General features: G+C 31.0%; 8 protein-coding genes and 1 non-coding gene across 11 annotated transcripts in view; 2 read left to right on the forward strand and 7 right to left on the reverse strand.

The window, feature by feature from the left end:
* Positions 1-781: 781 nt before the first annotated feature.
* Positions 782-6,266, reverse strand: LOC109816657 (bZIP transcription factor 29). The gene is made up of 4 exons (XM_020381731.3): positions 4,151-6,266; positions 3,920-4,052; positions 3,747-3,831; positions 782-2,689 (listed from the first exon to the last, which is right to left on the reverse strand). The coding sequence occupies exons 1-4, from the start codon at positions 5,179-5,181 to the stop codon at positions 2,415-2,417; spliced, it is 1,524 nt and encodes a 507-aa protein (XP_020237320.1). The 5' UTR covers positions 5,182-6,266; the 3' UTR covers positions 782-2,414.
* Positions 6,267-7,966: 1,700 nt separating this feature from the next.
* On the forward strand, positions 7,967-8,052 carry LOC114917082 (small nucleolar RNA snoR20a). The gene has a single exon (XR_003805816.1). It is a non-coding gene; the product is annotated as a small nucleolar RNA snoR20a (small nucleolar RNA).
* Positions 8,053-10,542: 2,490 nt separating this feature from the next.
* BPC6 (basic pentacysteine 6) lies at positions 10,543-14,243 on the reverse strand. 2 transcript variants are annotated; one of them, XM_020381719.3, is made up of 4 exons: positions 14,087-14,243; positions 12,401-12,444; positions 12,070-12,235; positions 10,543-11,920 (listed from the first exon to the last, which is right to left on the reverse strand). In XM_020381719.3, exons 3-4 carry the CDS (start codon positions 12,136-12,138, stop codon positions 10,976-10,978), a joined length of 1,014 nt encoding a protein of 337 aa, XP_020237308.1. In that variant the 5' UTR covers positions 12,139-12,235; positions 12,401-12,444; positions 14,087-14,243; the 3' UTR covers positions 10,543-10,975. The 2 variants fall into 2 exon arrangements, with proteins under 2 accessions (XP_020237308.1, XP_029130908.1); XM_029275075.2 differs by lacking the exon at positions 14,087-14,243 and adding an exon at positions 13,772-14,052.
* A 10,815-nt stretch (positions 14,244-25,058) lies between these two features.
* On the forward strand, positions 25,059-25,714 carry LOC145957009 (uncharacterized). The gene is made up of 2 exons (XM_083073245.1): positions 25,059-25,244; positions 25,385-25,714. Exons 1-2 carry the CDS (start codon positions 25,059-25,061, stop codon positions 25,712-25,714), a joined length of 516 nt encoding a protein of 171 aa, XP_082929371.1.
* Positions 25,715-34,851: 9,137 nt separating this feature from the next.
* LOC109816661 (aldehyde oxidase GLOX) lies at positions 34,852-36,860 on the reverse strand. The gene has a single exon (XM_020381738.3). The coding sequence runs from the start codon at positions 36,809-36,811 to the stop codon at positions 35,174-35,176; it is 1,638 nt and encodes a 545-aa protein (XP_020237327.1). The 5' UTR covers positions 36,812-36,860; the 3' UTR covers positions 34,852-35,173.
* A 9,458-nt stretch (positions 36,861-46,318) lies between these two features.
* LOC109816645 (aldehyde oxidase GLOX) lies at positions 46,319-48,206 on the reverse strand. Its single transcript, XM_020381721.3, has one exon. It carries the CDS (start codon positions 48,109-48,111, stop codon positions 46,480-46,482), a length of 1,632 nt encoding a protein of 543 aa, XP_020237310.1. The 5' UTR covers positions 48,112-48,206; the 3' UTR covers positions 46,319-46,479.
* Positions 48,207-48,749: 543 nt separating this feature from the next.
* Positions 48,750-49,535, reverse strand: LOC109816642 (retrovirus-related Pol polyprotein from transposon RE1). Its single transcript, XM_020381717.2, has one exon. It carries the CDS (start codon positions 49,533-49,535, stop codon positions 48,750-48,752), a length of 786 nt encoding a protein of 261 aa, XP_020237306.2.
* A 285-nt stretch (positions 49,536-49,820) lies between these two features.
* On the reverse strand, positions 49,821-52,919 carry LOC145957010 (uncharacterized). The gene is made up of 4 exons (XM_083073246.1): positions 51,697-52,919; positions 51,540-51,614; positions 51,219-51,312; positions 49,821-50,672 (listed from the first exon to the last, which is right to left on the reverse strand). Exons 1-4 carry the CDS (start codon positions 52,917-52,919, stop codon positions 49,821-49,823), a joined length of 2,244 nt encoding a protein of 747 aa, XP_082929372.1.
* A 17,868-nt stretch (positions 52,920-70,787) lies between these two features.
* The window catches only part of EMB2757 (Transducin/WD40 repeat-like superfamily protein), an 11,106-nt gene continuing 9,804 nt past the window's right edge, over positions 70,788-72,089 (reverse strand). The window contains exons 13-14 of one of the 2 annotated variants that reach the window (XM_020381723.3): positions 71,346-71,409; positions 70,788-71,055 (exon numbers count right to left, since the gene is read on the reverse strand). In XM_020381723.3, coding sequence (XP_020237312.1) covers positions 70,957-71,055; positions 71,346-71,409 — 163 coding nt within the window. In that variant the 3' untranslated portion in view covers positions 70,788-70,956. The remainder of the gene's footprint in view (positions 71,056-71,345; positions 71,410-72,089) is intronic. The other variant, XM_083073955.1, reaches the window with a different exon arrangement.

A 72,089-nucleotide genomic window follows, 5' to 3' on the forward strand; every position in this document is an offset into this window, starting at 1 on the left:
GTTCATTACAAAATATATTTTAAATTTATGATAAATAATTTATATTCTATTACAATATTATTTTTAATTATTGATAGTTTATTTTTAAAAACATTGAAATTTAATTAATAAATAATTATGATAAATAAAAATCAAAGTAAATATGAAGTTAAATGAATTTTTAAAAAACCTCTCGTTAAATAAAAGTCCTTAAAATGCTATCCCACAAAATATTCGTTCATGTTTTATATATAGGAGCTAATTCCTAGGTTTTTTTTAATAACGATTAGAAATAGCTAACAACCTAATTTTTTAATTTTCACTTGAGACATTTTACAAGATAAATTGGGGATTAAAAACTGGCATTTTGTCTCCCTCAATTCTTATGTTTTCTTTGTTTTCTTTTTAGATAACTACTATGAACATATGTGAGTAGTCTTCCTTTTTATTTTATCAAGGTTTAACTTTTGAAAACCTTTATGTTTATATGAATTATTCAGTTATTTATCTATGTTCTTCTCCTGGTTTAAATTCTTTATGATTTATATATGTGAAACAATTGATCACTATTTTTCATAATCTTGTATATTATATGGTGTATTTGGTGAGGGTAATTTAATAAGAAATGGAAAAGAAAGGGAGAGATTATCGGAGAATTAAAAGAAAAACATGTGTTTGGAGGAGAGAACTTGAGTGGATTTGAAAGGATATCATGGTGGAATCCATAGAGATTTAATTTCACTCTCTTATGAGTGGATTTGTATGAATTTTTTCACAAAAAAAATATGTTTGGACGATACTACCATATACCATTGTCTAAATGTATATTTGAAAAGGTTAATAAAAGGTAAAAATGTAATTATCTAAATAATTTATTTTTACATGAAAATCGAACTATTTAAAATACCAATTTTCATATATTTCTCACCTAATTTCACTATATCAAACAACTACAAATTTCACTTTATTTCTTACCTATTTTCTACCAAATCAATTATCACTTATTTCCTTCCATTCCTTTTGATTGCTTCCCTTCCTTCAAATAAACCATTAGGAAAGATATGGGAAATGAACCTAAATATTGAAATCCTATGCATTATACTTAGGCTTTAAATCATGAGAGTGAGTTTAATCCTTTGACAATTGACTAAATTAACACACAATGTTGTGAGTTTAGTTGAACATATCTACCACACGAGTAAAGGTCAATTCAATAATACCCTTTCATATCCCGAGAAAGAATGAAAGCTACTCAAATTAATTTACCTTCAAAGAAAACAAATAGTTAATGAGTAAACTATTTAAATAGAGTAACTCATTGTGCAAACCCTAATCTTGGGATATCTTTAAAATATTATCTTTATCAATTCCTACCATATTCTTGAATTATCTTACTTCAATTAACTTTCTTTAATTATCTCCTTGAAATTACCTTCCTTTAATCACCCTAAGTTTTTGCTTATTATTTTGGTTGTAGTAACACAAATATTATCGAAGATAAATAAATTAATAGTTTTGTGCCTTGTTTTAGAGCTAAGAGAAAACGTAGTTACATAACATCCTCTTTAAGATCTTTATAGATTTTAGGTTTCATAATATCAACATTATAAGTGTTCACTTTCCTTGTGATCTACCATTAAATTTTGAGTCTTGGTTGTGATCATGCAAGCCTTGTTAGAAACTTAAAATCTATAAATGATTGTAACTTTCCCAAGTTTATTATTTACACATGAAAACAACATTAATCAAAAACTCCATTAGAAACCACGTGATATTGTTGCTAACATAACAAAAAAACTAGAAAATTGTTGAGTGCTATAAGGGTAATCAAGGAAATACAACTTTTGGTGGTTTGATTAGAGATTGTAATGATTATAAGTTTGGGGGTTTTGGGTTGACACATTAATTGTTGTATTGCATGCGAGGTACTTTAAAAGGGTTGAAACAACTTGGGAGAATTAAAATAAGGAGGTTGATTGATGAATCAAATTCAACTTTGATCGTTTTTTCTCTACAATTGAATGATAACAAACCTACAAGTAACAAGTTGATCTAAAAAATTCAAGTTTAAAAAGATAGGGAGTAGAATATTTCGTTTTCCCATGTATATGAAATTGGTGTGCAAACTAGATGGGGAATTAAAACTTAGCATGAGATATTGGTTTTCATTCCATTTACTCTCCTCCAAGTGAGTCAGGTCCTAATTGTATTATTATTGTTATATGTGTGTGTGTGTGTGTGTGTGTGTGTAAATTAAAAAAAGATGACAAACTGATCATATGAAACTACGAGCAAACAAATGATAGATCAATATTTATATATGATTTATTATACCTCACCAACTCCATGTCTAAAAGTATTTGATATTGATTTGAACAAAAAGTATTTTCTTCCACTTTTTGGTGTCATCAATAAGCAATAAATTTCTTTGCATTCTAAGGACAACGATGTAATTCATTGCATTGAATTTGTGACTGAGGATGCAATTCATTGCCTTGAATATGGTGTGACCGAGACTCTTTATCTTCTTGAGTAAGGTGATTTTGTAGTAGAAAATGTCTATGTTGGTTGGATTGTTGATGTTGTAGATGGAACATTTGTTGGTTAATAGCAAGTTGTCGAGCCATGCAATTAGTGAGGGATTCACCACCAAGTTCTGCAACAACACGCCTTAAACGTCGAACTTCGGCATCCAAAGTCTCATTTAGAGCTACCCAAACAACAATGGAGATTTTTATTCGGCTGTTGAAATGCATGTATGTAATCCTAGTAGCATACTTCGTTAGACACTCATATCTCAAAAGAACCTACTAATTCAAATGTGTATAAAAAATAAAAAAAAGACCTATACCTAAAAATGTAGAAAATGGACAAATATAAGTGAAACTCTTTTGTGCATTACTTTCACTACTCCTTTAATTTTCAAAATATAAATCAATATTACATGTGACACATTTACTATTCCTAATCTTGGAGACAAAAAGGTTAAGTGTGGATATTCATGTTTAACACAAAATTAAGGGAGTAGAATGTTGCGAAGGAAAAAGAGGTAAACAAAGATACATACTTATAAGGTCAAACTATTAAACCTTACAACCTATGTCTTTAATAGACATAAGATTAGTGTATCTATATTCACACAATGATAATTATGTTGATCATACTTACAATCAAAAAACAAGGACAAAAACATTATGCCAAACTTTAAATTTAGTGAGTAACTACATTTGTTCCCTTGATATTTATAACAAAGTCAAACAAAAGTAACTATAAATGATGGAACAATAAAAATTGATAAATATTGGATAACTAGTAATATACAACATTTCTAACAAAAGAGAATAATGAAAACCAACATCTTAAGTCTCTCATTAGATAAATATGAGAGCATTATTTACTTTTTACCAAACACACATTCATATTAAGAGAAAACCTTAAGCATGGTAATAATAAATTTAGATGTTAAGGCCAAGTTGACAAATTTTGAAAGTAATGGAGATAGTCATACATGATAATGTTGAATTGTGCCTTAAGGTACATGATTAGCTATAAAAAAACTCATAGAAGCCACAAACAAATGCTTGTTCTTACTAATCATACAAATAAACACAATCTATTAATTTTAAAATAATACAATGCACACAATCATATTTCAATGTAATATTCACATAAATATGCCTGCTTCAAATAATCCATTACACTTGAGAAAAAATTAAAGCAAATTTGAATTAGTTGATGCATAAAGTAAAATTAAAGTGTATACAAACCATCTTTCAATTGAGATTGTTGTTCAATCGCTTGAAGCCTTAATTTGTACTCATTGTTCTCATTTTTAAGCTCAGTGTTATCCCTCTGGAGATAAGCACCACAAAAAATGGATGAATGGGTATACATGAATCAAAAGAAAAACAAATGTAATATTGTCACAAAAGATAGTCACCTCCAATTCGGTAAACTGAGTAGACAACGTAGTTGTTTCTGTCTGAAGGGTTTGCACTTTGTGTTCCAATTCAGTAATGTATCGCATCTTTCTCTCCTTTGAACGGGCAGCAGATTGACGATTAGCCAAAATCCTAGCAAACACATAGAAAATATATTGAATTATTGAATCTTCAATTTTTGTTGCGAAAGTAAGGGACATATAATAACACTAAGAGTAGAAAAATGTCACCGTTTTGCACGTTTGGGATCGGTTGAAGCAATTTCAACTAGTTTATCACTTTCCATTATTTTCTTTATCTCTTCTGCGCTAAATTCGCCATTCCCAAACTCTGTGGCAGTTTTTGGCATTTTACCATCCATTGAATTGTTAGGTGAGTTTTGACCAATTTGATTTTTTGTAGGAAGCTTAGTCAATCCATCTTCAATGTTAAAGTTTCCAACAGGACTATCCAATGAGTAACTCCTTCGGTGTCGGGAACCCGGTGCAATGTCCCCATTTGAACTCCTTTTAACTCCTTCTCTTCTTTCATTCGAACAACTCGAACTAGCCCCTTGAGCCCCATTCACTTTTCCATTCCCATGACTTTCAACCTCATTATCACTACTCTCAACAGTCTTTGAACCACTTGTCATGCTATCCATATCCTTATCTTCCACACCAGGAAAGTTTAAATTATCAATGTTATCCAAATTCATGTATTCCCTAAATAAATCATCTGCAACCTCCTCCTTCCTCCCATTCACTGGCTTATTAATGTGATCCTTATTTCCTTCCTTAGATGATGCCTTTAAGACCAACTGAATCGGCTTTTTATAACCCGAGCTCTCTCCTTTAGAAGGAATAGGAGAAAATTGCATAAAACCATAGATTCCCAAAGGGGAATCACTACTAGAGCGTCTATGCCCTTTCTTAGGAGGAAGAAAGTCATGCCCTCTACTAAGGGCCATAGAGAAAGTGTTACTTTCCTCCATAGTCGTATCAATTGTTGAAATGGAGTCAAACATGGAGGTAGCAGTAGTAGGGGAAGGACTCAATGGGGGCAAGGAATCCAATGAGAAATTTGAAGGTTGAGACAAAGACCTCGAATGGGAGGAACTCGGAGGATGCAATCGTTGAGAATATTGGGCATAAGGAGTTGGTGAAGTTGGAGGTGGAATATTGATATTAGGGTGAGAGGATGGTATACTAGGTTTATGTTTTGGTGGTTTTGGAATTGGAACACCAAATGCAAAACTATTTCTTTGATCAACACCTTCCATTGACTAAACCAACTATGCTTTGTGCCTTTATGCTTAACTCGCACAATCACCACTATCAATCAATTAATTGAATCTCTAATCCATTAACCCTTAAATTTGCAAAACAATTCAATTCACACTATCAAGGCCAAAGGCAATACCTGGTGACAGAGAATTGAAGAAATCTCTATATTGACATATGAGTGCCAAAACTCCATAGAACAACAACAACATCAACTATAGGTGATAGTGATTTGACGATGATGATGTGATTGTGTTGTATGTAATAATAATTATTTTATTCTCTGCCTTGCATCTTATGACCAACTATGACTTGTGTTTTTCTCTCATTCCTTGTCTTATATAATTTAACTTGGTTAAGATGCAGTTACTATGCATCAAATATTTTGTATTTGGTACCTAATTAAATTTCAAATCCATCACATGGATTGATATAGTAAATAATTTAACACACAAATACGACGACTCCTCCACAAGGCAACTTCTTATACTTTTTACATTTTTTACTCTCCAAGATGACACGTTGATACACTTTAACATAAACAAATAGGGTTATGAGATTTTGGGAATTAATTTTGAAGATCTGAGGATCGTATTTGGACAAAGCCTTATTAAAATGAATAGAGATTTTTATGACAAAAACTGTTGGCTGAAACTATGGTTTAAGAGACCTATGTCATAGTACAAAATATACTTTTTTGTTCCAATTTATTTATCTTTTAATTTTTTTAATAAATTTATTAATGAGATAAAATAATATTTTTATTATTAAAGTACTTTTTTTTGTACAAGTTCTTTTAACCGGATTAGTTTATTTTAGAAATAAAAGTGATATTTTTAATTGCGACTCCATATTCAAAGTGAGGGTCATACTTCAATATTTAGTTAAGAAATAACCACTTTATGCTAACAAGTTTCAATTTTTAGGGGTATTTAGAAGAATAAGATGTCTTTGTAAAAAAAAATATTGTATAACCAATGATATATGGTTATAGATTCATCTCTATTGTGTTTACTCATTTTTTTTCTTTTTAAAATGAGACAAAATATGTTGCTTATGGAAGAAACAACTTTTTATTTTTATTTTTATTTCTTTTGTGCCATATCTTCACATTATAAGATAAGAAACTATAGATAAAAGAAGCTCTTAGAAAAGTTATCCTACTACAAATGTTGCTTATGGAAGAAATAACTTTTTTTTTTATTTCTTTTGTGCCATATCTTCATATTATAAGATAAGAAACTATAATAGATAAAATAAACTCTTACAAAAGTTATCTTACTACAAATGAAGCTTTAAATGATGTTTATATATCAATAACACTTGGTAGATAAATAAATTATCAAGGCATACTAAAAAATATTTGATTCTATCATTATGTACATAGAGAAATTTTTATTAAGAGGGATAAAATTCACTTTGATGATATTTTTGTTTCAAAGAAAAAATAGTTTTTATCATTGAATGAGATGTTTATAGTTCACACACAAAAAAAATACTTTTTATACAAAAAAAATTATATTTACTTAGTATTAAATATGATATCAGAAAAGAAGATTTTTTTCTTAAAAAAATCCATTATTTAAAAATAATAAATATTCCTAAAATGATAAATAATTAAAAAAAACACTTTCATTACCATTACCTTAAAGGGATATTTAACAAGGGAAAAATTACTTTTCTCGTGAATATAAAATTAGGAATATTAAATTTTATTAGTATGTAGTTTAAAGAAAATACTTTTAGAAAATTTTGTTTCTCAATTAGGATGATCATGATGATATTTTGTGAGTTATGGGTAATATAATAAATAATGACTTCTTATATAAGTATTTCAAATTTTTAATATGTATTACCTCCATCTCTAACTATAAGGCTCTTTTAATTAAATTATACTCTTTAAAAAATTAATTAATTTAGTTAATAGCATTAAGTTTGTCAATAATTTAAATTATATTTTAAATTTATAATAAATGATTTATATTATAACATAATATTATTTCATTTATTGATAAAAAAAATTTAAATATTAAAATTTAATTCATATAAAAAATTTATTTATTTTTTAAATTATCTCATTGAAGAAAAGTTTCTAAAAATATTCTTATATAAAATAAAAATTAATATTTAATATATAAGGATTGGTTTTTGTACGGAAAATCAAACATAGTAATATATTATGAGTTAATCATCCATATACTGCCGGTGTAAAGTTTTTTACATTGACAACCAATCATATCTTTTAAAGTTGTCTATTTTATTATTATTTTATTAAATAAGCAATTGACATGATATTATTGAAAAATATGATTAGTTGTCAATGTAAAAAAACTTTACATTGATAGTGTATAGATAATTAACTCATATACTATATGTTAATTATATATGATCAACAGGGCAAATGGTAGTCGTTGATTAGGTCCCCCATGTATCCATAATCATCATCGAGTTGTCCTATAAAATGAAGTTCCATTAGCAAGATCTCATAAAACCCTAGTTCTTAATTTCCATTCACAAACGTTCTTTGCCTTCTCTATATTCATTCAAATTCAATCACTTTGTTTCGTGTATGTTTTCAATTTAGTGTGGCAAATGACGAATCTTTCAATTTCTTGACAGTCCAAACTTTGAGGGCCAATGAATTATGAATCTTTTATTGAAAAGGAAGATCTGATGCAACATCATATTGAAAGAGCAAATGGTTTGGTTGAAATCTTTCTTGTTTATGTTATACCCATTTATTGTGATTGTGTTAGCGTTTACCCCAACTATAATGGTGTTGTAGCCAATGATGAAAGCCTTTAATTTGACTGAAATGCAAGAATCTTGTATTTCCTTGTTAAAAATCTTGAACTAGGACGGTCTGAGGTTACTTACATTGTTTTTCATCTTTTCTTCTTCTATTGATTGAATTTGTTAGTGTCGTATTTATGTGTCTGCAGTGCTGTGGGTGATGACAAATAATTGTTTCATAGTTAGTAGCTGCAGAAAATTTGTAATCTGACTAGGCCACATACAAATTCACAAAAGGTTTTTGATTTTAGATCAAATTACATTCAAGTTTTCTCATGATTTCTTTTCTGCTTTGGTCTCCAACTTCCACATATAGATGCATGCCAAAGATTCTCAAATAGATATTAGGTATCGCAAATACTTTGCAAAGCCAAAATTTATTTCAAAGCATCTAACAGAAGTGTGTGATTACATAACAAAAAGTCTAAAAAAGCTAATGTAAGCATTCAACTCAGGTTTTTAGCAACTTAGATTATAAAGACTGGAAAAAAAATGACAATCATAGCGAAGCTCCTTGCACCCTTGTCAACTTTACCAAACTAGCAACACAATGAATGACTAGTGAGCATCTATAAATTGAAATAAAGAATTTTTTTCGGCACATTTTGTGCTGATATTTTTTTGTAATCAGATGTAAATTGTAAATTTTAACAATTTTTATGACTAACTAAATAAAACTTATTAAATAAGATGTGAAATTCACATTTTTTTTATTTTTAATAAATTTTAGTCAATATCTTAAAAAAATGACTAATAATAGAGTGTGGCAAGCATTTTTCTTCAAATACAGTTTATAAAGTAGAAACATTTAAGAAAAAAAATAAAATTAGTATTTTAGTATTTGTATTATACAGTTTAAATGTTTATTATATATAAATAAAATTTATAATAAATCATATATAAATAAATATTATATATTTTAATATATAAATTTTAAATTAATTTTTAACATATGAATTATATTTAACTTTTTTGAAAAATAATTTATATTGTGATATAAGTTTTTTTTTTCATAATTTGATTAAAATTATTCAAGTTAATTTAAAAATATATTATGAATATAAATCAATCTGTTAAACATGAATTTTTTTCTTACACAATAGTATTTTTAGAAATTTTTCTTAACCTCTATACATTCATCTAGAGGATCTATAAGGATTTTTTAATCTCTTATCTAATTCTCTTTTTATTTATCATAATTATTTATTAATTATATATTAATATTTTAAGATAAATTATCAATAAATAAAAAATAATTTTTTGCAATACAAATTATTTATCATAAATCCAAAATAGATATTTAAAAATATTTATATATACTTATTTTAAATATAATTTATATATTCATATATAGTATTTATATATATAATTTATTATCAATTTTAATTATATTATATATAATAAACTTGCCTATGTATTGCATAAGATAAAATACAAATTATAATTGCTTGTGTTTAATATATAAAGATAAATTATAAAAATGTATATTTAAGATTTAAAATAACATCTAGTTTATTTTTGAAAAAATAATTAAATATATTATATTGTAAGAAATATACATTCAAGAACCAAGCTACTTAAAAAGTACATTTAAATTTTATGGAGTTTGAAAATAACTAATTTTAAAACTACAAACAACCGTGTAGGGATGGCAACGGGCGGGGCGGGTATGAGTTTCATGATACTCGTTCCTATCCTCGCGAGTCAAACTCATCCCAGTTCCCGTACCCGTACCCGTCGAGTATATAATTTTCATTCTCATCCTCATTCCCGTCGAGTACACCCGTACCCGTACCCGTCAATTTTATTTTATTTTTTTTGTAAAAAAAAAACAATATTTTTAATTTTTTTATTATATTACAATTATAATTAAGTTGTTTCTTTGTCTTATATTATAATAAATAATCATACATAATAAAATATTAATTTTTTTTAATATAATTAAATTAGGAGTGGATAATAAATTGAGAATAAAAATAGGGACGGGTACAGGACAGTACATACATACCTGTACCCGATTTAATATATCAAATTTTACTCGTATTAGTACATATACCCGGTCAAACTAGGTATTCCCCATAAAAGTCGGGACGGGTTCGGGTATTACCAAGTACGGGTATATTTATTATCCCTACAACCGAGTTTAAAAGCAATTGATTTAAAAAAAATTATAAGCTGTATTACAAAAAGAGTATGATTAAAAAAAATATATTTCTCCTAAGAGTAAAACTATTTTATTATATAAAAATACTACCTATTGCAACATCAAAGTTGATAAAAGAAATGTTTCTTCTCAAAAGTTGATAAAAATTAATATTTTTAAATACAAAAATCTTAAATAAATGTGCGAAAAATTTGGGAACAAAAACCCAGTCTCCACAGCTGCAGAACATTATTTCTGACGTTCTTGAACCAACATGCCATGCAGAGAAAGACATTAATCAACCCTTGAGTGCTTAGTTCAGTTACCCACAGAAAAGAAAAGACGCCAACCATCTCCATGTTCGCCACTACCTGTAGCAATCACCGATATAAAAAAACTATAGTATAGATAGGGTTCCAGCGTATAAGAAAAATAACAAACATGAAACGTGGAGAAAAATTAACATACATAGTCGATTTTACATATTAACTCATAGGTAGAGAGTTCAAGGATGACTAAGGACACGAGTCTACAATTATTCAGGTTCAAGGACTACATGCATTAACCAAGACTATCTAAAAGCTATACTTATCCATCATGCAGACTTTTTATACATGCCATTGGTGCCACCAGACCATCTCAGCAGATTAAGTGCGGTACAAATGACAACGATGATTATATAGTCATTTCTTCAACCCCTAATTTAGCCAACATCCTGCATATAGATAAGGGCATACCCTTTCCAGAGGACCCTTACACTTAACATTATTTTCTTCGGCCGACTTGAGAATCCACAATTGATCACTAAAAGCTGTTTCTATTCATGTACTGCTGCCCCAGAAACAATTTATCATCGTCTACTTTATTGTGATGTATCGGTTTGTTCCATGTTTGGCCCAATGGTCCTTGAGGTCAACAGGGTTTGACAGATCATGACCTTCTGCTGCAAGACGACTAAGCAGTTTGTTGAAAGCACTCCCACTCATCTTCCGACCGCCTACCCGGGCATGCCTCTTGTTGGGTACTGCAGGAAGTGGATACATTGACAGAGTAGTTGTGCAACAGGCAGACTGCCAACCCCCATTACCCCATTTGTAACACTGCCTCAGAACACTGGTACAAGAGCACACTGGCGCTGGCATAGTTGACTCGTCATAAGACACTTGGTTCAACCCCAAATCCTGACCTTTCCAATCAGCTTTTGACACAGCTAACTGCTTGTTAAGATCATCACCTCCGTTGACCATTTCCTGACCACTCTTCCACTCATGTGCCTTGCCAAACATAACCTTATTCAAGTCTTCGCTCTCCTTCTTGACTTTCTTTGCTGCTTTTGAAGTCTTCTTATTAGGTGATGTTGACTTAGGTTCCTTTGGTCGCTTGGCCCGCCTTGATTTCCCAGCCTCAGAAGGGATGGGGGCAGCAGGGAGGGCATCAGTTGGGTGCATTTCCCGTGTGTTGTAAGAAGCATCACCCATGTTAGGTAAATGGTGTACCTGTTGCTGGGGATGATGTATATGCTTGACACCACGTGAAATTTGGCATCCTGGAGGGCATGATGGCATACTGCCACTAGATAAGGAGGTTTCTCGATACTGAAGAGTTGCAATTGCATTATCTCGTTCCAAAATTGCATTATTTCGTTCTGCAATTGCAGCATCTCGCTGTAGAAGTGCCACATCACGCTCAGCATATGCAGCCTTTTTCTCAGAAATGGCCAAATTTCTTTCTTGAATGGCTGCATCTCTTTCAGCCATAATTGCCATAATCTGCTTCATAGATGGCTGATGTTGCATCAACCACTGCAACACAACATCAAGACAAATATTATCAGAGCCAGCATCAATCTTAGCAGGGAGTAAATGCTGCAATTACCAACTGTTTGTTTGTGCAAAACTGAATAGTAAATTGGCAATGAATTATTCATGAGCATAAATTTATCTTTGTATACCTGTCCCTGGGCAGATTTGTATTGATCTGCTTTGTGCCTTCCATTTTCACGATGCCCAGCATCATCCATCAGAAACCCACAAATGGTAGCAAAAACTAAATATTGACTCTAGGCTTCCTCAACCAATATGATACTTGGTTAATCAAACAACAGTATGACAGACGTCCTGCATTCATAGAAACTCATCACAGTTTATATTGGCAACTTGGGATAGTTGGTAGATCTGTTTCATTGTCCTCTTTCTTGGGGTGCAGAATATTGGGTAGGAAGGAATTACTCTATCAACAACACCCAACAAGAATGGATATGCCACAAAGTTTAAAATACTTACCATGCTTATACATAGGGATAGCAGGTCCTTGATCAAAAGTAAACCTACACAAGAATGAGACTTAGTAAGTCTACAATATAATAATGAATAAAACTTGCACACAATAGCAACTATATAAAATTGGGGTGGAGTGGGGGGAATCTATTGCTCTTCATTTATGATCTAAATACTTCCATATAAGTATAAAAAAGGACAGTTTAAAAGTTTTCAGAAACCTTAAAAGGAAATAATGGCATAAGTGGAAATGCATGACAGACATGGTAATGCATGACAGACATGGTAGTAATGTAGTACAGCAACAAAAATAGAAACATTTAAAAATTCATGGACTTATACTGATTTTTTGTCAATCATAAATCTTTTATATTTGAAAATTTTCATGGAAACATGATAGTAGTGTAGTAAGCAGTTACCACGGCAATAAATGCAAAAAAAGAAAAATTAAAGTTACTGAACTTATCCCAATAACATATCAAAGTTATCAATCATTATTCTTATTTCAGAACTTGCATGGAATCAATAAAAAAAAATAAAGTGTACTGGTAAAAAAAAGGGGGAAAAGTATAGGTAAAAGATAAAATGAATGTATAGAAAGAATTCTTAGTTGATTATAATGTTCTGATCACACAATGCATGAATAAATATCACACAAATAATGATGACAAACAACCATATGACCAGGTCCACTTCAAGCAGTAATTCCAAGACAGGAAAACTACACTCCTAAATCTGAATATCATTTGACAGGAAAGCAAGTTTCAAATGCATTGTTCTGAAACTTATCTTCGACTTTCATCCAATATTACTATCCTAGATTGACTGTTAGTCAATGATAGTTGACCATGCGTTTTTGAGCTGGAAATTGAAAGTGTTTAATTTGAAAATCTAAGATGAACAAGATTAAGGGAGACAACCTGACATAACAACCTCATAATATAATACGAATCAAGCAATGACTCTACAGACAAACCTTTTCATTAACAATCCAGTACTCCAGTGCTACATGAAAACCGAATAACAATGGAAAACCAAGAGTGAAGAGTACAACAAAAGGAAATAACGGAAAAAGAAGTGGGCATTATGGAATTCAAAGATTTGGACACAATTAAGTTGAGCAAAACTGAAGAATAACCAAATATGTTCATGACCTAATTGATAATTAAATATCAATAAAGAGCTTTGTCCTCACTTGCTTAATCAAATACAAACTACCCAAAACCCTCACTCCCAGTGTTTTCAACTTATACATACACTAAATTTAACTAACGGAAAACCTTAATTAATTTTGCTTTATTACTTTCCAAGTGCTTATTAAAAATTTTATGCAAACAGGGCCTAAATGAACAATAAAGGAGAAACGCATTTCCGTACAAAATAATTAAAAGCCCCGATGGCCGGATCTCCGACACGGTCGAAGCCAGCGGTGCACCACTCACGGAGGATCCAAATTTTCAACCAATAACAGATTCCGACGCACCCGAATTAAAAGCTGAAATACTAAAAAATAAAAATAAAAAAAATCCAGAAGATGCAATTGCAAGGAACGCGAGCAATTAAAAAAGTGAAATCAGAGTATGCAAAACGGTGTGAAGGTGAGAAATAACAAGTCAAAGGAAGTCAAAGTGCGAAACGAAGCGAGAAATTGAAGGTGAAGCAGAGAAAAAGAAGGATAAATCAAACCCTAACCTCCGCGGCAGAGAGAGAGAGAGAGAGAAGGCGTGAAGGCACTTGGGTCGGGGGTTTTACCGGCTTCTGTCTGTATCCATGCCACTTTCTCTTTCTCTTCTTCCACTTACATTTTTTCTTTTCTTCTTTTCCGTTTTATCATTTCCTTTACCCACCAAAATAAATAAATAAAATATATAAAATGCCTCAGTTATCAGTTATCACTTATCAACTCACCGGTTCGTGTCTTTCTTTTCTTTTTCCACTTTCAGCCATCCAATTGGAATGCACATCCATATTTATTAAAAATAATTAAAAAAAATTAACCTTTTCTAATCTACCTATTTTCCCTTTTTGATCTTGACTTTAAGAAAGTTAAAATCGGGTATGCTGCTAAATAATCAATAAAGACAAGAAAAATATTCTTTTTATAACTAAAGCTATTTAAAAACATTGTATTGAGTTTGAATATACAAAAATTATCACCAAGTTGAAATTTGATTCTACATGACAAAAGTTACAGAAGTAAACTGTTATTTTACGATGGTTTGGATGTTTTCTTATTTTGACAGCACAATGGTTTGAATATATTACAAGGAACATAATGAGCTCCATGGTATGGTTAGCGAAGAAAGTAACATAGGCCACGTGCGTTACGATAGTGATTTGTTTGGGTTGGTTCAAAGTTAACATAGACGATAGATGGGTGTTTACGTTAGTGGCACAGGTTTTGCTGCTTGCCACGATGTCATCACAACATTTTCAGTTGATTCTTGGTGGCCTTTACCACAGACCTTGATAACTCCACTAAGGCACTAACCATTACTAGTTATGGTATTCGTATAGCAAAAAAATCAAATTTCAGTCATATGGTTAAAGAATGCAAACTACTAGTTACTTCTAGTGCATTATTTGTAGGCATATTGATTGGACTTTGTCCGATGCTTGTTCTTTTTGAACTATTTTAGTGTGTGCTTTGATTCAGCATAGAACTAAAAACAGGAATTAGTAACGTGAAAATTTATGTTATGTATACTAGTTTTTGTATGGACGAGAAAATTGAACGTAGATTTTATTTGAGTTGATGAAAAACCAAACATCTTATTAAATATAAGTTTAGAGTTAAGATAATTATGTGAATGGTCGTATACCCTCCTAATTCGATAGTTGGTATATTTTCATGTACTCGTGAAGCCTCTTTGTATTTAAGATTGAAAAGTTGTATACTATCTCAAGTCCTAGATTGGTATTCGACATGTTGTCATTGATTTAATCTCATTTTATTGGTATGAACCTAATCTTATGTTAGAAGGAACATAATTTTCTTACCTCTAAATTTAGGAGAAATAGTAGTACACATTAATCACTCTTTAACATATAAAATTTACCCACAAAGAATTGATATTACAATGTGTGAGCAAGAACCTATAAAACTTAGAAGAAGTTTGGATGAGAGATTTTAATAGATTAATTCAAATTTTTGAATAATTTTAAATGATTTGGGGTTAAATATTTTGTTGAATAAGAAATTTACAAAAAGATTAAAAAAAAATTAATTTCTAAAATTTCTCCTCCACACACTAAGTGGATTTGGTGATTAAAAAAAACACTTCCACTTTGATTGCTCAATACCTAAGTTAATCCCTTCAGGATCCCTATGATCTGATACCATTTTGCGTCTTTGTGATTCTCAAGTAATGAAAAGTGTGTTTCTAGACTTTCTAATTTTTTTGAAATAATGAAACTAAATACCAATATAAGGGTATTATTAAAATAAAATTTGGAGGAAAAAAAAATGTAGTAGAGTTTGGAACGGGACGGAGGCAATATAAGGCCTATGTTTTATCCATATCATACTCCTTGTTGGACCAATGTACTAAACGTGTGGTCCAAGCCCATTTTTCGTGCTTTACTACCATTCTTCTTTGGCAGATGATAAACACACCTCCACCCTCGTATAAGTACACCCTCTTTTTTAAAAAAATATATAAAATGTCTAAATTATCCTTAAAAAAATGAAATTTCTAAATTTACACCCCTTTCCCCGCACCCCCGGTACCCCGCACCCCCCCTTCCCCGTGCCCCACACCCCACCTAACCCAAACCCATTTCAATTCTCGCACCCCCCATTTTTTTTAATCGTTGTTATATACGTGGTTTCTGATCTGGGATTGATTCAATTTGGGGGTTTCTGGGTTTGTGATTGAAATGGTCTATTTCCATAGCTCAATCTCTCTCTGCAACTCCTCCGTTGACCAACCCATGGCGATTTCGGCTCGAAATCGAGGCACCGGAAAACCCCCAATTCCCTCCAGGCTCCGCGGCACAACATATCCTTAAGAAGTTTCAGCAGCACGCACCTTCCACCCCGAGTGGACAGCTTAACCCCTGTTATCATGAGAAACCGCGTTCCCACCAATCATGGTAAGATGTGACGTTCTGGACCGGGCATGAGAGGATGCGGCGAAGGCATGTAGCGGCATACGTAGGGAATGGAAGCACCTTAGTCGGGGGATAAGAGTCTCGTCCCTTACCGCCTAACCGAAGATGAATGGGGGTGCTACGAGCCTCGCTTTCCATGCTGCTTTCCTAGTTCGTTCGCTTCCATGCCATTTCCATCCGCAATTATTAATAGTTTTAGTTTGATCTCGTTCCGCAAGAGGCGTGCAAACAGGTTTGCGCATGCTGAAGGTTCGGGCGCAACCCTTCTCTACCGCATTTATGGCCCAAAGCCAATACAAAGGATTTCGGTTCCATCTTGCTCGAATCTTACTGTACCCCCTCCCGATCAGTGGTGGCCGACGTTGTGATTTTCGTGGCGGTCATCACGGCTTTCGGATTCCTATTGTTCCCCTACGCCCAATTTGTGGCCAGTGAGAGTGTCAAAATTGGTGTTGTGGTTGTGAATTTGATCAAAGAAGAGGTTTCTGTGAATTTGGGGTGCGGGGAAGGGGAGTGTGGAGTGCGGGGAAGGGGGATGCGAGGTACCAGAGGTGTGGAGAAAGAGGGTGTAAATTTAGAAATTTTATTTTTTTTAAGGGTAATTTAGATATTTTATATATATTTTTTAAAAAAGGAGGTGTGCTTATATTAGGGTGAAGGTGTGTTTATCATCTGCCTTCTTCTTTTCAATAGCTCGGGCTAAGATTGGACTTTTGTTATATTTGGGTTTATTTAAAGGGCTGTAGACATGTGAGCATTAATGTTCGAATATAGTTTCTCCTATGCAAAAATAATTTAAAAAAAAACACTAGTTAGTAAAATAATAAAATAAAATTTTAGCAAAAATAAAAGAATATAAACCAAATCAAAATAATTTTAAATTGTGTAATGTCTTTATACTACTAATAATAATAATCATAAAATAAAAGTAAATTCTATTTTTTTTCATGATGTAACAATTCATCATGATCCTTATACTAAATGGTATAATTACTAGAGCAAAAAAATACAACTAACTAAAGATCATATATTTATAGATACTAGAATATATACTATATCGCATCCATATAAGGATGAAACAACTACTTCTATAATCCTATAAATGTAAATATACAACTAAGTTGTAACTAAGCAACTACAACTATTTATACAAATTTACCACCAATAGGTAGTCATCAAAACATTTAGCTTTAGTGCCACTGTATGGCATCCACTACAACACTTTAGCCCTTTCCTTACTCTGTTATCATACCACGTATGACCATTGCAGTTCAAACTACATGAAAACACACAAGGGTAAGCTAGGATAAGAAACAACACACACACACACACACATATATATATACACACACACAATATAGGAACATCACATCATCATCTCATCTCTGACAACACAACAACAAAGCATCATAGTATACAATACAAATCAACATAATCTAACTCTAATTCAACACAACAATACATTTCATCACAGTTCAACACAACATAGGAACAATTTAATCAACTCAACACATCATATGCTTAACACAACAACTATATGCGTCATCATGCATTTCGACTAAGAGATTTCCCACAACATAAGGTAAGTAGTTTAAGTGGTTTGATCTTATCGAACCGACAACACAAGGTGATCTTTTTGGGCTTGCTAGATCAACAACAAATTGGATATAAATCCACAACACATCAACTTAGTTTCTCGAATGTTGCCATTTAAACAATAAAGTGTATCACTATTATCAGGATAAAATAGTTGGGTACGAGCCTATCACGACATTAGCTAGCTTAACCAAGCCTCCTACAAGATTAGCCCACAACTATCCTCCAAATACTACAACTTTCTGATACTCGGTTAGGAACTAAGTTCTTGACTTCATACTTTATTTGGTTGGCATTTGTAATTAGTATAACTTGACCTAACCCTTATACTATGATTGCTTTATACACGTGTACCTCGACCTTACTCACACACAGTACTAACAAAGTTGTAGAGGATAAACAACACAACATCCACTTTAAGGGTCAACTTTCAAAGAAGAATTTTCAACAAATTGGGCTCTCGAAGCACCACAATACAATATCCACAAAATGAGATATGCAACTTTTGAAAATATCTCCTTTTATCCTAAGTGGTCATCACAACTTAACAACACAACAAATTTTTACTTATTAAACATAACAAAGAAATCATACAACTCCACATCTCACAACTTAATCATTACTACTTATATTCAATTTCTTACTCATCATACATTTCAATGACACATCAACATTATTCATATAGAATCCCAACATTGCTACACAACTTTATAACATATTACTCGACTCAACTTTCAACTAGCAACTCACAATACAATTACCAAACATACCACTTATCAACATTCAACATATAAAGTTCCTTATCATACAACAACATCTGTATAACTTATTCATCATCATTTAACCATAAAACAACTCAAATAACAAGCTTTAAACATATAACTCATCCATCAAGCAAGCAAGCAACCAACTTAATTATAAAAAAATTTATTTGACTAAGTCCTCATGCTCAGCATTGAAACTCATGCTCAGCCTCAGCCTTTTAGAGGCACATCTCAATTATCACGCTCAATGTGAAACTCACGCTCAACCTCAGCCTTCCAGAGGCACATCTTAGCTCCCACACTCAGCGTGAAACTCATGCTCATCCTCAGCCTTCCAGAGACACATCTCAGCTCTCACGTTCAGCCTCAACCTTCCCAGCAACACTTCTAAACTCTCTCAGTAAGCGTGAAAACTCACGCTCGGCATCCCAAACCCAAAAACTCATACATGCAAATGAACAATCCAATCTCCAAATCCTCTCAGCCTATGCAATAATCAAGGCATGCAACCCCAAAATCTTCCAACTCTAACAATATAACTAAGAAATCATAACAAAAAAAATGCATCAACCATAACTCAAAGAAATCATCCACATTTTAACCTCAATTTTCAACATGCAACCCCTTCAAATCCATCCCCATAGCTACAAATTTCAGAAATTCTATCAACATTAAGTTCTTAATTCATTCAACAACCCAACATTACAACTAAAACCCAAGACTCCAGCTTCCCTTACCTTAGAACGAAGTGAAACCAGAGAATAACTTCGAGCTACTCCGAGATAGAAGAAAAGAAGGAGAATAAAATGGGCTCCAAGCTCCAACAATTCAAGCTTCACACCTACTTCACAGGATTCTCAGTTTTCAATTGCTTTGAATTACCACAAGTTACAAAGTCTCAAGGAAGAAGAAAACATGGTCTTTGAACATGAATCTTCCCTTAAGAATTTAAGAAGAAGAATAAGAAGTTATGACATAAGAATTGTGATAGTTCAAACATTTTAAAAATTATAATTTTAGTGTTGATGTGTTTGTAATGCATATGCTAATTTTATGGTTTAAACATGTTTATGGCTCATGTAAAATAGACATGTTTTGATTTTGATCTCTGAAAAAATATATTTATTTTTTATCTTCTAAAATTTAGAACTATAGTTTTTAGTTCTCATTATTATGTAATTAATTTTTAATTATTTGTTTGTTCATTAAAAGATTAAGTGACCATCTTAGATGGTATGTACAACTGGTGTTGATACCAAGTTAGTGTGTGACATCTCTAAAATGTTTCACAAGTTCTTAAAATAATATTATTTATATACTTTAAAATCATCGTTAAGAATCTAAAATAGTAATTTTAGACTTTATAAGGATGAAAAATCAAACACAAATATTTTATAGGGACCAAAATCGAGACTTACTTATCTTACAATGACTAAAAATAATGTTTACAAATTTTAGCAAAATGAAAATATTTTTTTTATGAAAGCCAGACTCAAAATTCGTCTATTTTACATAGACTAAAAATATATTTAAACTCAATTTTATTGTTATTGTGTATGAGTTTCGATAGCTCAAACATCTTAAAATTTAAAATTAAGTAAATCATTTTATTCTTAAATTTAATATTAATATTTTAAATAATTATTGATAATTAAAAATAATATTATATCATAATAAAAATTATTTGTCATAAATCTAAAATATAACTTGTGTGATAAACAACTTTATAATCATGAATTTTTTTAATTATTGTATATTTTATATATTTAAAATTAATTATTATATATTTTATTTATATTAACTTAAATTTTATACTATGTGTTACACATGCTAAATTAACTAATAAAATGAAATAAAATTAGTTTACACAACATGGATGTAAATTAATAAGAATATTTAAAATCCTCAATCATTACTGTGAATAATCAATTTTATCCGGACTCAAAAAAAAATTGTTGCAACCAATAACGTTAATTAAGTAGCACTTCTATTTTTAACGTTATTGGAGGGATTTATTGTTTAGTCATTTACTAACTTGAATCCTTATGCAAAATCTATTTCTTTAGATAAAAATATAAAAATATAAACATAATGTTGCTTTAATGATATTAATTGCGTAGCATTTCTACCCCTTAATATCATGTAAATCATAAAAGTTAATAGAATAATTATTTGTTGTTCTAACCTTTAAGCCTATTTTATTATCAACAAATAAAAATCAATAACATTGATTGAATAGCAATTCTATCTTTCATGTTATTGGGAGGGTTTATTGATTAGCCATTTGCTAACCTAAATCCTCATTATTTTTTTTAATAAAAAAAAATACAAAAGAAACATCTCTTATATTAAAAAAAAAGATATATGTATGTATACACATTTTCGAGGAATAAAATAAATGTTTATAAATTTATATAATTTTGCGCAATTAATTAAAGGTACTGTTTTTACAGGCGTTGTAGGGTGCTAATACCTTCCCTACACGTAATCGACTCCCGAACCCAACTTTAATTTTAAAGATTATCTTTTAAAGGGTTTTCCAATGTTTTTCCCTTAAAATAAAATATTGGTGGCGGCTCCATTGAAAAATAAGTGTTAGCGTCATCCCGTCGTGATCCCGGTTACGACAAATGGCGACTCCACTGGGGACTTTTGAGAGTCAGGCCTTATTAAATTAATTGCACAAGATTATGACTTTATAAATATTAATTTTTCCCTTTTATTTTATTTTAATTTTGTTTTATTTATTTATTTTGTTTTTTTTCTACGCTTGTTTTGTTTAGATTTAAATTTAAATTAGAGTTTTATTTATTTTATTTGCATGTCTGTTTATTACCCCACACACCCACTAACACTTGTACCTCACACACTTTGGGCTCTATACCCGAGCTTGAGCGAACCTAAGAAGAGAAAGTGGCTTGATGACTGTTATTGAGGGGCTTGATGCTCACTTGACCGTTGTTGAGTCACTGCTCAGGTTGTTACTAGTAGCCTGGTTTAATCATATTGAGAGGGTATGTTCCCTACTTGTGATTGATTCATGCGCTAGGTCCTTATTTATATGATAAGGGCAACCTGGGGACCAATAAATCTTGAGGAGTTTTTAGATCCACCCACAAAACCATGCACTAATAGGTTGACTTAATGACCTTCCAAAGTAGGGTGTTAACCTTAAAAATTTCCTACCCTAGGTTTACCGTAATAGGTCAGATTGTACTACTCTCTATCCTTCTTTTTATATATATTCATACCAACAAAAAAATGTTAATACATTCATGCATCATACATTTATATCCAATATCATTTTTTAGGTTACTTTTCTTGCCTAAAATAATTTTTTTAATAAATAAAAGATAAATGATAAAAAGTCATGCATACATGCATATTAGGGGCATAGTAAGTCACATTTTAATTAAGTCTTCATCTCATTTTTTTTAAACCTTAAAATAATTGATAATATTCAATATGGAGGAGATTCAAAATCATACTAGCAATGTATCAGGGTTAAGCAAGAGTATCAGGATAAATGTGTTAAAAAAAAGATCTCTAAAGGGTAGGTAAGATCTGCCAAAATAATAGCACATTTGACTTATAACTTGTGGTAGACATCATTTATGGAGGAGAGAATTCTCCCTTGAGTGATTGTTAATCACATTTTGATCTTGAGATGATTGATCCTTGTTTGAAAATGTGGTTCGTACTGCTACATTGCTAGTAAGATGACCTTATCCATTGAGGAGTGAATGCTCCCTTGAAATAAGTGTCAACCATTGTATGACCTAAGGAGTTTTTGCCTCTAGCGTTGAGATGTGGGGAGTCGCTCTTCAATTTGAATACAAAATCATTTTTTTCAAAATTTGTTTCTTCTTCCTTTTCTTTTATACTCATAAAAATTCACTTTGTATTTAGAAAGTAATAAAGCAAAAAAACAAAGTGTTTCCTCGGCATCGTTACAGAACACATTCTCAGGCCAAGATCATGGATGAGATGGAGGAACGCAACGAAGAACTGAGAAATGATATCAATCAACTGAAGGAACAAATGGCCCAAATTCTAGAGATGTTGCAGTCTATAAAAGTGAAAAATGTTGAAGGGACCCCCCCAGTAGCTAGAGGAGAATCGTCAACCTCTCCTGCATATCCAACTGGCTTTACCCCAGCCCCAACGCAACCATTAACTCTACATCTTAACAATCCCAGCCAACATGTTGACCCTCTAGAGGTCCAATGGCCACCATATGGCCTTCCGCCGAACTACACACCTCCGACAATTATGGATCCTCCGGATCAGCACCAACCATTGGTAAACCAGCCGCCTACACAAACGCAACCTACCCAACCTGAGGTTTCACCCATGAATGCCACCTCTTATAAACATCAAATTCCCTACCAACCCCAAAATTCTAATTTCATCAACCAAGGGAATCCTCACCAAACTTATGGGGAATATCAACCAACCTCAGGAATTGAGCATGTTCAGTCTAGCGAGAAGTTACAAATGCTAGAAGAGAGACTAAAGGTAGTGGAAGGAGGTAGTTATGATGTCGGTGAAGCTATCGATCTTTGTTTGGTTCCAGATATAGAGTTTCCCCCAAAATTCAAATTGCCTGAATTTGACAAATATAAAGGAACAAGCTATCCAAAGAATCACATAACCATGTATTGTAGAAAGATGGCAGCATATGCTCGTAATGATAAGTTGGTTATTCATTGTTTTCAGGATTCATTAACTGAAGCAGCTTTGAATTGGTATATGCATCTTGAACGGGCCTATATCCGCTCCTGGAAGGATTTAGCTGATGCTTTCCTTAAACAATATAAGTATAATCTTTACATGGTTCCAGATAGGTTTGAACTACGTAACATGTCTAAAAAAGATGGTGAAACGTTTAAGGAATATGCTCAGAGATGGAGAGAAGTGGCAGCACAAGTGGAACCTCCTTTGTCTGATAGAGAAGCAGTAGCCCTGTTCATTGATACTTTACAAGCACTGTTCTATGATAAAATGATTGGGAATATTTTATCAAATTTCTCTGATATAGTCATCATCGGGGAAAGGATTGAGAATGGCATGAGGAGTGGGAAGATTGCGGTTAACTCTATTGAAATAGTTGGTTCAAGAAAATTTTCAAATGGTGCAGGAAAGAAAAAAGAAGGAGATACAAATGCAGTGACATTCAACTCCCCTAGGTCACCTAACAACCAACCTCCTTATTTCTATACCCCTCACATGGTCTACCCAAATATCACTGCCGTCTCACCACATCCTCAACAACCTATCCATCAAGCTCTGCAAGCTTCACCCACAATACCTACCGCACGACCACCTCAATCTACCCAGCCATGGAACCAAAATTCTAACCACGTGAGGTCACAAAATACCCAAGATCGGAAACCAATTGAGTTTGACCCTATCCCTATGTCCTATACTGAGTTGTTCCCTCTCCTACTACAAAATTCACTAGTAGTACGTTGCCCGATGAAGCCCATAGAACCACCATATCCTAGGGGATACGACGTTAATACCAAATGTGATTATCATGCGGGAGCTATTGGTCACTCCATTGAAAATTGCAGGGCACTAAAAACCAAGGTACAAAGTTTGACTAAGGCTGGGTGGTTAAACATTAAAGAGGACAATCCTAACATTGGGAATAACCCTCTACCAGGTCATGGAGGGCCGACAGTTAATTCTATTGAGGAGAGTAGATGGGGTCCCTCTCAGTGATATGTGAGAAAGCTTTTGGTGTGATGGGTTTGAGTTTCCAAACTCAATAGCTATTGTTGAGCAAGACTCTTGCGAGAATGAACATGCTAGTCTGGTTCACGCTTGTCCACTGAACGTGAAACTTAACAATTAGGAGATTGTCAAGCTGCCTGTTGGTTTTTAATTCAAATTTTAAGTAATTTTCTTGTAATGTCAATCTTATTGCTCTGCCCAAGGCTTTAAGATTTATTTCTTTAAATAAGGGCTCATGTTTTTCCTTTTAAATATTAAATAAAATGCATTCATTCTTCCTTCATCTCTTGCCTTTTCCTTTCTCCCTAATCTTTTTACCAATCTTTTTCTAACTTTAAAGAATGCGAAAAAGTGTGCTCGAAAGTGATAATGCTAGTGTTGCATCAAATAATTTTGATTGTGCAGTTAATCAGACTCGTGAGGAAGTGGAAAATGATTGTTCTAAATACTAGATGTATGCTGATAACATCAATGCTTTGCCAACTTTTCTTAATGTTTTCTCACCACCTTGGCCATTTTCAATGTGGGGAATGGATTTTATTGGCCCTATTGAGCTGAAAGTGTCAAATGGACATCGCTTCATTCTGGTTGCTATTGACTATTTCACCAAATGGGTTGAAGCCGCTTCATATGCCCATGTGACTCAAAATGTGGTTGCAAACTTATCAAAAAGAAATTAATTTGTCGTTATGGTGTGCCAAATAGAATCATTACTGACAATGGAACCAACTTGAACAACAAGATGATGACAGATTTATGTGTTGACTTCAAAATTCAGCATCATAACTATTCCCCATATCGCCCAAAGATGAACGGGGCAGTTGAAGTAGCAAACAAGAACATCAAGAGGATCATCCAGAAAATGGTGGTGACATACAAAGATTGGGATGAGATGCTTCCATTTGCTTTACATGAGCAGCAAACAAGAATATCAAGAGGATCATCAACTGGGGCAACCCCATTTTCCTTAGTTTATGGAATGGAAGCAGTCCTTCCAATCGAGGTTGAAATTCCATCTTTAAGAGTATTGACGGAAGCCAAATCAGAAGAAGCAGAATGGGTCCAAACCCGTTTGCATCAACTAAATCTCATTGAGGAGAAAGGTTGAATGCAATTTTTCATGGCCATTTATACAAAAGAAAAAACGCTCGCTAGATTGAAAACCCGAAAGGGCAATCTAGGCAAAAGTTAGAGCGGCCCGCTAGATTGAAAACTTGAAAGAGCAATCTAGGAAAAAATTAGGGTCAACAACAAAAAAAAAGGAATCTCGCTAGATTGAAAACCCGAAAGGGCGATCTAGGCAAAAGTTAGAGCGACCCGCTAGGTTGAAAACTCAAAAAAGCAATCTAGGCAAAAATTAGGGTAAAAAAAAAACAAAAAAAAAGCTGGAAAGGCGATCTGAGCAAATTGAAAGTGACATGCTAGGTTGAAAACTCGAAAAAGAAATCTAGCAGATAAGCGTCATGCCAAATTTCAAGGTATCAATTGGGGCCAGACACGGTAGAGCAAAACAAATTGGGGCAAATACGTTGAATTATCCTCTAAAGTTTATTGGCGAGCAATCAAGATTTTTGAACTGCAGTACTAGCATTGTTCATCTGGAAAGTGTCACTCACAACAGAGACCTCCTATTGTTACCATTGTACATATTTATCATTCTTGTCATACAATGACTTCTTTTGTAAACACATTCTTACTCTCTTAAATAAGATTATCCTATCTCTTTGTTGCCAATTCTTTTTGCATTTTATGATAATATACTGAAAGGAAATGCATGTTACATCTAAAAATAAAATTCAAGGCATTAAAATTTATTTTTATGAGTTTTAAAAGCCACAGTATGCTTGATAATTTCTGGAAAAAGCGCAACCAACAAAATAACTTTGTTTCAACTCATAAGTTCTTGCAACAGCTTAAGGGTAACCCAAGGGAATAACCAACTGTCATTCAAGTTGTGACACCCTCTACCCCATTATTAATATACAACAAATGTAACAATAAAATATTTCTTTTCTTCTTTTTGGGTAAATAAAATCTTTCATAGTTGACAAATATTTCAAATATAACAAGGTAGGAGATTCACATTCGTAACTCATAAATCATAACTCCAGTGTAAAAATTATAAAAGAAAAGAAGTTAAGATTTTCAATACAATTTAGTGTAAAACAAGAAATCATATATATACAAATAATAATAAAGGAAATATAAATTAACTCCAGTAAAGGTGGCAGTGCCTCCTGGTTAGGAATTAATTTATACTCCCAAATCATATAATAAAAATATAACAAAAATGTATATCTTGGTCTTTTATCAAGAACGTTCAAATTACAATTCTTAACATATATTTTCCTTGAATTATACATGTTATCTACGTTATCTCTTCGTTAGAAATTACAAAAGAAGAGAAACTAAAGTTATTAAAACAATAACATATTAAACTAAAATAATTATGCCCCGATGTCACATCCTATCAGAGCATGCCCAATTGAAGCCTTTAAGCCTCATCACCAACATCCTCGTGATGCTGATCACCTGCAACATAATTTAAACACATACAAAAGCAACAAGGGAGTGAGAAACATCTCACTCAGTTTCAGGTGCAGAAATAAAGGTTAGATAGCACCCACACACACAACAAATATAAGTCACTTATAAACAATACACATACATCATCAATATCACTTATATATTCATTTATCATGCAATGATGTCATGATCTTGACTTATAAATGCATGCATGTGGCGCCATAAGGAAGTTTCACATATCATCACTGGTGACCCTAAGGCACACCTGGTTACATCACTGGTGACCCTAAGGTACACCTGGTTACATCACTGGTGACCCGAAGGTACACCTGGTTAGCAAGTTACATCGCTGGTGACCCAAAGGTACACCTCGTTAGCAAGTTACATCACTGGTGACCCCAAGGTACACCTCGTTAGCAAGTTACATCACTGGTGACCCTAAGGTACACCTCGTTAGCAAGTTACATCACTGGTGTGCGGCCTCAGCGGCACACCTGGAATAATATATGCATATGATGCATGTCATACATTCATTATTTCATTAACTCAACATTTGACTTATTACTTAATTTCGTTTAGTACATCATGTCCTCATTTGTCATAGTCTCATAATCATATCATGTCTCAATAGTCCATTCATATGTCTCATGTCATTTGTCCATATTTCACAAGGTCACGTCATAAATACTCCTCATAAGGTCCGCATAGGTATTCACAGAGAGCATTCTTATTCATATTAAAACTCATTTATTATTAACATTAATTTCATACTCATTTATTACTTTTAACAAAGAACAAAGTAGAATAAATAGAAAATCGGACAGAACAACGACACCTTCAACAAAGAACAAAGTAGAATAAATAAAAAATCGGACAGAACAACGACACCTTCAACAAAGAACAAAGTAGAATAAATAGAAAATTGGACAGAACAACAACACCTTCAACAAAAACAACGTAGAGTAAATAGAAAATTGGACAGAACAACGACACCTTCAACAAAAACAAAGTAGAGCAAATAGAAAATTAAACAGAACAACGGCAAGGGATTGGGGGCCAATCCGACAAATAACTATCCAACAATTATCCCCACACCCCTGAGCGAGGTTTCTCACTCCCCCCTTACCTGGATAAGCGGATTTGAAACTTGGGCAGGGCCTCCTCCTCTGGATTCTCTCTTTCTTCCCTCTCTTTCTTTCTTTCTTTCTTTCTCTCTCTCTCTCTCTCTCTCTCTCTCTCCTCTTTCTCTCTCTAAGATTTCACCTTCTCACTCAGTATATAATTTTCACCCCCCATTGGCCCTATTTATAGGCAATATGACGCACCCGGAATAGCCTGTACTGATTTCGGAACGGCCCGTTCCGGATCCTTCAAACATGGGCAAATTTTTCAACTGGAACGGCCCGTTCCAAAATCGGAACACCCGTTCCCAAAAAGCAGAACGGCCCGTTCTGAAACCAGAACGGCCCGTTCTCAATCTCAGCAGAACGGCCCGTACTGCTTCCAGAACGGCCCGTTCTCCATACCAGAACGGCACGTTCCAGGCCCGTTCTGGGTCTTTAAAAACAAGCATATTCTTTCTTTTGGAACAACCCGTTCTGCATTTGGAATGGCCCGTTCCGACACCCAGAAATACCCTTGTTCCTTTATTAAAATTACGAAAATGCCATCAATAATTACCAAAATGCCATCTTTTTAAAAAAACTGGGTGTTACACAAGTCAAAGAACGTTCAAAGGCCTCACTCATCCATGATACTTGGCTGTGTGTCACGATGAGGAATTTCTGAAAAATAAAGCAAAAGCAAAAACAAAAAGGGAAATAAACAAAAGTTTAAGTCTTGAAAGTTGTGTCTCATAACATTTTGCATTATTGCATCACATTTCATTTGCATCTCTTGCTTCCTAGAACTTATGACGTAGAGTTTTTAGGCTAAGCACTTACTTCATATATGACTTTCTATTTAAGTCCAGTACTTACCTGGCACAAGTTACATTTTTCTTTTGTATAAGCCCAGTACTTACCTGGCACAAGTTACATTTTCTTTTGTTTAAGCCCAGTATCTGCCTGGCACCGGTTATATCTTTCTTTTTAAAGCCCAGTATCTACCTGGCACCAGTTATATTTTTCTTTTAAAGTCCAGTATCTGCCTGGCACCAGTTATATCTTTCTTTTTAAAGCCCAGTATCTGCCTGGCACCAGTTATATCTTTCTTTTTAAGCCCAGTACTTACATGGCACAAGTTACATTTTTCTTTTGTATAAGCCCAGTACTTACCTGGCACAAGTTACATTTTCTTTTGTTTAAGCCCAGTATCTGCCTGGCACCGGTTATATCTTTCTTTTTAAAGCCCAGTATCTGCCTGGCACCAGTTATATTTTTCTTTATAAGCCCGGTATCTACCTGGCACCAGTTATATTTTTCTTTTAAAGCCCAGTATCTGCCTGGCACCAGTTATATCTTTCTTTTTGAAGCCCAGTATCTGCCTGACACCAGTTATATCTTTCTTTTTAAGCCTAGTATCTGCCTGGCACCAGTTACATTTTTCTTTTTAAAGCCCAGTATCTGCCTGGCACCAATTACATTTTTCTTTTTAAAGCCCAGTATCTGCCTAGAACCAGTTATATTTTTCTTATTAATCCCAGTATCTACCTGGCATAAGTAACATTTTTCTTTTGTATAAGTCCAATACTTACCTGGCACAAGTTACAATTTCTTTTGTATAAGTCCAGTACTTACCTGGCACAAGTTACAATTTTCTTTGTATAAGCCCAGTATTTACCTGGCGCGACCCATCGACCAATCCAGCACAAGCATTTGGTCGATCCAATATCAACATCCAATCAATCCAGCACCAACATTCGATTGAATTGGCACCAACAATCGATCGATACAGCACAAGCATTCGACCACTCCAGCATTAGCATTCAGTCCATCAACATTCAATCAATCCAGCACCAGCATTTGATTGAATTCACACCAACATTCAGTCGATCCAGCACAAGCATTCAACCACTTCATCAAGCACAAGCATTCAACTATTTCAGCATAAGCATTCAGTCGATCCAGCACAAACATTTGACCATCCCATCAAGCACAAATACTCGGTTGATCAAGCACAAGCATTCAACCACTTCAACATTGGCATTCGGTTGATCAAGCACAAGCATTCAACCACTTCAACATTGGCATTCGGTTGATCAAGCACAAGCATTCAACCCTTCCATTACAAGCATTCAACCCCTCCAGCACAAGCATTCAACATTAACATTCGGTTGATCCAACACTAGCACTTGATGATCCCAACACAATATTCTAGCATCAGACTGTTGAAGTAAAAGCATTGAATCTTCCAAGAACTTATTCCATCAACATTAGGAGCTATGCCTTGAGTAGCTGGATAAAATTAATTCACATCTTTATTTATTTCTTATCACAAATGATCTAAATTACCTTATTTAGATTGTTTAGTAAGAAATAAATAAAGAGGGGCAACTGTGAATAATCAATTTTATCCGGACACAAAAAATTTTTTTTAAAAAAAATGTTATGTAACCCAGAACGGGCCGTTCCAAATTCGGAACGGCCCGTTCCACGTTAGAAAAAAATACAACAACCCTAATTTGGAACAGCCGTTCCAAGATGGGAACGGGCAGTTATTAGTTTAGAACGGGCCGTTTCAATATTGGAACGGGCCATTCTATGTGACTGAAAGGATCCAAAATCCCTTACGTGGAACGGGCCGTTCCAAATTTCAGAACGGCTCGTTGCACGTTTAGAACGGCCCGTTCTGAATTTAGAACGGGCCGTTCCAGAGTCACATTTTGCTTGTAACGGTATGATCCAGAACGGGCCGTTCCGATTTTGGAACGGGCCGTTCTGGGTCAGCTCTAACGCCTATAAATAGAAGTCTGGGGCACAGTTTTCAAGCCCGGAAAAAATTTCGTCCAATACTCTTCAAAGCTCAAAATAATTTTCTTTCTCTCTCCCCCTCTCTTCTGTATTGCTTGAGATCTGTGAGACACCTCTGTAGTATGAAAAGGTAGCCAAAAAGCACCTTCTTAATCATCATATTCGAAGATTCAATTCATTTGGTATCGTTCTTTTCTTAACTTCTTTTTTTCTTTTATTTATTTGTTTATTTTATTTATTTGTTTATTTATTTTTTGTTTATTTATTTATTTTTATTTATTGTTTGTACATAGTAAATATGATTTGTTGCCTTTAATATTATTATTTATAAAAATATTTAATATGCGACCAATAATAATGTTAATTGAATAACATTTTTATCTTTAACATTATTAGGTCCTGAGAGTTTAATGACTAGTCATTTGCTAGCTTAAACTCTCCTTAACAAATTTTTTTTTATTTTAAATAAAGATATGTTGCAACCAATAACGTTAATTAAGTAGCATTTCTATTTTTAACGTTATTGGAGGGATTTATTGTTTAGTCATTTACTAACTTGAATCCTTATGCAAAATCTATTTCTTTAGATAAAAATATAAAAATATAAACATAATGTTGCTTTAATGATATTAATTGCGTAGCATTTCTACCCCTTAATATCATGTAAATCATAAAAGTTAATAGAATAATTATTTGTTGTTCTAACTTTTAAGCCTATTTTATTATCAACAAATAAAAATCAATAACATTGATCGAATAGCAATTCTATCTTTCATGTTATTGGGAGGGTTTATTGATTAGCCATTTGCTAACCTAAATCCTCATGATTTTTTTTAATAAAAAAAATACAAAAGAAACATCTCTCATATTAAAAAAAAATATATATATATGTATGTATACACATTTTCGAGGAATAAAATAAATGTTTATAAATTTATATAATTTTGCGCAATTAATTAAAGGTACTGTTTTTACAGGCGTTGTAGGGTGCTAATACCTTCCCTACACGTAATCGACTCCCGAACCCAACTTTAATTTTAAAGATTATCTTTTAAAGGGTTTTCCAATGTTTTTCCCTTAAAATAAAATATTGGTGGCGGCTCCATTGAAAAATAAATGTTAGCGTCATCCCGTCGTGATCTCGGTTACGACAATTACAATAATTAATTATTGAATCTACATTTAGATACTAAATTTTGTTTTTAATAACATTTTTTTGGACAAAACTTATTCTTTAAATATTTAATACAATTGCATACTTATGATTAATGTTCTACATGTTTGGTTAAGTTGAAAAAACTTCGCCATTTTTTTTATCATTATTAATTTACTTACGATCCTTTTTTATATATTTTTTGTTCTAAATTTAGAAATTATTAATCTTATCATGTCATTTTTCTTTCTTGTTATAAAAATATTGTCACTTTACATTTATCATATAATTTTATCAAATCCATTCAATTTAATCAATTAACTTATAAGTTTATAACTTTTCAATTATCAATTTATAACTTATAAATTATTAATAAACCTATAAATTAACTTTACCAAATATATAATTAGCAAAGAACCAAAATTTAATGTCTAACTTGAATATAAAATAGTGACTAGAAGTATTACTCATTAGGGATGAGAATAAGACAAGTCAGGTCAGACTTTGAATATATAGACCGAGTCTGTTCTATGAAAGTAAAGCCTAAATCTAACCTACTATCTATCATAAGTTTTTTTTCTAGGTCTGGTTTGGCCTTGTTAAAGTCTGACTTTGCCTATTGACCTATTTAAAAATCTATTTATATTAATAATGTTAATTAAACCAATAATTTTTTTTTTAAAAAGTCAACAAATTTATTTTTTAAATATATTTTACTCAATATTATTAAAATTAAAAATTTAAAAGAAATATAGGAAAAAAGTGAATTATTTTCTTTTGAATGGACAATTCATACGTATGCATGTATGTTGATGTACACTCAAGCGTGTAAGCTTATAAACCTATAATGAAAAAAATAATTGTACAAAAAATATTTTAAATATTGATAATTTGTTTTTACTTTATAAATTTATTTGTTTATTTATATTTTTAACAATATATGTACATTAATTTTTAATTATATTATGTAAATAAATTTATCTTTAAAATATAGTTTATTTAATATTAATAAATTTTAAATTTTAAATAAAATATAAAAGAAAAAGTGAATAATTTTCTGTTAGAAGAACAATTAATGTTTAGTCATGTTTGTTGATGTACCCCTAAACTCACGCATAGATCATAAGTTTATAAACCTACAATGAAAAAAGAATTATTATATAAAAAAATGTTTTTAAATATTAATAATTTTTTTAATAAATTTATTTGTTTATTTATATTTATAACATATATATATATATATTATTTTTATTATATTATATAAATAAATAAACTAATCTATTAGACTTAATAGAAATTTTTAAGTATAAATCTATTTTTTTATACAACAATTTTTTTTAAAATTTAAATTTAATCTTTTATTAAATAGGTGAGATCAAATTAAAAGAGAAATTATATATCATATTTAAAGTCTGACACCGTTCAAGTTATAAATCTTTATTATAAAAAGTCTTTTTAAACTCAACGCGTAGTCATTTATTCCATTCATAGGAAAAATAAATGGCGTAATTGTTCCCACTTATATATATATATTTTTTTGAATTCCTTTCTTTATTTTCACCGCTTTCTTCTAAAACTCGTGATACTTAAAAAAATTGTCTTAAATATATATTTTTGACTTTCTTTTATAACTATCGGATCGGCTAACTTTTTACTCTCTCTCATTTTTTTTACATCAATTTTTTTAATGAAATTTTATTTTATTTATTTTTAAATTTTAAGATAATATTAATTGTTGTGTTATTATTTATATCTCTACATTTTACTTAAACTTTTAATTAATTTATACATAATATATAATATGTATTTATCATGAAATAAAAAAAATATAAAATCATTTTATGAAAAATAAGAAAAGTTATTAATTTTTTATTTATGTAAAACAACAACTTTAAACGATCATTATAAAAAAAAATGGACGTTGTAATATTTTTTTATATGATCATTTAAAAAAAAAATTAAAATTTCTATTTTTTAATTGATATTTTAAACTTTAAAATGCATATACGAATACTTTTTACATATGATATTTTAATTATATAAATTAAAATCACATTATGATATTTTTCACTAGATTTAATTTATATTAAAAATATAAAAAAAAAAACTTTTATAAATTAAAATATTATAATATAATTCTAACATTAGTATTTTATAATAATACGATTTTATCAGAAATTAAAAGAAAATAAGATATAATTTAAAAAAATAGTAGTATAGATCACAAGTAATCCCCAATTGAGGAAATGTTATTCAAATTGAGTAAGACCATTTTGGATTTGGGTTTAACACAATTATACATTTAAAATAAGATTTTGAACATGTATGATGAGTTGATTAATGTGTTTAATAGTAGATATGAATAAATTAAAGATAATAGCATACATAATAATAATAATATTCAAAATTAAAAGAAAATATAATTTAATTTGAACTTAAATTTAAAGATAACAAAATATTAATAAGATTTTTTAATAATAATAATAATTTAAAATTAAGAAGAAGAAAAAACAAATTTCCTGCTGTGTTAGCTAAGCACTACGTATCAAGAGAAGAAAGAAGAAGAGAGTGCAAGGAACTCTCCAAAAATAAGTACTCGTATAAAATATATCAAATAAATTATTTGAATGAAAACTAATTTTTCATAAAAAAATTTAATGTCATTTCTTATAAAATAGTTAAATTTCGTCACGTTTTCGGTTTATAAACTTTTTAAATTATTTAAAAAAAATCAGTTATTTAAAAAATCAATTGTTTGCAAGCGTAATTATTTGTTTCACAAAATTAAACTAAATATTTAAAATGTCTACTCTGAATTTCAAAGAAACACTTCTTTCATTTAAATATATAAACTTAAAAAAACATAGCTGCAAATGGTCCCTCAATTCAATTGAATTCTAAAAAAAATGCTTTTAGATCACTACTAAATGATAATTAAAACGCACAATCTTTTCCGATGGAAAGAAACACAAAGAAATCACTGTATCTTGATCCAAATTCCCTCGCTGGGAATATCTTGATGAACCGCAAATAGCAAATAAAACCCGGGTGGTGCAAGCACGGCGGAAGCCGGCGCCGTCACCTCAAATTCACAACTCGATTTTCCACCAACATTAAGCTTTCCAATGGACAACACCAGCAGCCTCTGATTCATGGAGAAAGAGTGCGTGTTAAACGGCGGCGCCAGCATCGTAACCGTCAACAACTCGGGCACGACCGTCCCATTCACCTTGATACTCATCTTAAACTTTTCACCATACGTCACATTGGCATGCGAAACAGGCTCTACAATCATCGGACGCACGTTAGCATACTGTGCGTCCAAATAGTAAGGCCAAAACGCCTCTAACCTCAACTCCGTAGGATATGTCACGTTAAAAAATCGATACTTCTCGTGAGGGTTGCTGCCACCAACGATAACCCTTCCATCGCGAACCAAAACCGCGGTTGAGTGATACATCCTAGGAATATCACTCGCGGTTTGCAAGATGAACCGTGAGCCAACCGGACTGTTTGGTTTGTAAATAACCGGTTCGAGAACCGGGTTTTTGCCCATCTCCCACCCGGCCACTCCCAATGAGGCTCCATTTATAATCAAAACGCGGCCGTTGGGGAGCATGAGCATGTCGTTCATGACCCTCCCTCTGGGCATGGTCTCGACCGTCCACGTGGCATTGGGATCGGTAATCTTAATCCTGGCGCAAGAATCCATGGCTGGGGAGAACACAGCTTTGCGCACAAGCTGAAAAGCCCCCCTGCGGGCCCCACCGCAGATCAAAACCTCAGCCTCGACAGTCGCTGCTTCTAAGTTTCTCAAAGGAAGCAAAACCGCGGAACCTGTACTAGGATAACACCTAGGATCTCCTCCTGGTATCTCTGGGTACGTTCTCAATACCCTACGGTTTTTGTAGTTAAACAGAATGGCGCGGTTGTTAGCGAAAATGAAAAGATTTCCATCCACGTTTAAAAAAACAAACGGGTAAAGGTTGTTCTCCACGCCCTTATCATTGGTTTGAAGCAAAAAAGGTAAATAGTAGGGTCTTTTATGCTTAGTGTGTGTCTTAGGATGAAACTCGTAGTTAAACTCTCTTCTTCCTCCGATTATAATTTGTCGTCCATCAGGCAAGTGCACATTGGTGGAGTACCATCGTTTAACGAGGAGGGCGTTATCGATCTCTTGCCAGTCGCAGTCGCAGTTTTCGCATGGAACGAAGTGCCTTACTTTACGTTCGCCGTCCCCGTAGCCGCCGGTTTGGATGAGTGTGCCGTCTGCGACGGCGGAGCCGGAGGAGCACCAGACGTCGGTTTGGATGAAGAGGGCACGGAAGGTGTTGGATGCGACGTCGTATTCGACTGCGTGAGCGGAGCAGTCTTTTTTGAGAGCCATCTCGGTGGGGTCGTAGCGACACTTGCCACTGGGAAGGGTTAGGTTGGATAGGCCGAAGTCGGTGCGGTCGTAGATGATGACTCGGTCGTTGTTCAGAAGCTGCATGTGCATGGCCACTACGCCTATGCTCTTTTGTAGGAGCTGCCACTGGCCGTTGGAAGCTCCCGAGAGGAGGAAGAAGATGGAAGGTAGAAGAGAAACAAGAAGAAGAAAAGTTGACTTATTCATACTTTTTTTTAATTCTCTTGGATTGGATGAATTAATGTGGTGAAGATGATGAATGGAATGGGTGTTGTAAGCTGTTGCATGCACTGGTTTAAATACTGCTGCACTGCACTCTTTCTCTATGTGCGTGCACCACTTGCAATCTTGCATTATGCTTTTCCCATATTCGAAGGATACTGTTCGCACCCTATTTAATTCCACGCATTGTTTAAGGTTGCTTTAATTAGTAATTCTTCCCCCCTTTTAATCGTCTAAAGTTATTGCTTAACTTATTTCACTCCTAACTAATTAATGTCGTCTTAACTTAATTTCTTACGCTATATATTTTACGCAAGATAAATAGATAAAATAAAATTATAATTTTATAAAATTACTTTCTTCACTATAACAAAATGCAACACATTTTATTAAGAGATAAAACTTTTAAAAGGATTTTAGTACTTTAAATCATTAATTCTTAATTTTTAAGTATAAAATATCTTAATTCAAAAAATATGATAGAACATAATAATCACTCTTAAATAATATTAAAAATATAGATAAAAAAATAGGAACAGTAGAAAAGTTAAATTACACATTTTAATTTTTTCCCCTATCATAATACTCAACGAGGGATGGACGGAATTGTCAATTTATTTTTATTCAGATCTCGCACTCTCGCTAACTAGTACTCTAAAGAAGCAACAACAGTTCGTATTTTTTTTTTTAAATTATAATAAAGTTACACATATGAATATTAAATACATTTCTATTTTTTTTCTTCATTTTTTACTCCTTGATTACTAGTTTTGGTGAGCATTTTTCTTTTATTAATCGTTTCATTTCTTATGAAAAGTATTGAATATGTTTAATATTTTTTTCTTAGTTATACTTTCTTATGTTATGAATATAAACAACAACAACAAAAAATTAATTGTATTAATTCCGTTGAAAATATAATCTAATTTTTATAAACCACCTTTTATGATTTATCAAGTAATAGAAAGATTAGTAAAAAAAAAATAACATTACTCTCATATGTTTAAAATGTTTTAGTAGACATTTTTAATATTTAAACAAATAATTAGTATAATTAGTAATTTTATATATATTATTAACGTTTATATGTAGCTTCTAACACTTTATAAATTAGTTCAACTAACCACTGAAAATAAATACAGTAATTTATAAGTTATTATTATTACTATTATGCTTATTTTTAATATTTTTTTATATATAAATCACATGCTTGTTTTTCTTCTATAGGTGGCAAAGTTTTCTTTCAAAACATTTAACGTTGCTAATTTATTTGAAATTACATTTACCTCAAATAATTAAATATGTTGAGTACATTTTAACATACTATATAATATTAAGTTTAAAATTTTGACAGTTGGAATATTAACTAATGATTTTACAGTTGTAATATTAATTAAAAAAATATAACATCTGTAATACTAATTGAAATTAAAATTTTAAAAACTATAAGAGAAATATATTTAAAAAACAAGATTCACAAGCATTTAAAAAAAAAAGAAGATTTTTTAAGAGTCAAAGAATTTAAGTCAAACTGTCAAAATCAAAGTAGATTGCTTTTTTATTCTTGAGGAAAGTATATTTTTCCACAATTAATCTTCATTCATAATGGTATAGAACAAAAGTATCGTTAATTTTTTTTACATAAAAAAATCATATTTTTATCATTAAGATAGTGTTCTAAATACAATAAAAACTTCATTATTAATATTCTCGAAATTAAATAAAATATAATTTATATCCAAAGAATGAATTATACCAAATTATTTTTACATCTACTATATTGAATAGTAATAGAAGTAGAAGATTTCATAAATTTTTTTAATTTGATTAAGAATTATGCTATACTCATAAATATTTTCATTGTTGTTATGAATTTGATCTACTATTAGTTTGCAATCTAATTCAATGATCACATTAAAATTGGTGACCACAAAATCAACCAAGAGTATGCAATATATAACACTTGTTTTATCCTTCTTTAATTACATATTGTCTTTGATAAAAGATGATTCTTGCTTGCAAAAAATCACTTCTTTCATTCTTTAAACAAGCTTTATTTTTTTAATGGAGGATAAATTCACACATATAATAAGGAAAGTTTCATAACATACGCACAATATCTGTTTTTTCTCATCAACATTCAATATTTTGTAAGCATTTAATCAATTTATAGGAGAAAATCTTGTTTTATTCAACATTGTATCCACTTGTTCATGTTTTGTATCCCACACCATTTCATTCCTTCTTTGCCAAATATTTCACATAATTTTTTTAATTAATTTTTTTAATGATAATTATTTTTTTAAGAACCTAATAACTAAGAATTAAATAACTATCATTAATTAAGAACCTAATAATTAATATTTTTTTAAAAATACAACAATCACTTAATATTATAAGAAACAGGGATAATAAGTAAACTTATACTCGTTGGCAATACCCATACCGTTGGTAATATACAAACTTGTCTCGATTTTGACGGAAAATACTCGATTTGACCGAGTACATATATGGATAATACCCGATTTATTGAATTAGATACGGAGATGTGGATAAGTATATACATACCCGTCGTGTATGCGTACCTGCTTTAAATTTCTAGAAACTTAATTTTTTTTAAGAATTTACTTAAAATTTACATGATTCTTATTTCTTTTTGAATTTATTTCAAATAAAACTTAATTAATGTAATTTTGTAATTGTTACTTTATGCTAAAAAATTATTTTACATATTTTTTTAAAAAATATTTAATTAATTTTTGAATGAATATAAAAATACCCGATACCTGACGGGAAGAAAAATGAGAATGAGAATTTCATACCCATCAAATATGGAGATGGAGATAAGTATAGGATATGAGAACAAGAATAAATACAGAGATACTAAAAGCCATTCCCTATTCAACAATCACTTAATTAATAATTTTTTTCATTCTATAAAAAAATTGAGACAGTTCATCTGTCCAGAATAAATCAAGAAAAGAACCTAATAAAGTTCGGATATTGATAAAGTGAATTTAATTTTATTTGACTGAAGAATTTAATTCTTATTTTTAGCAAATACTTTAGTGATTATAAAAAAAACAATTAATTAAAAATAAATAATGCATTTAAAAGAATGTTAATGCAGATTAACATTTTTCAAAGAATAAAACAATCTTACTTTGATGCATGCATGCATTTCGAGTCAAATATGCATCCATTGTACCTCCGATTGAATCCATTCAATAAAGAGAATACTCACTCGTTCATGAATGGTTTTGCAATTAGTAATTGTAACTTTTAATGCGGTGAATCAATAAAGCCTTTTGATTTTTCACTTTTCCATTCAGTCAACGCATTACAGATAGATTTTCACTAATTCAGCAAGCGACAATTTAATGTTCAATGGGAAAATAATTTCAGCCATTTTGTATATACTTCTCTTTTTAAACTAAAACACTTGGCTTGTATGATTTTTTTTCTTAATTTTTTATAATCATTTTAAAAATAAAAAAAACTTTTATAAAAATAACAAAACATGTTATTAAATAAAATGATAACTATATGAAAATATGAATATTACAGAAGTACAGGAGATTTGCCCTGTTTTATAATGCAATATCAGTTTTGTAGATGTTTAATTACACGGAGTCCTAAACTTTTTCATGAAATTTAAATATAGTACTACTACATACATATGCTGCAATCCCACCTCTATCGATATATACACTAGTTAATTAGTTTTGGTGATATATGTTTAATTAATTTTTTGAGTATAAAATTAAATTTAAAATATTGGGTGTAAAAAAAATTTCACTTAAAGAGATATCACTATATTATATCGTGAATGTTCTCTACTTAAATGAAATCAGCTTTCATTTCTAAAATAAATTTCATGAAGAATATGTGCAGTTTTTTAATTCATAGATTGAATTCAGTTTAGGCCAACTTAAGATATTTAAACACACACAAAAAACTGAATATATTTAAACACATGCGTTATTTCAAGAAAAACTACCCTATCCAGTGGTAGTCCCAGTTGGGGAGTGACAGGATTTGAAGATAAATATGTGAAAAATAAAATAAAATTATAATTGTTTAGTAGGGTAAAAATAGAGAAATTTTAATTTTTAATAATAAATTAAATAATTAATTTAGATATATTATTAATAAAAATACACATGCATAAGTTATTTATTTTTTAAATAATAAATAATATTTATATTATAATAATGAATTTTATTATAAAATATTAAAACATATAAATTATATGTATAATCGTTTATCATGATCAATTATAATAATATATAATCATCAACATAATCAATTCTATATATATACATAATCGATTATCCCAATCGATTATATATTATTATGAACATTACATATAGAGAGCTATATTTTATATACAATTGATCATTTGAATTAATTATATATTATAACAATTATAACATATTCAGTTATGTATAAATATAATTCACTTTGTCAAGTATTTTTGACAAAATGAGAGAAAGAAAGGAGCAATGAAGGAATGGTGTTTTTGTTGTTTTGCAAAATTTCACGTAAATCATTCTATTTTAGTGTGTATATATATATATATATTTTTTATGGAATTTACTTTACCTAACTTCAAATCCTCACACTTTCCCTCCTCAAAACATCTCAATTTGTTTTATTACCTACATTTTTTTTCTCTCTCTCTCGGTCTCTCTCTTTCATTTCAAGTCAAATCCTTGCTCCCAAACTCACCGTTAAAAGAATTTGGATCTTTTCCTGCAATATTCTCTCTCCAGTCTCTCTCCAGCAACACTAATAACCATTAGATATATCTAATGACTCAAATTTAATCTTATAAAAATCATTTAAGAAGTTACATTAATTATAAGATTAAATTTGTGTCATTAGATATATCCAATGATTATTAGTGTTGCTGGAGAAGAATATTGCAGGAGAGAATCCAAATTCCCGTTAAAACACATGTTATATATTGTGTTATTTTTATTTATTTATTGAAGTTACAACGATAATTATATATTTTTATTTTTATTTTGAAATATTAGTTAAGGAAAAAATTATTTTTCCATTGAAATATACTTATTATATAAAAAACAAAAATATTTAATACTTACATTTTTAGATAAATAGTTTTTAGTATACATGACAATAATATATTTTTTTAGTTTCCTTCAAAATAAATAACATACGTAATGTTAACAGATATTATAGATCATTAATAATATTTTTTTTATAATAAATAAAGTGATGAAAAAAAGTAAAAATATAAAAATAATTCTATATAAATTATTATGTAAAATTTATATTATAATGTAACATTACTTCATTAAAAATATAATAAAAAAATATATGGCTGATAATATAAAGTTATAGAAATTGGATGGGTGGGCCCGTGAGTCCAGACTAATGAGTAATGAATGATCAATCTTTTCAAACTTGCTTCCTCGTTATTCACTGACACGCCGTGTTTTTTTACCTCTTTGTCATGACAGAATTCTGTCCGCCAATCAGACCACTCCAATAAGTATATTTTTTTATAATTATAATAAAGCTTTTAAACTATATAGGAAATATGCAGAATTAATTTATATATAATCTTCAAAATACACACAAAAATGTAAATTAATATAATTAAAAGAAATTCAAAAATATAAAATAACATATATAATTGTTTTTATATAAAAACTCAAAAATATGTAAGAAACTAGAAATCATTTAAAATATTAAAAACTAAGCATTTTGATTTTAATTTTTTTTTACAAAAATTACATTTTAGCCAGGAATAAATATTTTTATATATATAATTATTTAATTATATAAATGATTTTTTTAATTTTTTTTCTTTATATAAATGAATAAAGTCAATGTAAAAATAATATTTAATTTTATTTAAATTTAAGAAAAATATTTTTTTATAACCATTTAAGAAAAATATTATAATCAAAGCAGTATTGTTTTAAAGGGAATAGTATGTGTTAATATAGTAAGAGAAAATAATTTATTCACTAATAGTTTAAATTTATTTTATATTATCATTTAATTAGATTTTGTTATGTGTAATAAACTTATTAAATTTTATAAGAAAAAAACTTAAAATTATGTGATTAAACTATGTATACTTATATATGTAATTGACTCGTAAGAGAGATAATAACAATAATAAATGGAGCTATACTAGTTTTCTGTCTTGCGGAATATCTATAACTATATTTATAATTATAATAAATGCAATAATTTTTTTTACATATTTTTTTTAAATTTTATTTTTTTAATCATTTCTTAAATTAGTATACAAACTAGAATGATACTTATGTTACTCTAATTTTTATGTATGCTAAAAATACATTTGTTCATAAAATTATTTTTATATTCAGATAATATAATTAATTATTTGAACTTTTTTTTTTAAAATATAGAAAAAAGAGAAGTATTAAAGTTATATATATATATATATATATTATTTTATTTAAAATACTTATAAGATATAAGATTTTTTAAAATTTATTTTAAATTTTAAAAAGAATTTAACTCATCTTGAATTTAATTATTTTGTAATTTTAAAACGTGAAACCATAAATATATTTAATTATTTTACAACCATATTGTAAATAAAAATTTATTACATTTATAATTTTGTAATAATATTTTGAAAATATTCTATAAAAAGTTATTAGAAGTTAGAGTGACAAAATGTCACATGTCTTACCATGCTAGTTTGACTTATCCCGTTATCATGTCCTATCCCATCTTATATTTTTTTTTAGGTTCGTTCCTGGAGTATCCACCGTCGACAGCAGTGACTAATCTTCTCGCTACGTTGGAGGCACCTCAAAGGGTGGGATAGCTGGCTCCAAGATTTAATGGGGCTGCATACACAAGGCAGGATTCGAACCCCTGACCTTGCTTAAGCGTGGATCAACCCCTACCGCTGAATCACACGTTTGGGGTTTATCCCATCTTGTTTTGCTTCATCTCATTTCATTTAGCAAAGTAAATTCAAAATTTTAACTCACCTTTTATAATTACGGTATGAAATTTTTATTTTAAATTTTAAAAAATTCAACTTATGTTAAATTTAAATATTTTATAATTTAAAAATATAAAATGATAAATGTGTTTAATTATTTTACAATTACATTATAAATAAAAGTTTATTACATTTATAATATTTATAATTTTATAAGCAATATTTTAAATATTTCTTATGGATTAATAAAAATTTATTAGAAGTGAGAGTGACGAACTGTCTTGTGTCTTGCCTGTCAAATCATCACATCCTGTATAACTATTGGTTTTGATCCCTACACACTATATGACACAACTATATATTAGCAGGGAAAATATCTAACTCAAGATTATAGACTTAAAAATATGATAAACATGTACTATGCTGCATACATATAAAGATAAGCAACTGCATAAATATGCGTAATTTATAAATTTATAAATATAGTAATCTGGTAAATGTAAACTATACAGTCTAAGTTATAGATTAAACAACCATTACTATCTATACAAATCTACCATCATTAGGTAGTCAACAAAAGATTCAGGTTTAGTGTCATTGCATGGCCTCCACTACAACACTCTAAACCTATCATTGCCTTTCTCCTATACCACATATGATCATCATAATCCAAACTACGTATGGAAACATGTTAGGGTAAGATAAAGTAAAAAAAAAAATCATATATACAACATAAGAATGTCACATCGATCATTATCTCATCTCTAATCAATACAACACAAGCCATCACACTATACAACACATATCAACACAACAACTTGGTTTCAACACAACAATACATTTCATTATAGGTTAACACAACATATGAACAACACAATCAACTTTATATATATATATATATATATATATATATATATATATATATTTGTTGCATGAATGTCTAAATATTATTGTATGATAACCTTAGTGTAATTGACTTATACTTAATTTTCACTACTTAATTGATGAATTGTAAAGTGTAATGATATATTGGATCATTAGAATAAATAGATAAATAAATAAATAGAAAATAGATAAAAGAAAAAAGAAAATTTGAAAAAGAAAAAGAAAAGGGTTTAACTGGATTTTTTTTTTCTTAATATCTAACGCATGTAGAGGCTAACATTCTTTTAATAATAGTAACAATTATCGGCATTCTTTGATTAACTATCCACTTAAATATAATTTTTATAATTTATTTATTTTTAAATAGAAAGCTACCAAGTGTTTCTTTTTTTATAACAGTATGGATTATACTGTCTTAATTAACATCAGTTAAAAGTTAAAACAAGGGGAGGGGAACTTGTTACCCGGAAAGGCTTGCCATTTGAATAGGAGCTTAACTTCGTACATTTTTAATATGAAGATTTTTATATCATCAATTAAATAAGAATCATTTTAAATGCAAACTTTAAAGTAATTATTTTAACTACATGAAAATGACAATTCACAAGTAAATGAATTTAATGCGTTTTAACTAAATTTATCAACATATGCTGTTACAGAAGTAGTGTCACATTTAGCCTTGCTGGCTTGTACTGGTCTATTCTATTATCTACTCATTAATGTAATACCCACCAAAACATAGATCAAATGGTGCCTGTGCCCATAACAAACGAAAATTATCTACAGTAGAAACCATTGTCTTCAGATAGAACTGATCTTAATAAATTTATTTTTAAATATGATTAGAATGAATGCTTAATTTTACGAAAATGCGACAAATATTTTTTACCATTAAAACAAATAGCGGATTAACCCCCGTTTGTAGTTATTTATTTATTTATTTATACATTGCGACACTTATTTTCGTACTATAAAAATTACATCTTCGTCATTTTTAACAACTTAAAATAAACTCTATGAAATTAATTTTATCAAATTTTAAAACAAACGGGCTCACTTTAATTCAATTCTGGAACTAGTCTGTTGGAACTTAATTGATTTTTCTTTGAAGTAGAGTGGTACCCCCAACATATGTAAATTATAATCGTCTATCTTGAAATTATTTTTTGTCTACTTGGTTGGAAACTTGACATATATCATATCTTACTTGTTCCAGTGACAGTGACTTACGTATTCCTTCATCACTAAGTTTGATTTGTTCTAGCATTTGCCTTGCTAACGAAAAAAAGGAAAGAAACAACTAGCTAGTAAATGGAAGATGTACAGTGAGCATTAATTTAGTTGCATTAGCTGAAATTAATATTGCCTTTACTTTTTTGCCCCTAAGTAATTAAATTTTATTGGCGCTGCCTCTGAGGTTGATAAATCTACGTTCTTGTTTCGTGCCAGCACAGAAAACTTTGCCATGTAGGAGTATAATTTTTGGTTACTTCATGTTTTATAATTTTATATTTTTGTTATGTAATTATTTTATTATATATATATATATTACAGTAAAAATAGGAAAGATTAGAAAGATATTGATACTTTTAAGAATAAAATACAATCGAATTATCCGTAAACAATAATTACAAACCCCCATGAATCATTAATTTGAATTTTATTTTCTGATGTGTTTCACTAAATTAATGCTCATCACCTACGAATCTGTTAACTCCAGACATTGAGAAGAATAAATAAGTTAAATAAAAGAACGTAAACATATACGAAGGATGTTGTCTGGGAGCGAGTGGTGAAAAATTAATCACACCATCCGGACCCAAATGCCGTGGCTTGGAATTTCTTGATGGACCACAAACAGTAGATAGAAACCGGGAGGTGCAAGAACAGCCGAACCGGCAGCAGTAACTCCAACCTCGTACGTCCATTTCGCAACCTCCCTCAGATCCTGCGCCTCCAGCACCAGCACCCTCTGATTCATGGCGAACGAGTGCGTCGTAAAAGGCGGCGCCACCATCGTCACCGACACCGCACCCCGAGCCAAACTTCCCTTCACTTGGAACCGCACCTTCAACGCCTCACCGTACTTGACTTTCGTTTGGGACGCAGGAGACACTATGCTGGGACGCACACTAGAGAATCCAGCCTCCAGATACGAAGGAGAAAACGCCTCCAACCGCAATTCCGTTGGAAACAACACGTTGCTGAAATTGTAGTAAGTGTGAGGGTTGCTCCCCGCCACAAGAACGCGACCGTCGCGAAGCAAAACGGCACTCGAGTGGTACATTCGCGGAATATTAGACGCGCTTTGGACTTCAAATCGTGACCCGACCCGGTTCTTCGGTTTGTAAACAAACGGGCTTAAAACCGGGTTGCGGCCCATTTCCCAGCCTGCAGTCCCCACGGCTGCGCCGTTAATGATTAAAACGTTACCGTTTGGGAGCAAAACCATGTCGCTCATGACTCTCGCACCCGGCATGGTTTCCATGGCCCAAGTCGGGTTCGGGTCGGTTATTTTAATCCGAGCGCACGTTTTCAACGCTCCAGTAAAACGACCCGAGATAGTTTGCTGAAAAGCCCCTCGCGGGGCTCCACCGCAAATTAAGACCTCAGCTTCTACATTGGGCGCGTGTAAGTTTCTGAGAGGGAGCAACACAGCAGAACCGGTGCTGGGGTAACACCGTGGATCTCCACCTGGTATTTGAGGATACGTTCTGACGACACGGTTCTTATTGTAATCGAATAAGATAGCGCGGTTGTTGGCGAAGATAAAGAGGTTGCCATCGACGTTTAAGAAAACGAAGGGATAAAGGTTGTTTTCAGCAATGGCGTCGTTGGTTTGTACGAGGAAAGGTAAACTGTAAGTGTTTTCAGCAGCTTTTGTCTTGGGGTAAAACTCGTAGTTGAATTGTCTTCTTCCGCCGATTACTATTTGGCGTCCATCTGGCAGGATGTGATTGGTGGCGTACCATCGTCTGGCGGCGAGTCCGGCGTTGATTTCCCGCCAGTCGCAGGTCGCGCACGGGGTGAAGGTTCTGACGGCGCGGTCGCCGTCGTTGAAGCCGCCGGTCTGGACGAGTGTTCCGTCGGGGGAGAGTGAACCGGAGGAGCACCAGACGTTGGTTTGGACGAAGAGGGCGCGGCATGTGTTGGCTGCGACGTCGTATTCGAGGGAGTGAGCGGTGCAGTCGGTTTTGACGACCATCTCGCGTGGGTTTGTGCGGCACTTGCTGTTGGGGAAGGTTAGGTTGGAGAAGCCGAAGTCGGTGCGGTCGAGCATGATGACGCGGTCGTTGTGGAGGAGTTGCATGTGCATGCCAACAATGCCGATGTTTTTGTGGAGGAGCTGCCACTGCCCCTTGCCGGTCCCGGTGGCCGCCGCCACCATGTGAAAAATGAGAAGAGGAATAATTAGGAGGGAAAGTGAAGGTGACATTGGTGTGGCTTGGGAATAAGAATAACTTAGCGGTGAGATAAGGTGGGGTGCAATATGGCGTCGCTACTGCACCCTTTAAATACTCTTCAACTCACCACTACTCTACAACCTCCATAATTATTAAATATATATAGTCTCAACCAATCATGGGTTTATTATTATTTTTTAATTTATGAAAATAAATTACTAATATTTAATTATATATCGGTTAAAAAAGATTTCGATGAAGACTAACTAATAACTTTTTTGTGAAAGCTAGGATATATCATACACATACTCATAAATACTTCTCCCACACGCAAGGGAACGCGTGGGATACTCACTCTTCTTCCTACAAACTAGTTTCTGCACGCCCTAAACGTTTCACAACGTGCATTTTTATTAGTTTGCTGGAAAATACTTCAAATTCGTCTTTTTTTTTTCTTCTTTTTTTTCAAACTTTAATGAAAGTTGCTCTGAATCTGCAGCTTGACTTTATTATTTGTGAAACCAGTCATTATATAGAATAACCGTAATAGAATTACAATCAAATAAAACAAATTCTAACAAATCAATCTTATCAGTAAAATTAACTAACAAACTATTTGTTATCAGATTAACAATATCAAAACAGATGAATCTTATCCCAATACTCACCCTCAAGTTGGAGCATGGAGGGAAGAAATGCCTAACTTGGACAATAAAAATTGAAACTGCTTTCTACCGAGAGCTTTAGTTAGAATATCTGCAGGTTGGGAATCAGTCCGAATGTATTGTGTGGAAATAGTTTTGGACATCACATGTTCTCGAATAAAATGGCAGTTGAGTTCAATGTGTTTTGTCCGTTCATGAAAAACTGGATTAGAAGCAATATGAATAGCAGATTGACTGTCACAATATAGTGTCAATGGCATGGAATGAGAGACACCAAGATCTTGCAGAAAAGCTTTGATCCATAGTAGTTCAGAAGTGGCAGCTGCCATGGAACGATACTCGACTTCAGCAGAGGAACGAGAAATGGTGTGTTGCTTCTTAGATTTCCATGAAATAGGGGATTGACCGAGTGTGATAAAGTAGCCAGTGATGGATCGTCGAGTAATAGGACAACTTGCCCAATCAGAATCGCAATATGCACGAAGATGAAGATCACAAGTGGAACGGATAAGTAGTCCTTGACCTGGATTACCCTTAATATAATGCAAGACTCGCAACACTGCATCATAATGTTTTTGGAGCGGATGTTGAAGAAATTGAGAAAGTGTATGTACGGCATAACTCAACTCAGGTAGAGTAATGGTAAGATAAAGAAGGCGACCTACAAGACGTCGATAACGTGTGGGATCATCGTAAGCTGGACCATCTGCAAGGGCCAATTTATGATTCTGATCCATGGGAAAATCAGATGGTTTACACCCAAGTAATCCGCATTCATGCAAGATATCCATAGCAAATTTGCGTTGACTCAAAAATATACCAGAGGAGCTACGAGAAAATTCAATACCGAGAAAATATTTAAGTTTGCCAAGATCCTTGATTTTGAAACAAGAGCTAAGATGAATCTTAACTTGATCACAAGCAGATTTGTTGTTTTCGGCCAAAAGGATATCATCAACATATATAAGAATCGCAATGAAATCCAGATCTCTTATGAAGGTGAACAACGTGTAATCAGCTTTGGATTGTTGAAATCCGAAATTAAGAAGAGAGTCACGAAGTTTAGCAAACCAATTTCACGGTGACTGCTTGAGACCGTAAAGGGAACGTTGTAATTTGCATGCAGAGCCAGGAGAACCAACAGAAAAACCAGGAGGAAAACGCATATACACTTCTTCTTCAAGATCTCCGTGGAGAAAAGCATTATGAACATCCAATTGATAAATATCCCATCCTTTTGCAACAGCTACAGAAAGAAAAGTGCGTACACTCACCATTTTTGCAACAGGAGCAAAGGTTTCATTATAATCTTCTCCTTCAATTTGGTTATTACCTGCAATAACTAATCTAGCTTTGTATCTTTCTATAGAGCCGTTAGAATGATACTTGATTCGAAAAATCCACTTACAAGGAATTGCTTTCTTTCCTAGAGGGAGATAAGTGACAACCCAAGTGTAGTTATCCTCAAGAGCCTGAATTTCAAGTTTCATAGCTTGTTGCCAAAGTGGATCCTTCATGGCTTCTTTAAACGAACGTGGCTCAATGGTGTTACTAACAACAGCTAAGAATTTTTGGTGTTGTGAGGAAAAATTATGATTAGTAATAAAGTGCTCAATAGGATAAAGAATACTCGAAGGAACGCTAGATAGAGTGTTAGGAGAAGAGGGTGTAGTAGCATTGCGACAATAATAGTCTTTAAGACGTGCCGGTGGTCGATGAGATCTACTTGTACGTCGAAGAGGCATGGAAGATGGAGATGAAGTATCAATAGAACTCTCCCTTTGAACAGACTCTGGATCAGGTAAAGGTGCAACATCTGAAGAGGAAGTACGAGTATCATGTGGTTCATACAAAATCATAGATGTGGAAGTAGGATGTATGGGAGCTGGAGGAATGTCCGTGGTAGGTGATGCAAATGGAAATTCATCCTAAAAAAATTTAACATCATGAGAGACAAAAATCTCCTTTGTATCTAAATTAAAAACCTTTCAACCCTTTTTGTTAGATGGGTAGCCTACAAAAACACATTTTTGTGAGCGTGCAACAAACTTATCAAACGGTTTAGGAAAAACTGTAGCATAACACAAACAACCAAGGACCCTAATATGGTCATAACTGGGTGGAGTATCATGAAGTACTTCATAGGGACATTTTCCATTGAGAAATTTAGTGGGAGTTTGGTTAACTAAATGAGCAGCTAAGAGAATACATTCACCGCACAAGTCAATAGGAAAATGTCCATTAAATCGCAAGGCACGAGCCACATTAAGAATATGACGATGATGTCGTTCGACTCTACCATTCTGTTGTGGCGTATATGTACATGATAATTGTTGAATAATGCCACGATTTTCAAAGAAAGAATGCAGATGGGTAGAAACAAATTCAATCCCAATATCAGTTTGAACCCTTTTAACCATGGAATTAAGTTGAGTTTGCACCATTGTAATAAATTTTATTAACGTAGAACATGCCTCATGCTTGTCACGTAAAAGATAGACCCATACATGGCGACTGAAATCATCCAAAATAGTTAGAAAGTAATGAGCACCAGATGCAGAAACAATTCTATATGGTCCCCATAAATCACAATGGATTAAATCAAAGGAGTGCAAACTATGTTTTTTATTGATAGGGAATGAATAGCGTGTTTGTTTGGCTCTACAACACACATCGCAATAAACTATTTTATTTGATCTAGAAACAAATTCCAACAAATCCAAATAATGTTGAGAAGGATGTCCCAAGCGTCGATGCCACAAATTGAAAGAAGAGGAACCATGAGTCGCATTTACAGAAACTGATTGGCAAAGTACATACACCCCTTCATGCTCAACACCCTGTCCAATCGTCCTCCTCGTCTATAGGTCCTGTAAAAAATAATTAGAATTATTAAATACAGCCATGCAGTCATTGGAGCGTAGCATTTGAGAGATAGAAATCAGGTTGCACGTAAGAGACGGCACGTAAAGAACATTGGTAAGTAGCAACAGAGATGTAAGCCTAACATCCCCGCATTGAATTGCAAGAGTACGATCACCATTGGGTAAACCTATTGAACAAGGAGGGATGGTGCGTATGTTAGAGAGAAGAGAGACAGTCCCAGTCATATGTTGGGAAGCCCCACTGTCAAGAAGCCAAGAGTGTTTGGAAGATACTATACCACATAATTTTTCAGTGGGCGTTTTGGAGGAAACAGCGATTGATATCAACCGTTGAAGCATTTCAGGAGTAAAATCAGTAACTGATAAAGGTTTGGAGGGGCCACTATCATCGGAAGATGCACCAGATTGAGTGGCATGAGCAGAAGTAGAAGCAGAGCGTCCTGTCGAAGTGCGACCACGTCCACGGCCGCGACCAACAGGAGGGCGATCGGGGTAGCCATGGAGTTTGTAACAGCGAGAAACATCATGATTAGGATGTCCACAGTGAGTACAGGTAACACGTAGCTTAGATGTATTTGTGGGTATATTAGTGGTGGCGGCACAACCTAACGCGTCTACAGGGTTCTCAAAAGAACGAACAATAGCTTTATGTGATTCCTCTTGAGTAACCATAGCAAAAACGCGACTAACGATAGGAAGTGGATTCTTGTTGAGAATTTGAGTGATAAGTGTGCTATAAACAACATGATCGAGACCCATAAGGAATTGATATACTCGATCGTGTTCCTGTTCAGCAACAATTGATTTTCTAAAAGCACAATTATCACCGGTGGTGCACGCGTCAAACGTTTGATTGGACTCCAGTTCATCCCAAATGGACCGAAGCTTTGTGTAATACTCTGTAATAGTTTCACCATTTTGTTTCATGGTTGCGAGAGAAGCTTTAAGATGAAATATACGGGGAATATTAGCAACAACAAATCGTTCCTTGAGATCATCCCATAGGCCTTTTGCAGTATTGTGAATCCAACTATTAATCATGGAATTGCTCAAGGACCAAGCATATGCTTCATTAGAAGCTTTATCAGTAGGAGCGATCACATTGCCAAGAACAAAATCAAGATTGTTTTTGGCTTTCAAAGCATTACGCATCAGCTTTGCCCAATTTTCATAATTGATTTGCCCACGTAATAGAACGGTGGTAAGAATGACACTAGGATGATCAGATGGATGAAGAAAAAATGGTGACTTGGGATCTGTAATTTTGAGTGATTGTGTTGTAGAAGACATGATGAAAATTTTTTTAGGATCGTCAAGTTCTTGATACCATAATGGAAGTTACTGTGAATCTGCAGCTTGACTTTATTATTTGTGAAAACAGTCATTATATAGAATGACCGTAACAAAATTACAATCAAATAAAACAAATTCTAACAAATCAATCTTATCAGTAAAATTAACTAACAAACTATTTATTATCAGATTAACAATATCAAAACAGATGAATCTTATCTTAATAAACTTACTGTCACATTAATTATTATATATTTTTTCCTCCTACTCTCTTCTATTTTCATCCTAGATCTCAACATTTATCATTTCTCAATTGGATTTAATTTATCCGAGAATAATTAAATTAATTTTTTTCGAAACATGTCTATAAAATGTAAGGTTAAACATATAATTTAATCTTTAAATACATATAAAAAATTTAATTTAATTCTTATATATAAAAATTTATTAAACTAATCTTTATACGTGTTAAATATTACCAATTTAGTTCCTAACATCATTAATTCAATTATACATTGTTAATTTAATTTTTATACATGTAACATATGTAGTGTATTCTTGGTTTAGTCTCTACACACAAAGGATCAAATTAAGGACATGTTAATCTTGTAGGGATTAAACTAATAATGTGTTACACATATAAGGACTAAATTAAGAATACGTAAAGAGTTTAATAATTTTAGGAATTAAATCAAATATCATTTACATGTAGAAATCAATTTGATAATTTTTTACATATAAGGACTAAATTGAAAATTCATTTCATTTTTCTATTTATTCTTCTTAGAAGTACATCTTGAAAAACCTATTATTAAAATACGTTCTTGGTCGATTTATGACTTTTAAGCAAAAGGTTCGTGAAACGACAGATAATCGCAGCTTGCATAAGAATATTTGGTTGGTTTTTTTTTAATTATTTTCCACACTGTAAGGTTGTTTTTGGACAACCTGTGGACGAAAGTGAAACTAAAAGGTAGAGTAGAGAGGTGTATATATATATTGAGAATTTGAGAGAGAGAGAGAGAGAGATACACACACCAGCACACGCGTAGCATTAACATCTGTTTTTCCCATTTTATATTAAATAGTTACTATTTGTGTAATGTGATGAGGAATGAGCGTACAGAAATAATTGTGAATTATGAATTGATATTATCGGCAATATAGTTTGACGATAAGAGGGTGGCTAAGAGGAGAGTGGCAGGTGCTGCTGCGTCTAATTCCACACCTTGCTCACCATTTAAAGCTTCGTTTGACACTCAATTCAAAAACGTAGACATTTCAGACACCCTATTAGCTAACCCCTTACTCAAATGGAATCTCAATTTGGACGATGCATAATGGGCCAAGAAAAAAATTCATTTCAACAACCTTACGTGAAAGAATGAGATTTGAAATTTAAGTAATTTTGCATAATTCTCATGCTTTCATAGTCGCACGAAATTGGTATTATAATTCATTTTTATTATAGACTACTTATATTATTTATGAGACACAATTCTACTTGAACTTTGTAGCATCAAAAAATACGTAAGAAGAAATTATTAGTTGGTCGGGACCACTGAGTGGTTATAGACAATTAATTATATCTACTAACATGATATAATTAAGTTTTTCTAATTGATATATATTTATATATATATATATACATATATATATATATATATATATATATATTAAATGTCATGCAAAAATTAACTAAGAATAATTGGTATAATACCACATAATATATATTTTTTTTACTAAAGATGACAAGTTTTCTTTCTAATACAACTATATATTTAATATTTATTAATTAAGAACGTGAAGTTAAGTCTAATTCAACATTTTAAAAACTAATTTATAAGGTAAATTAAGATTATCCCACTTACATATATTATTTTGGTTTTATTATTATTAGTTGATGTAAGATTTTTAACTCACCTTCTGACACTGAAAAATGAATATCTTATTAAGTATAAAGTTTATATGATCCGAGAGTTACGGGTGATTTGATAAGGCTATAAGCCTAATAACAATCTTAAGTGATGCGAGATATCTTACATATATATACCTCTCACTTCATATATAGTTGAATTATTTCATATTTTAGTTATATCATTAGTCAATACATAATTTCTAACATATTTTCTCATATTGAAAACTCAACACCTCAAATATGAAATTTGTAGGACTACACATCTATATAAGTGGTTTGGTCATAGTCTAATAGCAGGTGGCTCAATTGACTTAACGACAATTGTTAAAATAAATTATGATATCAATCATCTTAAAGTGTGAATTTAAGTCTAACCCAATTTTATAAAATCAATTTATAAAATAAGAATTATCTCACTTATATACACTATTTTAACAATATCATTAGAGTGTTTACTTAAATGTTTTATAGAAACACTTTAAAAATAAAATAAAATTTTCAATAAATTAAAATTAGTTTATGTATAAGTTAAAAATTATGCACAAACTAATTTTAGCATAAAAAAAAAAATCTCACTTTTTTTTTTCGTATCTTAATTTTCTAGAAGTGTTCCTAAAAAAAAGAATTATTCAAACATATCCATGTAGGATCTTCAACCATATTTGAACTCAGTGAAACTGAAATAAATACATACAACTTAATCCAAGTGTTAGGTGGTTTCTTGTAAACAATTCAAATGACTAGGAGAATATTATATACATACATATATATATATATATATATATATATATATATATATATATATATATATATATATATAATTTTCTCAATTTGAAATGTAAACACAAAGACTTAGCACTCATCGGTCCAACAGTGAGACGATGATTACATAAGAAGCTATAGTTTTCTTTTTATCTTTTGTTGAAAAAAGGTTGGCAGAAAACCCAGAAAAAAACTATGGTCTACCACAGTTCCGGATTTTTTAAAACCGAAAATTAATATATAATTATCTCTATTTTTTATTTATATATATACGTATTTCATAACTACACCCCAAAAATAAATAAAAAAATCCAAAATTATTCAAAAACAATTTTGGGGTCTACGAAGTACGAAGGGGTTATACTTTCTAGCGTCACAGGAAGAAGTAACATTTTTATTATTATTTACACTTTCTAGATTATATTAACACATGTTTTAAATATAACAATTAAAACAATAATAAATAAAATATTTTATTAAAAACTAAAGTAAGAGATTTTATTAAAAATACAATAAGATTACATTAATAACATTTTAATGTAATTGTTTTGTTGTTTAATCAAGATTCTAAAGACACCTGCAGTAAGACTATTTTCAGGATTTTTTCTAACAATTATTTCACGCATTTATTTTTCTAATTTCACATTATAATTGATCAGTTTCTTAGTATTATCGTGAAAATGAATACTATAATTGAATATACAAAAACCAATAATTTAAATATTTATAATGAATAATCACAACTAAGAATTATACTAGAATGAAGAAATATTAAATGGTGCTTCAATGTTTTCAGATTAATGATTCATTCCTTTTTGGTTGCTGAGATTAATGATGAGTTATGAAGCATGAGCATGAGCATGAGCATAGGGCAACGCAGGCAATGGTGCGCGTAGGGCACAACCAGAACCATACATAAACATAAGCATGTTGGTTTTTGTTTTTATTTATATTTTTCTACACACGCAGGACAGAGAGAGAGAGTTAAGCGTGTTTTCTCTCTCTCTCATGACGATAGACAATCGACATTCTTCAATCATCAATATTATCCTTTAATTCTTCCTTTCATTTCTCATTCAAATGTTCTGTTTCGTCGGTGACCCCTCTTCACTTTCGTTTTCTTCTCCTAATAAAAACAAACAATATTTACTCTCTCTCTCTCTCTCTTCTTCCCCATCAATGTCAGGGCGAAAGACATGGACGGGCCACATTAATGTTGGTATTCCAGTTGTTGTTGTTGCTAGGTGTAAGAATAAATGATGTGATAAGAAGATTTCCTCTATTTATTTTTTATTAATTATTATAAATATTCGTAGTTTAATTTTAGTACGTCTACATTGTACTATTAAATTAAGTTTATTTCACATATGAAATTTTATTTTGTATTGAACCTTTCTAATTAAGTTATACGGAGGCTCGTATATCTACTACAACAGGCAATATTTTTTTACCTCAGTTAGAATCAACATTTTATGTGGTTGTAGAACTGTTATATTTATAGAATATATATATATATATATATATATATATATATATATATATATATATTTTTTTTTTACGTTGACCAGTGAAGAGACATAATTTTCTTTTGTGTTGATTGTATTAAGATTCGGAATAAAAAGTTATATTTTTTTATGTCAGTCAAATACAAAAATAACTAACAAAAATTATCATTCTACATCAATTATGTACTTAAATGACATATACAATTACACTTTTTATGTTAGTTATGTGCATAATTAATATAGAAATTTACACATCAATTTTGTTCATTTTATAGGATTCAATCTCCTTGTAATACAATGGGATAATTCGAAGACGGCTCACTAGCTAACAAGCATAAATATCATATCATCACTGATTATATAATTATCCTAAATTTTATTATAATGAAGCATCGATAATGTTAATCCATTAAAATCATGAAAACCTCGTAATTAAATAATATAGTACATGCATAAGCTTAATTTTTTCACCATTTATAGATAAATTAATATATATATATATATATATATATATATATATATATATATATAATCATTATAAAAATCTAACACTACACACTATTATGAAAGGAAAGATATTAAAAAAGAATGGCCAATAAATGAAAAAGTTTACTAGCAACACATAAAAAAATTTAAAAAATTTAATTATATTATATTTTTCAGTGAAAAAAGAAAATATTAAAGATAGAATAAATTATAGCAACGAATTAATCGTAATTGTTTTGGATAGAAGTTAATATAAATATTAACTTTGGTGAAAAAATGAAAAAAAAAATTGGCGAAGGAAATTAAAAAAAAAAAGAAGAAGAGCATATTCATTACATTAACCTTGTTGCAATTCCAAAGCAAGTCTTTTATTGGCTCTATATAAACTATTCTTGTAAATTATCTTAGAAAATTTATGAAAATAAGTTAAAACTGCCTTGTCAACCAGTTATAAAATATTTTCACATGTCTCATGAATTAATACTTATAATATAATATGCTAAATTCAAATATATAAACTATTTATAAACCTTTATAAACATGAAAAGTCATTTTTACTCTTTAAAACAACGTGGTTTACTTTTTTCTTCGTAAATTTGGTTATTTCTCTCCAATATTTCATTGCATTCAATTTTATTTCAGAAACACAATAGGATTTAAACATCTTTATCTCTAATTTAACCTTTGATCTTTCACGCTTTACATAATTATATTTTCTTTCGTGTGTTCCAGGTTTACATTATGCTTTTAATTGATTTTTTTAATTAATTTTGTCATCTTTAACTTTTGATTTTTTCCTGACATCGTTATTATTTTTTTATTGTTCCTAAATTGGGTAGTAATAATTGTGTGTAAACTTCAACTTATTATTTACAAATTTCTGTAATTTTAAAATTTCTGAATATTTAAATGTGTAGCATATAAATTATTTATTCAGAATTTATTTATTAATAAGAATCGAATTTGATACAAGAGAATTTATAACAATATACGCATTACTCAGTTAACTAAGCTACCCTTGAGGATTATTTAATCTGTATCTTATTATTTGAAAAGCTATACGTTATTCCTCTTTTCCCTCTTGTTCCGTGATAATATTTTGAGTTAACAATTACTTGTTCACATTTTTCCGTATCAATAGAAAAGATACACAGTGGATAAAACTTAAGTTTATATATCCTAAATTTTTATTAGTAGGTCGATTTTAGTATGATAGTATTTTATTTACGCATTTTAAGTTAAAATAAAACCAAATTTCTAGTTGTGAAAAAGTACATTTAATCGTGGCTGAAACCCGAAAGTGCAAATGCTAACTTGTATAACGGGGAAAATTTCAGAAAAATTAAAATATGGTCCTCGATTTTTCACTTCTATTAAGTAATTGAAGAGTTTCTGTACCAAAAAAAAAAGGCGAGTTAAACCACTGTCAATGTTAAGAAGATATCCATATCTTTTCATCTTAACGAATTTCCCTTAATGGCGCTTCATGGCTTCGTTTACTTAAGAATATATTGGTAGTATATAGTAATTAAGTTGATATTAATTCCATGTTTATATAGGCATTAAAGTATGTAACCCTGTTCAGCACTCATGCATGTTTTTTATGCCTTGATTCATTCAGAGATAACTTGTCACAGATGTTCGTGGAATATTTAATGGGAAAAAAAATAGGGAAAGATGTAAAAGTACTTTATATACCCATGTACATTTTGAAAATTTAAAGCATGAGGATTGATAACAAGATCTAGGGTGACAAAAATATTCTTTTATACTTTGCATGTCATTGTTGAAGTTTGCGACATGTTTTAATTTTGTGATCGTGCATCTTTTCCTTTAACTTTAATTTTATTTAAAGAAAAAGGTACTAGTTAGATCGCTGTACTGTGGAGACTTGTGACGTATTGGAACAACTAATTAAATGTTTAACCTTTTCCTAAAATTAGTTTCATAAAATAGTATCTTGTGAAATTAGTGGCACGTTACGTTATTAACTCCCAAAAGAAAAGATGTATCCTGATTAGCAAAAGCACAATGTGGATCAGGGTTTGGAATTCGGGCACATAAACAGAAACAAATCTGATTAATTAACCTTATCACACACTTCCACACTTCCACACCGAATTATTAGAAGATGATAAATTGATCATTAAAATGTGGGCTCAAACAGTTGGTTGTCTTGTCATAATCTCAATCATCTGGATTTGTTAAATTAATGATAATAATTAAAACATTTTGGGAAGGTTTTCACATCGAATTTAAATTTGGGGCCATAAATCTTGTCTAGAAAGAAATCAGAGATGGGTACCTTGTATTCTGAGTGCAGAACAAATGCATGATCATGATCTATTGTTTGTTGTTGCTTTGTGACGTGCGTGTTGCCATTACAAAGGCTGGCTTAGGTCTCTGTCCTTTGGTGCCTTAGCTAGCAAAGACATACTGTAAAGGGTCACAGTTTCATTACTTTCTTCACCATTTGGTCAAAGCATCTTATATTTGGAATTTATGCATGATTAAAATATTATAAGTCTGCATGCTTTATCTTTTCATCACATAATTGGGTTTCACTTCTTCCGATAATTTCTTTTATCCCACGTAGGTTTGAGAGAGATCAACAACAACAATATGGAACCACTCTCGCTCATTTTAGGGTCAATAACATAACTAACAATAAGACAATTATAGAATATCTGTTTGGTTTGATATAATTCACTAACAACAATATTTGTATGTGAATTTTAACTGTGCAACTCAAAATAGTAATTTTAATTTAAAGGTTTAAAAATAAATTTATCTCATATTTTGAGAATAAAAACGAATAAACATGTTTTTAAGTCTTAATTATTTTCTGTTAAATGTATATTAAACTCTATCCTAATAACAAATTAAATATGCACTACATTTTTATTTCCGGGACCAAATGAATAATATATATTGATCATAAAGTAAATTATACTCACATTTCATGTTTTTTTTATAGATTGTACTGGATATCTTTGTGTTTCTTTAACCTACAGTAAAAATATTTATTCTCGTGTGTTAAAAGGTTATAAAAAAATATTTTCAAATAAATTTTATTTCTAAGAATATAAAATATTGGCAAGACACCTAATTTGGTCCCTTATAATAATTAATAGTTTCAATTTCGTCCCTCTATAATTTTTTGTTTCAATTTGGTCCCCAATAATTTAAAAAATGTTAATGTGGGACTTTCCATCCAAATTTCACAAACGGTGTTAAATGTAGATGACGTGGATGCCACGTAGATACACAGGTGACAAGGTTCCATACTCCTTCTTTAATGCACCTGGAACGGACCGTTCTGAAACCAGAATAACCCGTCCTGATCCCACTCTTTATGTGTTAATTTTGTATTTGAAACAGACTGTTTCAGATGTAAATATAACACACAACGAGTGCATCAGAACGGGCCGTTTTGTTTTAAGAATGGACTGTTCTGGTTTAAGAACAGGTCATTCTGGTTTCAGAACATGCCGTTCCAGAACGCCAACCAGGATTTATATTTAAATTTAAAATTTAAGTGTTACATTAAAGGAGCATTGACTGATGTTTAAATTTAAGTGTTACATTTCAACAAAATGCAGCAATGGGTTCAAAGATGAAAAATAAAAATTCATAACATAACATAAATTCAAATATTAAAATATGCACCAAAGTTGATCTTCTTATCCCTATTTTTCATCGTTGCTCATATAAATAATAAATTAGTTAGGCGTACTTTACTATCTGAGCCGCCACGACCTAGAACAGTAGATGCAATAAACTTATACATAATTCTAATGGCAGAGTGACGAAATGTAGATGAATTGCATTTACCAGCCTCCCATTGTGTATGACCTGTTACAATCCCCAAAATATGTATGGATTAAATGATTTTGGGTTTTTTCCCCCTATGGTTTGAAATCCAAAGATACCATTGAATTCCTCCAAATTGAGACGATACTCTATATTAAAAAGTCTAAAGAAAATCAATCCTGGTTCACAATTTGCCCTGGTCTAAATTTCAATATGGAGAGAACTAAGAAACCAGAACGAGCCGTTCCAAATTATTAAAGAAGGGGTTGAGGAGGCATGCCACCTATGAATCTACGTGGCATCCACGTCATCACATTTAACACCGTTTGTAAAATTTGGACGGAAAGTCCCACATTAACATTTTTTAAATTATTGGGGACCAAATTGAAACAAAAAATTATAGAGGGACGAAATTGAAACTATTAATTATTATAAGGGACTAAATAAAGTGTTTTCTTAAAATCTTCCGATTTACATGCTTCTCATTTTGATAGTGAAAAATGAGAATCTTATATTTTCATGAGAATGGAAACTACTTTTTCTAATAAGTACCTATTGTGGGTTGAGCGAGAGACCTGTAACATTTTCTTAACTTTTAAGTATTTGTTTTTAAGTAATATATTTCTATTCTCGTTCTCAAAAATTTGAAATTGAGAATATTTATTCTCATATAGAAGGATATAAAAAAAAATTCAAATAAATTTTATTCCCAAAAATATAAAACCTTTACATTTAACACATTTCTCATTCCTGTAGTGAAGAATGAATATGTTATATTTTCATAGAAATGGAAGTTACTTATAGCTCTTTCCACTAATTGTTTCACAATTTTTTTTTTTATTTTTTAATTAAATAAAAAATATATTTTTTAAATTAATAATATCAACCAAACACGTTTACAAAAACAATATTTTAGGATATAACATTCTTAAACATTCTCATTATAAGTAAAAAAAAAAAAAAGAAGTATTAATCAAAACAAATTCTAGAAGTGCGAATGAAATTTATCCCGAATATATAAGTGTGCATTATTTTAGTCCAATGGCCAACTTCAAGGAAAAGCAGTCACAAGCTTAACCACATAATGTTGAATGTTGATACTTAGAAAGTTAGAACTTAGAAGGTGCAAACAGCAGAGGCTTAGTTGAAGTTACCTTCCATTCTTGTACATGTTTAATTAATCTTGATTTGTCACATCAGGGAAAACATTTTGCCATTTCAGGGAACTTGATTTGACATCCTATTCTGTGCACATATGGTCCAACCGAACTGTTTTTTTCCCCGGCATCAGGTGGCATGCCGCATGGCGCAGATAATTTCAATTGAATATCATAATATGCTAAAAGGAATTATTTGATTCTTAATTTAATAATAATAATTATTTTTATTTAATTGGTTCTTTATCATTAAAATCTTTAAGTTAGTCCCCTAATTTTTAATAATGATATCATTAATAAGTAATGACATTACTTATTTTATACACGACATAATTAAGAAGAAAAATACATTTGTAATTATGTGTACAAAGAATTAAGTAACATTGATCGTTAGTCTAAATTGGATATAAAAGATAATATTGTATCATTTTTTAAAATTAACACACTAAGTTTATCATTTTAATAATAAATGAATCAAATTAAACTAATTAACTTAATAAAAAGAATAATTAAAAGAGTAATTTAGCCTTTAATAAATTTAACTCATGTGATTGTAAAAACTCATTGATTTACTGTTAATTTTAAGTAGTTGATCTAAATGGTATTAGACTACAAATTTATTAAGTATGAGATTAAAAATTCAAATTATATCCATCACATATGAAGAGAACATTGTTAACTTGTGGTGGCAACGAATAATGACAATAATAATAATGATAGCAGTAACGACGATAATGATAGTGACAATGATTAGGAATGTCAAAAAAATTCGTACTTACAGATATTCGTGGATAAAATATATTACGAGTAGAAAATGAATATTATAATTAGGTATTTGCAAATAACGGGTATGGTATTTTTTATACCTATATGTTAACAAAGTGAGTATAGGTATCGTAGTATTTGTACTCGTAGATACCAACTAATATTTAATACCATAATTACATATTAAATTTTTTTTAAACTTATGAAAATGAAATAATTTAACAATTAAATTTAGTTTTAAATTGAAGAATCTTAGTTAATAAAATTGTATATTATTAGTGTGTAAATATTGTTTTTACCTTTTATGTTTTGCATTTACCTTTTAATTTTGTTATAATAAACATAATATTCGTACAGGTATGTTGTATGCCACCTATCACTTTTTGATTTAGTAAATCTATTCTATAGTTGTACTAAAAGGGGTAGCTTATATAAAATGCTCCCCTTGCATTCTGTTTTGTATGATGAAATGAAATGAGAAATATCATCACTATTTTAACCTTTTTCTTTATCTAGATGGTATCCAGAGCCTTTGGGTTTTTATAAACCTTAATCTGTTGTTTTAACCTTTCTCTTTATCTAAAATGGGTTTTTATACACCTTTTTCTCAGTAGATCGAGCCAGACATCAAATCACACAAACTTCAAAGGTTTGTTGTCAATCCTCAAAGTCCTATACAATATCTGAATAATCATGATCACGACTTTGACAATGTGAATCCTACATATGAAGCGAGGGAGGTTCAAGATCAAATGTTGCTCACATGGCTTCAATCGATGCTCTTGAAGTTCGTCCTTTCTCGGGTTATTGGCTACATTCATTCATATTAGATATAGGGCAAGATTCATGGGCATTTTCACATGCAAATGAAGGCACGTGCACATCAACTTTGCACCAATCTTCGCTTTACATTTATTAATGGAAAAACAATGCATGAGTTCTAGTCTCATATCAAGAACATCGTTGATGAACTTGTTGGAGTTGGAAATCTATTGCCGCATGAAAAATATGTTGATGCGATTCTAGAAGGAGTACCTAAAGACTATGCATCGGTCATCTCTATGATTGAGAGCAAGTTCTTTATTCCTCCAATTGTAGAAGTTAAGTTTCTTCTCCTTGCTCACTAATCTCACACTAACAAGTTCTGTAAACAATCATTTTCTCCTTCTATTAGCTACACTCAAGGACAAACTTGTGGGGGGTGGAAATCGTGGTGGTTTTAGAAATCGTGGTAGTGGCAATTATGGTCGTCGTGGTAGTGGATCGGGTAGAGGTCGTAATAGACATTTTTCCAATTTTCAATGTCAAATTTGCTTGAAGTATGTCCACATTGCCAATATTTTCTTTTATAGAGTTGATGCTAACTATCAACCTACTAATTCTCTTGTTTTATATGACCCTACCACGTTGCAACCTGTGCAGTTCACCACATCTTCATCCAATGGCACAACCTTTTATACTTGGGTGAATCCCATTAATCCAAACCACTCAAAACAAGCCACTAATATGATCACTCTTAGTGTTATGCTTGCCAATACTTCATCTTAAGGTGTTGATAACTCTACATGGATACCTAACCAGGTGCATCCCTCTATGACACTGGTGAGCCCCAAAATATTCATCAATTAAGTCACTTTGATGACCTATAACAAATTTTCATTAGTAATGGCCAAGGTTTGCATATTAATGGTTTTGGTTCTTCCTCCTTTTTGTCTCATATTAAATTTAATTTTTGTTTTCAATTAAATAATCTTCTTCATGTTCCTCTTATCACTAAAAATTTGAGTGTAAGCAAATTCACCAAAGATAATTTGATTTTCTTTGAGTTTCATCCTCGTTGTTGTTTTGTCAAATCTCAAGGAACATATGAGATTTTACTTTAAGGTGTTGTTGAAGTTGATGGTCTTTATTCCTTTTTGAATTTAAAGCTCAAAAGTTCCTCTAGGCTGGCGGTGTCTTCTTGAACTGAAAAGAATTTGAATTCTGCTTTTAGTAATATTTTGAATTCTACCAATGTAAATAAAAATCTGATGGATCTTGACCCCTCCTTCCTTTACTATGTGGCATACTAGGCTTGGTCACCCTAACTCTCAAGTTCTTAAACTTGTTCTTAATCATTGTAAAATTCTTCCATCAATTAAATGTTTCTAAATTTTGTTCTTTCTATAGTGTAGGAAAGTCTCACAGACTTCCTCCCTCTTTTTATGAATCTATTTATTCTACTCCTTTAGACTTAATTTTCACAAATTTGTGGGGACCATCTCATGTTAAGTCACATTCTGGTTATGTATTTTATGTTTCCTTTATTGATACATTCTCTAAATTCACATGGATTTATCCCTTGAAATCAAAATTTGAAACACTTTATGTTTTTCAACAATTTAAGGCTAAGGTTGAAATTCAATTAAATACCAAAATTAAAAGTGTTCAATCTAACTAGGGAGGGGAATACAAATCTTTTACAAATTTTCTTGCTACTTATGATATCAATCACATACTAATCTGTCCTCACTCACATCATCAAAATGGTGTAGTGAAAAGAAAACATAGATATATTGTTGAAATTGGTCTTACTCTCCTCCATCGTGCTTTTCTACCTTTTATTTTCTAGGATTTTGCCTTTACCACTATAGTTTACCTTATCTATATGTTACCCACTACATCTTTGAGCTTTGATATCCCTTTCACTGTTTTGTTCAATAAAACACCAAATTATAAATTTTTAAGAACTTTTGGCTATGCTTATTTTTGTTTCTTAAGACCCTATAATACTCACAAACTTGACTTTAGATCATAAGAGTGTGTATTTTTAGGGTATTTCAATTTTCACAACGAATATAAAATGGTTGTTTTCCTTAGGTAGAATTTACATTTCAAAGGATGTTATTTTAATGAACAAAGATTTCGCTTATTAATTATGATCTTTTTCAGTCAAATCTCACCATAAATATCTCTCCTTGGCAATACTTTACTCTTAATCTTGATCTATCACCTCCTTGTTCCATTGTCATTTCTCCCTCTTAATAGCCTATTCTTTCTTCACCTACTAATGATCAGGGTGTTCAAGAGAATTCTCCTTTTGTATCATCTCCTATGTCCCAGTTTGATTCCAACTCTTTATCCTTATCAGAGTCTTCTTCTCACATAAATATTGTTCCTATAACCATTAATAATCACCCCATGCGTACCAAGTGCAAATCTAGGCTTCATAATCCTAGATTGCATCCCTAATTGTTTTTGGCTCATAATGAACCTAAAGGTGTGAAACAAGCCCTATCTAATCCAAAATGGTTTGCTTCCATGCAACAAGAATATACTGCTTTAAATGCACAATTATACATGGGATTTAGTCCCTTTATCCTCTGAAAGAAAGGTAGTTTGTTGTAAATGGGTGTTTTAGATAAAAGAAAATGCAAATGGGTCCATAAATAAATACAAAGATAGGTTGGTGGCAAAAGGGTTTCATCATGTTTATGGTTTCAATTTTCATGAGACTTTTTCTCCTATTGTTAAACCCATCACTATCAAAATTATTAATAGTCTTGCTATCACCAAAAATTGAAAGTTATTTCAATTAGATGTGAATAATGTCTTTCTTAATGGTGCTTTGGAAGAAATCGTCTACATGGTACAACCTCTTGCATTTGAAGTTGAAGACAAATCTCCTGTTTGCAAGCTTAACGTAACTCTTTATGGCTTAAAACAAGCTCCTAGACAATGGTTTGACAGACTCAACTCTACTTTTCTTCGACTTGGATTTAAATCTAGTAAATGTGATCCCTCATTGTTCTTGTACAAACATCAAGCTCACACCATCTTTATTCTAATTTATGTGTGGATGACATTATCATCACTAGTAGTTCCTCTTCACTCATTCAACAAGTTATTGACCAACTTAACTCAATTTCTTTTCTCTAAAGCAGTTGGGTACATTGAATTATTATTTGGGTATAGAAATCACGCACCTTCTTGCCAAGTCTTTGCTTATGACTTAGAGCAAGTATATTAAAGATCTTCTACATCGAACTAATATGGTTGAAGCTCACCCTATTTCTTCTCCTATGATCTCTAATTGCAAATTGTCTAAAATTAGGGGAAATTTATTTCAAAATCCAATGTAGTTGGTGCCTTGTAGTATGCTACTCTTATAAGACCTGAAATCAATTTTGCAATTAACAAAGTTTGCCAATTAATGGCAAATCCCTTAGATTCTCACTGGGTGACTGTCAAAAGAATTCTAAGATATCTTAATGGCACTCTCTCTCATGGTTTTCTCATGTAACCAACTGTCAAACCTTTATTCATCATAATTTTGTGTGATGCAGATTAAGCTTTAGATATTGATGACAAAAGATCCACCTCTAATTTTGTTGTATACTTGGGACCAAACTTGATCTCTTGGTGGTCAAGAAAACAACAAGTTGTAACTAGGTCCAACATAGAGGTTGAATATAAGAGCATCACCCATACCTCTATTGAGCTCATATGGATTTAAGCTTTGTTACATGAACTTTAGGTTTTTTTTTCTACACCTTAGCTGCTCTGTGATAACCAAAGTGTTGTAGTCATTGCTCATAATCCTAGTTTTCATAACTAAGCAAAACATATGAAAATTGATGTATTTTTTATTCATGAGAAGGCTTTATTCAAACAACTCTTCATTTATCACATTCTAGCTTTGGATCAATGGACAAACTTGCTAACCAAGCCTTTTTCTCCAGCTCGATTTCAACTACTTAGAGGCAAACTCAATGTGAAAAGTTTTTTTGATAAACCTCATTCTTGAGTTGGGGGGGTATTAGTGTGTAAATATTGCTTTTACCTGTTTTTACCATTTTTTGTTCTGCATTTACCTTTTTAATTCTATTATAACAAACAAAATATTCCTGCAGGTGTGTTGTATGTCACCTATCACTTTTTGATTTAACAAATCTATCGAATAGTTGTACTAAGAGGGGTAGCTTTTATAAAATGCTCCCCCTTGCATTTTGTTTTGTATGATGAAATGAAATGAGAAATATCATCACTATATTAACCTTCCTCTTTATTTATATTGAATAATTTAACTTTTGACTTTTAAACTATTATTTATAAAGAAATTATTAGAATAAATATAAATTATTATTAAAATATTTTTTTTAAAATAAATATCTATGGATACCATAAATATTAAAAAAATATGCAAGTATCCACTTCATGGATACCTACATAGATATGGAGATAGGCACATGACAAATGTTTATTTAACAGGACGAGTGGTGGAGCTATTACCCATACTCATTCCACCTAGGGGTGGGCAAAAAAAATTGAACTGAACTGAAACTAGTGGTGAACTGAACTGAACTAAACTATAAAAAACTGAACTGTTTGTAAAAAAATTGAACTGAACTTTAAAAAAAAATGAACTGAATTGAACTGTTGAAAAGTTAATTGTGCTGAACTATAAAACTGAACTGAATTATAAAAATTGAACTATTTTTATAAAAGGATAAAAATTAAATGTCTCTAACATGTTATGTCTTAATGGATTAACTCGATAGTCTAATAACCAAAACTTTAGAAAAAAAAAAAGTGATCCAAAAAAAAATTGTATCAATTTTGTCAACCTAACGGATCAATTGAGCTATGTTGGACTACTTATTTTTAGGCTTAAAATTCACTGAGTTTGTTTGACTTAATTTTATATTTTTTCTTTGAAAAATTTAAATAAAATGGAAAATAAAGTAAAGTTGGCAAATGTGTCCTATTTTGATAGATCAATGAGTCAAAATTGTTCAATTCAAAATATCATAACAGTTCAGTGTAGTTTAAATTGCAGTTCAGTTCAAGTTTTTATAGTATAGTTGAGTTCAGTTCAATGACACAAAAAAAATAGTTCAGTTCAGTTCGTCTGAACTAATATTTAGTTTAGTTCAGTTCATGAAAACTACTTTTAAGTTCAGTATAGTTTTTATAAGTTCAATTCAGTTCAGTTCATTTTACCCACCCCTAATTCCACTCTTGTTAACATCCCTAGCGATGACAGCAATAATAGTGGTAAAAGTTGTGAGGTTAGTTATGACGATAATAATAGAGATAATTACAATGATAGAAATTTGTGATACTTTTGTTTGTAATCTTTTAATCTAAGTTATTTATTTTAAGATTATTATTTACAATGAGAGAGAATTATTCACGAAATTTTAATGGAACCTCTAAATTTTTGGATCAAACTTATTTAAATAATCAAATCTAATTTTAAATTTAAACAAATAATTAACGCATGAAACCTGAATAGTTGACATACAACTTTACTTGTTTACATCACATATGCATGCAGCATCTCCGTGTTGGTTACCAAATTCAATGTTATTGGCGTTGTTAAGATGTCCTTTTTCCCATTTTATTTTGTTTCCATTTAAGTGCTAACACGCAGTGCACCATAACATCATATATCCTACCGTTTGCATTGAAAGGTAATGCCATAAATTAGATCAGGTAGGCTATTTGTGGGAGGCAAATTGTACACCTTACTAACTCCATTATAGTCATGCTCTTTATTTATTTATTTACATATCACATTTACCTTTCAAGAGAACAATTAAAAAAAATGGAAGAAAAACATAAATATTGTTTTTTTTAATGAAATTTGTAATTTCTTTTATCCATAATGAGATCAATAATTATTTCAACAATTTGGCAATTTTAACTGTTTGTTAGAGCACAAGATCATTAACATAAGAGAAATTCTATCTACCCGTAAATATGAGGGTTTTGAAACGGTCAATTTTTTCAAACCAACAATATTTAGCTTTTTGGCCAAGTCATCATTTTCTACTTGAATCAAGTAGTTGGCTAGAAGCATTTAGAGTCTCGGAAACCCTAGAACTTTCGATAGAGATGAATCAATTTACCCTTCCTAAGATCTAAACAGGAAAATGTGTAGCAAGGTAAGTTCAATTTCATTTCATATCAACACAAATAACTCATATTTTATATTAAATTTTAATAATTAAATTATTAAATTAAAATTTTTTAATACATAAATTAGATTTATAATTTTTTAAAATTACTTAATACTCTATTTTATTAATTTAAATTAATATATAAAATAATTTTATAATTATCCATCAATTTAAATTTATAAAACGAAACATCAAATAATTTTTAAATTTTTAAAAAATTTATAAATTTAATCTATATATTATAAAACCTTTTAATTTGAAATGTCTTTATAAGCATGGAATATTTTCGATCTAAAAACATCATTTATATCAAAATTACAAATATATATATATATATATATATATATGAGATCAAATTATTTTAAGAATAACTTTTAATAAAAAAATTTCATTTAATAACTCAAAAAAGTTAGACAAATATATATAAAAAAACAGAAATACATATTCTATTAAAAAACACAAGCGCTTTATATGAAAAAGAAAAAAAAAAGTTTAAACAGACACACCCAATCCCCTCAGAAAAACTATCACACTTCTATTTTAAGGATATAAATACCAAATACATGCTAAAAAGTAAAAAAATGATTGTTACAACTGATTTGAGCGCACAAAAGTAATTAACCATTGATTAATAAAGCTATAGTCTAGAACTATCGACATCGAATAAATTCATCAAATTCAGTATCATATCCGAGGCGGATACAATTCCCATAGTCCCACAGTTGTGTCTTCCGATGCAGAGGCCATAAGTTTACAATCAGACGAATAGGTTACAGCATTGCACTGCAAGATAGGCATGTCACAGAAAAAGCATGTTAACTATATTAAGAAATGTCACAAAAAGAAATTGTCGTTTTTCATGTTATCTTCGTGCGTGTTTGGTTTTGATTAGTTTTGATTTATGAACTTGATTTTTCTTTCTCTTTTCACGTTTACAATCAAATTTACGTGGAAGCTTGACTTTTTTCTTCTTGTTAACGTGAATTTTCACATCCAAAATCGGAAACAAACACACGCTTCAGTTACATCTTCAGACTGCATTAGATATAATATAATAGAAAACAGTGACTTACCGTGCCATGGTGATACTTTAAAATAGCTAAAGCATTTCCTTTGCGATAATCATATATCCTCAACCTACGAATAGCATACCAGATTTAAACAGCAGCCATTGAATAAGGTGTCATGTTCGAACTTGGTTTATAAAAAAAACAAAAAAAAAAAACCTCTAGCTGGAAGAGTTAATCCCACCAAGTTATCCTCTCCTGATGGATGGATACCAGCCAGGGACGGATCCACCTTGGTAGAAGTGGAGACAAATGCCTCTCACTAAATTGATTTTTTATATCAATTGTTTTCTATATATATAAATATATTATAATAAAATATACTATTTATCATGTTAAAAATTAAGTATTTCATTACTTGGTGTTTTATGTTATAAAATAAAGTTAAAATCAATATATTATTTTTAAAGTATATTTTTTTTTAAAAAAAATACATGAATGTAATTTGCTAATTTAATTTTTCTTAAAATTAAATAGATGTAAATTATCAAATGTATATGAGATTTGTTAAAATAAATATTTTTTAAAAAGAATATATTAGTAAGTTATGGCCGTGATATTTTTTAAAATGTACCTAAATGTAACTTGTTAACTTACTCTTTTTAAAAACAACAAATAATTGTGAATAAACAAACTTATATGTGCGTACACGATGTGTCATGTTAATTATAATTAAGTAAATTTAATCAAAAGATGATGCTTTATCCAAGTTCATATTATACTTTTTTTAAAAAGACAATTTAAATATGA

This window comes from Cajanus cajan, chromosome 4 (genome assembly GCF_000230855.2).
Source record: "Cajanus cajan strain Asha chromosome 4, NIPB_CcT2T_4, whole genome shotgun sequence".
Classification (NCBI taxonomy): domain Eukaryota; kingdom Viridiplantae; phylum Streptophyta; class Magnoliopsida; order Fabales; family Fabaceae; genus Cajanus; species Cajanus cajan.

What these genes read in the sequence shown, in the direction of transcription:
- BPC6 (XM_020381719.3), bottom strand. Translation starts at nt 12,138, where the DNA reads ATGGATGATGCTGGGCATCGTGAAAATGGAAGGCACAAAGCAGATCAA. An exon ending in ACAAATCTGCCCAGGGACAG is followed by an intron (nt 11,921 to 12,069) that starts GTATACAAAGAT and finishes GTTGTGTTGCAG; the next exon opens with TGGTTGATGCAACATCAGCC.
- LOC109816657 (XM_020381731.3), bottom strand. Translation starts at nt 5,181, where the DNA reads ATGGAAGGTGTTGATCAAAGAAATAGTTTTGCATTTGGTGTTCCAATT. An exon ending in CTCAGTTTACCGAATTGGAG is followed by an intron (nt 3,832 to 3,919) that starts GTGACTATCTTT and finishes GCTTATCTCCAG; the next exon opens with AGGGATAACACTGAGCTTAA. An exon ending in ACAATCTCAATTGAAAGATG is followed by an intron (nt 2,690 to 3,746) that starts GTTTGTATACAC and finishes TTGTTTGGGTAG; the next exon opens with CTCTAAATGAGACTTTGGAT.
- LOC109816645 (XM_020381721.3), bottom strand. Translation starts at nt 48,111, where the DNA reads ATGTCACCTTCACTTTCCCTCCTAATTATTCCTCTTCTCATTTTTCAC.
- LOC109816661 (XM_020381738.3), bottom strand. Translation starts at nt 36,811, where the DNA reads ATGAATAAGTCAACTTTTCTTCTTCTTGTTTCTCTTCTACCTTCCATC.
- LOC145957009 (XM_083073245.1), top strand. Translation starts at nt 25,059, where the DNA reads ATGTATGCTGATAACATCAATGCTTTGCCAACTTTTCTTAATGTTTTC. An exon ending in AAGCCGCTTCATATGCCCAT is followed by an intron (nt 25,245 to 25,384) that starts GTGACTCAAAAT and finishes TTCAAAATTCAG; the next exon opens with CATCATAACTATTCCCCATA.
- LOC145957010 (XM_083073246.1), bottom strand. Translation starts at nt 52,919, where the DNA reads ATGTCTTCTACAACACAATCACTCAAAATTACAGATCCCAAGTCACCA. An exon ending in TACTTTGCCAATCAGTTTCT is followed by an intron (nt 51,313 to 51,539) that starts GTAAATGCGACT and finishes GGGACCATATAG; the next exon opens with AATTGTTTCTGCATCTGGTG. An exon ending in TTTTACGTGACAAGCATGAG is followed by an intron (nt 50,673 to 51,218) that starts GCATGTTCTACG and finishes AAATTTTTTTAG; the next exon opens with GATGAATTTCCATTTGCATC.
- LOC109816642 (XM_020381717.2), bottom strand. Translation starts at nt 49,535, where the DNA reads ATGGATATCTTGCATGAATGCGGATTACTTGGGTGTAAACCATCTGAT.